General features: G+C 40.1%; 4 protein-coding genes across 4 annotated transcripts; all 4 read right to left on the bottom strand.

The window, feature by feature from the left end:
- Positions 1-3,614: 3,614 nt before the first annotated feature.
- On the bottom strand, positions 3,615-4,550 carry LOC101539488 (putative olfactory receptor 2W6). Its single transcript, XM_004622007.2, has one exon. It carries the CDS (start codon positions 4,548-4,550, stop codon positions 3,615-3,617), a length of 936 nt encoding a protein of 311 aa, XP_004622064.1.
- Positions 4,551-20,725: 16,175 nt separating this feature from the next.
- Positions 20,726-21,661, bottom strand: LOC101539749 (olfactory receptor 2W1-like). The gene has a single exon (XM_004622008.2). It carries the CDS (start codon positions 21,659-21,661, stop codon positions 20,726-20,728), a length of 936 nt encoding a protein of 311 aa, XP_004622065.2.
- A 13,945-nt stretch (positions 21,662-35,606) lies between these two features.
- LOC101540014 (putative olfactory receptor 2W6) lies at positions 35,607-36,545 on the bottom strand. Its single transcript, XM_004622009.2, has one exon. It carries the CDS (start codon positions 36,543-36,545, stop codon positions 35,607-35,609), a length of 939 nt encoding a protein of 312 aa, XP_004622066.2.
- A 17,292-nt stretch (positions 36,546-53,837) lies between these two features.
- LOC101540534 (olfactory receptor 2W1-like) lies at positions 53,838-54,782 on the bottom strand. The gene has a single exon (XM_004622010.2). It carries the CDS (start codon positions 54,780-54,782, stop codon positions 53,838-53,840), a length of 945 nt encoding a protein of 314 aa, XP_004622067.2.
- Between the last annotated feature and the right edge of the window lie 17,307 nt (positions 54,783-72,089).

Genomic DNA, 72,089 nt, shown 5'->3' with positions numbered 1-72,089 from the left:
TGTGAAGACTCAGATGGAATCCATTTTTCTATTTGAGTTACACCTGTTTATGCACAGGGCTTACTCCTGGCTCTGTGCTCAGGAATTACTCCTGGCGGTGCTCAGGGTACCATATGGGATGCTGGGAATTGAACCTGGGTTGGCCGCATGCAAGGCAAACACCCTACCTGGTGTGCTATTGCTCCAGCCCAGATGGAATCCATTTTGAGTTTTGATATAGTTTTCATGATAAGAAAGTCAAAATGAAGACACTGAATTTCTGTTAGTACTGTAGTAGAGTTTGTGAAAAAATTGGAAAATAATAACTGTAAAGAAAAATAAATAGGTCATTTTTATACTCCAATTTCACAAAATATTTCTCACTACTAAGAAACAATAGGAGGAAGAACAGGACGAGCATTAGATATTTCTTTGTAAATTGGTTCATGATGTCAGCTAGAAACATTTCTACTCCCTAAGATATTTAAGAGTTCTCAGTGTGGGTAAGGGACTGTATCTACATTAATCATTTCTAGAAGTTCCTGTTGTTTCTTTACAAATCTTTATGTAACAGGAGATAACTAGATGAATAAAGAACTAGTGAGTTCTATTTTCTCACGACCAACAATATATTGCTTTAGAAAATCTTAGTTTCGATGCCAGAGCATCACAAGCATTTAACATATTTCTGAGACAGGGTTCTAATAAACTGTTAAACTCGTAAAGAATAGTTTAGATACCATGAGTTTTTCATGTTACTTCTGTTGAGTTAGGAAAACAATGTCACTAAAGTACATACAGCAGAAGAGCTACTGTCCCTCCACCACCATGTCTAGGTTGTCTCTGCTTTTTCTTCATTATCGTTATCTCCTTTCCAGAGGATATTAGTTTTATTTCAGTTTTTTTTTCATTTTGGGCCACACCTGATGATGCTCAGAGGTTATTCCTGGCTCTGCACATAGGAATCCTTCTTGGCATGCTTGGGGACCCTATTGGATGCTGGGGAGCAAACCTGGATTGGCCACACACAGGACAAGTGCCTTAAATGCTGTGCTACTCCTCTGACCCCTTCAGTGGTTTATAGACAGTTCACAGTTATGTGGCAGATGTTTGTATTCAGGCTTACTGGAGGAACACCAATCATGGTGCTATCTTAATTTTTGCAATAGTCCAAAAAGTTAGTGCCCATTCTATTTTGACTATTAGAAAACGAGAAAGTGTTTTTTTCCTTTTTGTGTCACACCCAGCGATGCACAGGGTTCACTCCTGGCTCTGCACTCAGGAATTACCACTGGCGGTGCACAGAGGACCATATGCGATATGGGATACTGGGAATCGAACCCTTGTTAGCTGTGTGCAAGGCAAACTCCCTACCAGCCCTGCTATTGCTCCAGCCCCAAGAAAGTTTGTTTTTATTCTTCCCTTTTTCAGTTACAAACACATTCTTGTACATACTTCAAGGATTATAGTGAAGATTCTATAATATGTTAGACATGAGAGAAAAACTATACTGTCTTTCTCAAGCCTACAGTTCCAGGACTTTTGTTATCTTAGATGTAAAATATCATGATTACGCTCCATTATTTTTTGTCAAATAAACATTTCTTATGTGTATAAAATACTTAACAACTATCTATAGCTTTCTTGAGCTTATTATAGGTCTCACCACAGACATTGTTGGAATATTTTTGTAGGAAATGATTAAAACAGAAAAATTTACATTGGTGAAAATCTCACCTATGCCTTTTTTTCAAACACAAGTACAAAGGAGGACATAAAGTGATAGATAACCAAAACATTGATGTGGACACATTTTGTATGGACTGATAGGATGAATCAATTAGCTGTGTGAGAGCATCTCAGATGATGAGCTAAAATTTCAACTGAGTTTAGAAGATAAGAGATTTAAGAAAATAAAAAATTAAATTAAAAGATTTGTTCTAAGTCATTTTCACAATGAAAAGTTGATACCCTTTTCCAGAGCTCACTAATTCACATATCTAGATGAAAATAACCTATATTTTAAGTTTCTAGAGGCTTCTTTCTCTCTCTCCTTTTTCTTTTCTTTCTTTCTTTCTTCCTTTTTTTTTTTTTTTTTTCTTTCTTTCTTTCTTTCTTTCTTTCTTTCTTTCTTTCTTTCTTTCTTTCTTTCTTTCTTTCTTTCTTTCTTTCTTTCTTTCTTTCTTTCTTTCTTTCTTTCTTTCTTTCTTTCTTTCTTTCTTTCCCTCCCTCCCTCCCTCCCTCCCTCCCACTCTCCCTCCCTCCCTCCCTCCCACTCTCCCTCCCTCCCTCCCTACTTCCTTCCTCCCTCCCTTCCTCCCTTCCTTCCTTCCTTCCTTCCTTCCTTCCTTCCTTCCTTCCTTCCTTCCTTCCTTCCTTCCTTCCTTCCTTCCTTCTTCCTTCCTTCCTTCCTTCCTCCCTCCCTTCCTTCCTTCCTCCCTCTCATACACAGCAGTTCTCCAAAGTTTTTCAAAGACAGTTACACTTCCCCTTTTCTATCATGCAACAAGCAAGTAAGGGAAAGAACATTTTATTTGAGCAGATGATCTGGAATTTGCATATATCACTTTCCTGGCTCTGGGCTGGTGGAAGTTAGCCTTCCGTTATGTTTGTTGCCAGTTAAGTTGGAGCTGAAGGTAAAAGAAAGTCAGTAACAGGTGAATGGAAGACACTGGCAACCCTGTGAAATAAAGTCATTGTCTCCAGTGTTATCCAACATTAGAACAAGTGTTACTTAAAATCTATTCTCAATACTTCGTACACATGTCTAGGACTGGCTCACCACATGCGTTCATTACAGTTTTCTCTATGTATTTATAATAGCTGTGAAGTTTTTCCACAAATGAGTTGCATTTCATTTATTCATTTGAATCTCTTCTTACCATGTTGCTGTACAAAACATCTCTAGTAAAATTATTTGTACACAACAAAATCAAGGAAATAATATTTTTTATTAAAAAATTTTTATAAAGTAGTTTACAGTAGTTGATTACATTTAACATTCAAACACCAATCCCACCACTATTAAACCTTTCCATCACCATATTTCAGATGTTTCGAACCTCAAATCCTATGGTTTGTATTAATATGAAAAAATGCTGAATATGCTACAAAAAAGCTTCCTTAAAGAAAGAGTGAGAATATTGCTGTATTTCACCCCGGGTCATGAAGCCTTTCTATACGAGATCACTAACATGTTAAAGGTTGAGCCTTCTGTGCTGATATGTACATACATATATATATATACATATATGTGTAAAAATATTAAAGTTGGTTGCTTCCTACTATGAACCCCATCAAATGTGGTGTGGTATTCTTGGAGTATGGGTGGTGATAGAATGAAGTATAAGGGTGGATCCATGGGGAGGATACCTGATCTTGGTCCTGTTGAAACTAGAGTTCTTAGTCACAAAGTCCTGAATGCCTTTTTTAAAAATTTTTTCTGGGGATTAACTCCTGGGTGAGGCTCAGACTGTGCAGGTGGAGAGCTTCTATAAGCATGACAGTCGTGAAGTTCTGGAGGTTTCTGGCTCCAGGCAATAATCTTTGAATAATATTGAACAATATCACTTTCTCTTATTTAACACCAGTACCTTTATTTTGTATCTCACTGAACTGATCTTTCATGTTTCTCATTACTTTGCTGACCAGTTTTTTACACACAGGATTTTCCTGACTGCATTCTTTACATCTTTGTTTCTTAAGGAGTAGATGAGTGGGTTAAGGCTTGGTATAAGTATAATGTACACCAGAGCAATGAACTTGCCCTCGTTTTGGAACGTGCTTCTCTGTGGCTTCATGTACATAGACATGGCTGTTCCATAAAAGAGGGTCACTACGGTGAGGTGGGAGCCACAGGTGTTGAGGAGCTTCCTCCATCTGGTTGCTGACTTGATCCTCATGACAGCCCGAGTAATGACCCCATAGGAGACGAGAATTGCTGATAGAGGCACCAGAAGAAATACCACTGAGACAGCAAAGACAACTACGTCAAGTACTTTTGAATAGATACAAGCAGTCTTGATGAGATCTAGGATCTCACAGAAAAAATTATCCACCTCTTGGTGCCCACATCTTGGCAATGAGAATGTCAGCAGTGAAATACATAACGAGCCACCAACAGCACCTAGCCAGGCAGTTAGGACCATCCTGTGGCAGAGCTGAGGGTGCATTATCACCGTGTAGTGCAGAGGCTGGCACACAGCAGCATAGCGGTCATAGGCCATCACAGCCAAGAGCAGACATTCTGTGCAGCCCAGGTCCAGGGCAGTGGCAGCTTGTAGCATACACCTAACTTGAGAAATGGATTTATCTGGACTCCACATATTTACCAGCATCTGGGGAATAACACTGTTGGTGTAGCAGAGATCCAAGAAGGACAGGTTCGAGAGGAAGAAGTACATGGGCGTGTGAAGCTTGGGGTCCAGGTGAGACACCAGGATGATCATCGTGTTTCCCACCAGAATCACAACATAGAAGATGAGGACAAGCACCGAGATGATATATTCTACTTGAGGCCAATCAGAGAACCCCAGAAGGATGAAGTCCGTGGTGTAACTTCCATTGTTCATTTCCTCTGCTCCTTATGAGAGACTTGGAGAAGTGAAAATTAGCATTAGTCCTAGATTGTAGCACAGATCTCCAAAACTTGCTCCTGTGTACCACCAGTTCCCTCTTTCAGTATTATTTCATATGAAACTTCCACTATTTCCCCGGTGTTCAAAACCCAAGCCCCTTCATATCTAATCACAGCAGTGAAGGTGATAAAAGTAAAATGTTGAATTTATTCATTCTTAATTTTTAGGTATTGAAAAGGTCTAATATGTTATTTCACCTAAGTTTAATATATTTTAAGCATAAATCCACAAAATAATTTTCCAGTTTTTATAAAGGAGTGCACTGTATAAATACATGATTTGAATTATGAATATTTGATTATGTGGGGGCCACCTTCCCCACTGCCATATTTTTACTCTGGTCACATTTTTCATCAGGTCACACCTGCATTCCTGGTCAGAAGGGATGTAATCTGAGATTTTGCTATTTCTTAAATCTATGTCAGAAAATCACTTAATCATTACAAACCTTTGCACTATCAAAGGAGTAAGATAAAAAGTGAAAGTTTGTTTTTGGGAGAAGTATAATAAAAAACCATAAGAATCAGAATCGCTATGTATATTCCATGTCAAATTTCTACATGTCAACCTTTGATAATATAATCATAATAGCAATCAGCAAGAGTACCAGACTTCATAGCATTCCTTCTATTCTCCTTGTGTACTTATATATCTGTATAAACTTCTGTTAATGACTATTATGCTCTTTTTTGCATCTATTTTTTCAATTGAATCACCATGAAATACAGTTACAAAGCTTTCATGTTTGAGTTTCAGTCCCACAATGATCAAATACTGTCCCTCCACCAGTGCACATTCTCCAACACAAATTTCCCCAGTATAACCCCATCCCAACCCTCTCCCTGCCTCTATGGCAGACAATTTTCCCCATACTCTCTCTCTACTTTTGGGCATTATGGTTTGCAATACAGATACTTAGAGGCCATCACGTTTGATCCTTTATCTACTTTCAGCCCTCATCTCCCATCCAGAATGATTCCTGCAACCATCACTGTCTTGGTGATCCCTTCTCTATTCCAGCTGCCTTCTTCCCCCAGCTCATGGGTCAGGCTTCCAACTGTGGGGCAATATTCCTGGCTCTTGTGCCTACTGTCCTTGGGTATTAGTTTCTTGTTATGTGATTTTATATTCCACAAGTGAGTGCAGTCATTCTATGTCTGTTTATCTCTTTCTGACTCATTTCACTTAGCATTGCATCTATTTCTTTTGAGACATTGATAAAACCTGTCAATTTTATTCAGATTTTCTAGAAGTCCTTAAATATATATCTCATAGTAGAGGGCAGATTGAAAAGTAATCTATCATGCCATACATCTATGATATAACTCATAAAGCTGACTTATATCTAGAAACAAGATAAATTATCAAGGTATGTAGGTAGAAAAATGTGTGCATGAGGATTTGAACTCAGCACCAGAGAACACTTGCCTGGGAATTATGAAGCCAGGAGTTCAGTCCCTGTCACCTCAGGAAAGGAAGGAAGAAACGGAAGAGTTATCTGTGAGAAGTCTTGGCCAAGAATAGAGGCTCTGTGTCTCTCAGGATGTGAACTTGAAAGTCATTAACTGATGTGTCTGTTTAGCGCCTGGGAAGTCTGGGATAAAAATAGCATCTATGAGTTATGACTTTCTGACTATTCATAAACTACACTATATACACAATATGTAACAATTATCTAATACCAAGTCAACATTAAAGGTCAGTAACATCACACTCTTAAACATTGTATCTATGATGCTATGGAGAACCAATATTTCTTAATATTTACCTTTATGTGTATGTACAGAGGCCATATCTTTTTCTTTCTCTTTCTATTTGTGTGAGAACCTCTTAGGTGCTGCCCAAGGACTATACTCAATGATTCTTCTTTTTTTTTATTTTTGCTTTTCGGGTCACACCCAGTGATGCACCGGGGTTATTCCTGGCTCTGCACTCAGGAATTACTCCTGGTGGGCCTGGGGGACCATATGGGATGCTGGGAATGAAACCTGGGTTGGCCTCGTGCAAGGCAAACACCCTACCCACTGTGCTATCACTCCAGCCCCTATACTCAATGATTATTGGGTAAGTGGGATAAGGTTTGCATACCATGGCTTGTTGGTGTGGTACTCCTGGACTCTGCGTTTCAAAGGAATATCTTAGGGGCCATGTGGATCACAACTGGTGATGCTTGATGATCAGGAGGCCATAGTGGGTGTTTGCAAGGTACAAGCCTTTACCCCAGTAGTGTTACGAATCACCCACACACACGTTTATGGGATCAATTCTTGTTCCCCATATTAAATCGTATCAAAAGTTTTACTGATATTTTTGCAATTTAAAACAGAACTGATTTCAGAATCATTTGGTGTCACATACCCATAGCAACCATCTGTATGACTTCCCAGCATTGGATATTAAAGAGAGGAGCAAGGGAGGCAATTCCTACAGAAAATACTTCAATACAATGTCAGTGTTGTTTATTTCCCATGGAATTTTCCAATTATAGGAGTTGATTATTTGACTCCTTTGGATTCTATATTTAAATTTAACCAAATTATTTTCACTCTATGGGAATACAAATATGTGATAAGACATTAATTTCAGTATTTCTGAATACTGTTTCCCACATGAGATAAATAAAATGCTTGATGATGAAATTAATTAATATGTTTTCATGTATATTTTGTGACCATGAACCATAGACTTGTGGGTACTTAAAATTTCTAGTATTTGTTGCATTTATATCAGGGTAAGGTAAGAAATTCAAGGTAGATTATCATAAGTATCAAAGAATATGAGATAGAGACATTGTCTTTGTCAATTCAAAAAGTTACTCAATGTAACAGTGTGTACTATTGTTGTGAAGTAAGTTGAGAGTTAAATTAAACTGAGTGATTCAACTTAAGATTCTGGAGTCAGTTTTTGTTGCTTTGGGTTAAATCCCAGTTTCAAAGTGTGGAGCAGTATGTGCTTGGGAATTTTGTGAGCATATTTTCAGACCAATTTCTTTGTCTGTTAAGTGACAATAATATTTTCTTCAAAAGGAAAGGTGAGAGCGTTAATATTTCTGAGAATATTTGGCACTGTGGATGGTTTAGATTTATTTTAAAAAAATTAAAAAATTAACACACTTACCTATAAATAACTATTGTTCTCTCAACCATGATTTCTTCTGTTTTCACTTTGATGTTAGAATGAAGTTTTAAACCTAACCTGAGCTGCCTGAATTTTTCTATGTAACTTAACAAATACAAAATCTACATCTGGTAAGAGAATACTTATGAACCCGACATACGTCTTGAATTGGTAAATTTTGGAAGAGGAGAGTAAAAAGCTTTGGATCAAAGCTTCCAAAATTTCCAAAATGCTTCTGCATTCATTTGGTATTTTTCATCATTTAAATTGGGCTTATTGATAGGAATTAAAGCACATAGAATTTTGTGGTCAAACTGGACTCCAGGTGCCACAGCTCCAATGTCTGCCCTTGGTTGGCCTCACAAAATCTATACCAATTTCTGTTTCTATGTCTTCAGTAATTGGGACTCAAGTTGCACATAAAGAAATCTCTTTCCCTTCCTCAGTGCCCCATCCTGACTTTGTATGTTAAATTTAAAAGTACTTTTTTTTCTCTTTTTTTGGTCATACCTGGCAATGCACAGGGGTTACTCCTGGCTCATGAACTCAGAAATGACTCCTGGCTGTCCTCGGAGACCATATGGGATGCTGGGACTCAAACCTGGGTTGGCCTCGTGCAAGGCAAACGCCCTACCCACTGTGCTATTGCCCCAGTCCTTTTAAAGGTACTTTTATGTGGCACCCAGACTAACTTTTGTTCATTGTTTGGAAAATAACACAAAATAGTCACTCCTATGTTACCCAGAATTAAAAATAGTTTTGTCATCAAAAAGAACATATAAAAACATAAGACTCAAAAAATGAAGGTGGTTATTTTTGTAACTTGACCTGAAGTCAAAAATACTAAGGTGATTGCCAATCACCTTAGTAGCTTCTGTTGATCCTTCATACCAATCACAATCATTCCTGTGCCCCAAATAGTCCCAGTGCTGATGCTTTTGACAGTGATCACCTTTGTGAGTCATACTAGCTACATTATCCGAATGTCCATCTCTAGGTAGTATTGTTTAATGTGTCTTTTAACTCACTATTATTATTACGAGCATTTATTAGATATATTCTTAGATTGTTCAGCATGTATGAACGGTGGTACCATGCTTTCTTGATTGCTAACAAATTCGACATATATGAACTTCCACTGTCTCAGTTTATTGAACTAAAAATATTGGTTTGCTATTTTTCAAATGAAATACAGTTTTCAATTTTTATTGCAGAGATATTACATCTAATTACAGCCTAATTTTACAGATTACATTTTCAGTGATATTTGAGACAAATGGACCAAACATTGTTTAACATGAGTTAAATGAATATCTATGATGATAGTGAGAGAAAACTGGAAGCAAAATGTCACAGTGGTATGACATTTTTGACGTTTCATTCAGCGCAAAGGAAGAAGTACATATTACTGTAGACACAGGTAGTCAGTGGAGAAGATAATTTAAAAATAGTTCAGGCCCAGACTGGAGGGCACAATATGAGCACTCTTTGAGATTAGTTTGAAAATATTTTGTGAACTTGAGCAAGAGAATTGAGCTCTCAGATCAACTTTTCTTCTGCTATCACCTGATTTAAGATGGTTTGAGGAAGAGTAAACTGATAGATGGAATATGCATGTGCTTCTTGGCACATACAAATTGCTCGGCAATTGAAAACTTCTAGTAACTCCACTAACTGATACTTAATTTAATTTCCAACCCTGAGACAACATGGGCACTTACTGGTAACTAACACACATTTAACACTTTTTTTGTGTGCTTTATCCTGTAGTCTCTGTGGTCTAAAATTTATGCATTGTAGGATGTTTCACTTATATTTTTCATGATATGATAGAAAAAACTTACCAGAAAACAAAAATATCATCTTGTTTGGAAGAGGAATGAAGCCCCATCTGTCACACTCTCCTGTGGTTCAGTGTCTCTTGGTCCTGTGGCGATGATCCTTGTTCTTTGCTTTTTCAGAGAAGCTCTTCATAGGCAACAATCCTCTCTAACTTTGGCATGGGCACTAGTTTCTTCCACTCACACATAGTCACATTCGCATCTGGGGGGCACTGGAATTTAATAGAAGTCTTTATTAAAAACATGAGAATAAACTAAATGGGAGACTGGCAAAAGAGCTGATAAATTTAGGTAAATGTATTTTTGATGTGCTACCTCTTTATTTTGAGCATTGCCAGGATCAAACCCACAGCCTCACACGTGCTTGGCAAGTGCTCTTCTTCTAAGTATACTCCTAGGCAAGGATGCTCTCTTAATGGGCTCTTAGAGACACATTTGCAGGTAGATTTCAGCCTAACTAAGAAAGGAGACTACTTTGGTTATTTGTACATAATGCAAGAATCGTTCTTTGTAACATGGAAATATTTATGAGCAGTACTAAACACTGTACATGTGTGAAGTGATTAAGACCTTAGAGACTGGTGCTCACAAAGGAATTTCTTCATTAGGAAGTCCATGTCTGACAGCAGAGACTTAATTCTAAAAGCAATTGCATGGAGTGTTCCCTTAGGTGCTAGGTTTCATTTTTGAAATTTCCTTGTACATCTAACATGGAAAATTTTGTCAAATAATTTTATGTTTTACTATGCTGCTTGAAGTTGAAAATATACATAATATGAGCACACTTAATTGCAATTTGGTTTATTCATTGATAAATTTATAAACTTAGTATCAAGAATTTGGATCACTGTCACTGTATCACTGTTATCCCGTTGTTCATCTATTTACTTGAGTGGGTGCCATTAACGTCTCCATTTGTTGCAGCCCTGAGATTTTAGCAGCCTCTCCTTACTCGTTTGTCCCAAGGGTTGGAGGCTCTTTTCAGGGTCAGGGAATGAGACCTGTTATTTGTTACTGTATTTGCTATATCAAATACGCCACAGGAAGCTTGCCAGGCTCTTCCATGCAGTTGGGATATTCCCGGTAGCTTTCCGGGCTTTCTTAGGGGCATATATATATGTACATATATGCATATATATGTATATATATGTATTGTATAAAGAACATGTATTTTATTTATTTATTAGTAGTTTCAGAGGCTCCACTTCACTCTGCGATGCTCTGGGCCCGCTCCTGGCTCAAGGATCATTCCCACAGTGCTTGGGAACTCAAGAGGCAATATATGTGCTCAGCCCACATCTCTCTCTCTCTCTTCTCTCTCTCCTCTCTCTCTCACTCTGTCTATGTCTCTGTCTCTCTACCCTTCCTCCTCCATCCCCCCCCAAGTTCATCCGGTCCAACATTCTTACAAACAGGAGGGAAAATGGAAGTTAAAAAAAATATCTGGCAACTTTACTGTGACCACACCACCTAAGTGGTAAAGTCACACTGGACCACTACTGGCTCTTTTTTTCTAAGGAAAGTGAAAAACAAGGCTACAAAGTCAGACTCTTTTCAGTGAAACAAACCCAGAAATAGTTCTTAGATGACCTTGTTAGTCCAGACAGCTGTTTAGCAGCAGGGGGAGTTACTAGATATGCATCCCCTCTGCTGAAGTGCTCTACTCCTGGCTGAAAGGGATTTCAGGATATAGTCACCAATGATATGCAAGAGTTAATTTGGTTGGCTTATACAACTTACACAAGATTATGAAGAGTTCACACGTTGAAGGAATTAAGATAGTCAATATTACCGAGTTCAGATGTATTAAATAATCCAAGAAATTCCAAGGCTTGTATTTCTGGAATATGCTACACTTCCAAACTATAATGGAACATTACAGTATTTTCAAGCTAGAGGCAAATGCAATATTAGCATCGATGGAATGTGAAAGGAAGATAATAACTGTCCGTAGGAAAAAGTTACATGTTTAGAGAAAACTTGAATCAAAAGACTAGGGCAAGCAACACACTTCATTTACATGCATTAATCGGATACTTGCTTCTTCTATTTTTTTTTTAAAAGCAAATCCAAGAAGCAAAAAAGAAAAGGTCCTACTGGGTTTCTGAACAATGAGATGAAGTCAGGTTTGTGTTTCTCCAGAATCATGTCTAGAAGGTGGTCAGCTTCAGGTTGTCCTCTCCAAAGAGCGTTTCACACCGTTTGCCAAATGTCTTTGCAAGGACCCCACAGCCTAGCAGCCAAAAATTATTTGTGTCTACAGGAAAAAGAATATTCAATCAAATGTTATGGAATAATAATAACTTTAGGTTCACCAATAATATATTTGTTATAATATATATCTACTCAATAAATAATGTTTATGGCTACTTTAGAGCGACTGATAAGTATTTTCATTCTCATAATACTTTCTGCCTAACCCATTTTGATTCATCAAACTGTATAAGGATATCATTTCTACATCAGAATGATCATACACATGTAATTACCTGAATAGCATGCAGCTAAAGTTGAGTTGGTTTTGAACTTCACAAAGAGCATTTTACTGAATCTATGATTTTGATCATTTTCTTTTTTTTCACTTAAACTTTTACCGTTAAGCTGCTCCAATACATCTGTGTTCTATTATTTCTACTGCTACCTAAGATTTCACTGAGTAAATACAGTGATTTTTGTCTATAGACATATTGATGGTAATTTAAAAAATTTTCCTTTTTTGGCCTCTGTGGAAGACTGATGGACAATGTTGCATATGTCACTTGGGACATTTATGTGATAGTGATTGTTGGTTTTGAATTAGTAAACAGATCTTTGCTCATGAAGACATGTGCCACCTCCCTCTGCCTACTATCTTTTTATTTTGATGACTGTCAGCTGTGAGAGACTCTGTCAGATGGTCAGGGTAAATAGATAGGGCATATATTCAGAGAAATGCAGTTAGTTGATTTTTTTTGTTGTTCAAACACTGTAGATTTTAATGACATGAAACTTAATGGTGCAGCCTTAGGTCACGTGATGTAGCCCATTAACAACACCATTGTCTCTTGATCCTTGACCCACTCAATCACGATTCTGTGTAGTTTTCATTAGTCTATTAGCTTTTATCTTGCAGGACAACTTTTATGTTTCTACCTTGTGATGTTTTCAGAAAGGGTAGTTGTTTATTCTGGCAAGAGTGTGAAGACTCAGATGGACTCCATTTTGAATTTTGAGAGTCTCTTGCCTGCACGCCTGGCTGTCTTCCCTGGGGCCCCTCGAAGGGGATGGGCTCCAGCTTCCCTCCCCACACCGAGCAGAGCTCCCGGCAGCCGAAGACCACTGGAACCTGGCTATAGCCATGCTGGAGGCCCCTCTCCACACGTTCAGACAGGCCTCATGCATGAAGGTACCGGCAGAGGAACCCAGGTGTGTATAATTCCATCAACAGCCAACATCCAGAGAGAGACTTAAAAGCAAGCTCTCAGAAGCGATATCTTTAGCCTACTTCTCCCTTTGGGAGAAACTGGCAGTCTTCTGAGAGTTTCCTGCCCCCATGGGACAGCTTTGCAAGCTTCCCATGGTGTATTAATATGCAAAATCCAGTAACAAGCTGGATCTCATTCCCGTGACCCTGAAGAGCCCCCAGTGCAACATTGTTAGGAGGGCCAAGTCCAGATAGACTTCTAAGATCTCAGGGAAAGGACGAAATGAGATTTTACTGGGCCCTCCCGAGAAATTGGTGATTAACGGGCTATCGTGATCGTGATCTCATATTAGGAACTTCTCTTAGTACTGCAATAGGGTTCATAAAAATATTGGAAAATAATAACCATTATTTTCTCCCTTCCAAAATCCGACATGCCATTTCATCAGTAAAGATGTGTACAGCATCTGGTACAGACAAGATCAGACCCTTGAATACCTAAAGAATCTGCCTCTAATATTCGTCAGTACACTGGCTCGGCTCTTCACATGCTACCTCTCTGAATGCAAGGTTTCATCCCAATGGAAAACCAGCAGGATTGTTCTGTTGTACAAGAAGGGAGACATTCACGACATTGGCAACTACCGCCCGCCCGATCTGCCTGTTGTCCATTGTCTACCAGTTGTTCACTCCAGTCATCCTGAATAGAATAGGCAGAACACTAGATGAAGGACTACCATGCGAACAAGCCGGGTTCCGAAAAGGATTCAGAATGATTGACCATATCCACAGTGACCGAGTTCATTGAAGTTTTGCGAAAGTTCCAGATGCTGCTCTGTCTAACATTCATGGACATAAAGAAGACCTTTGATTCTGTTGAGGTTGAAAGAGTCATTGAAGCCCTAGCCAAACAGGGCGTTCAAACTCAATACATCAGGATCCTCCGTGAGCTGTATTACGGATTCACCATCAGGATCTCACCATTCTCCAAGGAAGTAATTGTCGATGTAAAGAGAGGGGTTTGGCAGGGTGATACCATTTCACTGAAACTCCAGTGCCACCCTCGAGAACATTATGCGATGACTGGAATGGGAAGGAATAGGAGTGAAGATAGACAGTCGGTAACTACACCACCTTCGCCTCGCTGACGACATTGTTCTAATAACACCAAACATTCGCCAACGGCACCAATGCTGGCTGACTTCGACCTCGAGTGTTCAAAGGTCGGACTGCAGCTGAATCTCACCAAAACAAAGTTCATGAAAAACGAACTAGTTCCATTTGCTCTCAATGGAACAAACATCTCCAAATGCAGCAGCTATGTAAACCTGGGTCAAGAACTCAACATGAGGAACGACTTGGCACCAGAACTGAGGAGGAGGAAGAGAGCAGCGTGGAACGCCTTCAAGAGCATCGAAGAAGTGGTTAGGAGGATGAAGAGTCTCCGACTCTGGGCACATCTTTTTGACTCTATTGTTCTTCCTGCACTAATATACACCTCAGAGACCTGGGCCCTAGGAAAACAGGATGAGAATGCTATTCGGGTATACCAAAGAGGAATCCAAAGAGCTATGCTTGGAATATCACATTTCAGTCTAGTAAGAGAAGGAATCTGGAATTCCGACCTCCATTGATGATCAAGAATCAGGGACACTGTCTCGTTTGCCGAGGCGTCAAAAATCAGATGGGCCGTATACGTAATGTGATTCAGAGACGAAGCTGGACTAGAGCTGTTATTGACTGGATTCCAAGGGACGTCAAAAGACCGAGCGGCCGCCCACCAATGAGATGGTCGGAATTCTTCGTCAAAACCCTGAATGAACAGTTTGAGGCTCTTCGTGTCCCTGGAGCAAGCAGATACTATTGGGCTACACTAACATGCGACAGGGACGAATGGAGACGTTACTGGCACCCGCATAAGCAAATTGAAGATCAACAGGATGACAAGTGATACAAGTGAATAACCATAAAGAAAAATAAATAGGTCAATTTTATACTTCAAGTTTACAAAATATTACACAGTGGGTAGGGTGTTTGCCTTGCACGCAGCTGACCTGAGTTCGATTCCTCCGCCCCTCTCGGGGAGCCTGGCAAGCTACTGAGAGTATCCCATTCACACTGCAGAGTCTGGCAAGCTACCTGTGGCGTATTCGATATGCCCAAACAGTAACAACAAGTCTCACAATGGAGAGGTTACTGGTGCCCACACCAGCAAATTGATGAACAATGGGAAGACAGTGCTACTAAGAAACAATAGCAGGAAGAACAGAACCAGTTTTAGATATTTCTTTGTAAATTCGTTCATGATGCCAGCATAGAAACATTTTTACTTTCCAAAATATTAAGAGTTTTTTGGGTGGATAAGGAACTGTATCTACATTAATCATTTCCAGAAGTTCATGCTGTTTCTTTGCAAATCTTTATGTAACAGGAGATAACTAAAAGAACGAAGAACGAATGAAGTCTATTTTGGCACGACTCCCTGACATATTGCTTAGAAAACCTTAATTGGATGCTTGGGACTTTCAAACATTTAACTTGTATTTCTGAGGCAGGGTTCTAATACCTGTACAAACTGGTCAAAAACAGGTTTTTGACCATGACTTTTTCAATGTTACTTCTGATGAGTTAGGAAAACAATACGACTATAGTACATACAGAGGAGAGCCATTGTCCCTCCACCATGATGTGTAGTTCCTATCTGCTTTTTCTCCATCATCGTCATCTCCCTTCCAGTGGTTTTAAGTTTTATTTTTTTTTAGTTTTGGGCCACACCTGAGGATGCTCAGGGGTTACTCCTGGCTCTGCACTCAGGAATCCCTCTCGACAGACTCGGGATCCATATTGGGTGCTGAGGATCTAATTTGAATCGGCCACATGCAAGGCAAGTGCGCTCACTGCTCTACTATTGCTCTGGCCCCTCCAGTGGTTTATATAAACTCACAGTTACACGGTAGATGTTTGTACTCAGGCTTGTTGGAGGACCACCAGTCATCGTGCTATCTAAATCTCTGCAATACTTCAAAATGTTAGTGGCCATTCTATCTTTACTATGCGAAAACAAGTAACATTTGTTTTTCATTCTTCTTTTCCAGTTACAAACACATTCTTGTAGATACTTCAAGGATTATAATGAAGATTCTATAATATGATAGACATGAGAGAAAAACTAAACTCTCCTTCTAAACAAAACTAAACATCCCTCAAGTCCCAGGTGTCTTAGATGTAAAAAAAAAATCTAGATGATGCTCCATTATTTGTTATTAAATAAACATTTGTTATATGTATAGATTTCTTGAACTTGTTATTGCTCACACCACAGATATTATTGGAATATACTTGTAGACAATGATTAGAAACAAAAAAATCTACGTTGTTGAAAAGCTCTCTAATGCCTTTTTGTCAAATATAAATACAAAGGAGCATACAAAGTGACAGTCAAAAAGACAATGTGGACATATTTTGTATGGACTTGACTTAGCTATGTAAGAACATCTCAGACTATGAGGTAATATTTCAACTGAGTGTAGAAGACAGAGGATTTAAGCAAATAAAAAATTAAAATTCATGATTTGTTATTAATCTTTTTTTTTTGCTTTTTGGGTAACATCCATTGATGCACAGGGGTTACTCCTGGCTCTGCACTAAGGAATTACCACTTGTGGTGCTCAGGGGACCATATGGGATGCTGGGAATTGAACCTGGTTCGGCTGCATGTAAGGCAAATGCCCTACCTTCTGTGCTATCGCTCCAGCCCCTGTTATTAATCATTTTTATAATGAAAAGTTGATACTCTTCCAGAACTCACTAATTCACATTTCCAATGGAAAGTAACTTATATTTTAAATTTCTGGAGGCTTTCTTCTTTCCTTCCTTCTTTCCTTCCCTCCTTTTCTTCCTTCCCTCCTTTACTTCCTTCCCTCCTTTTCTTCCTTTCTTCCTTCCTTCCTTCCTTTCTTTCTTTCTTTCTTTCTTTCTTTCTTTCTTTCTTGTCTTTCTTTCTTTTCTTTCTTTCTTTCTTTCTTTCTTTCTTTCTTTCTTTTCTTTCCTTCTTTCTTCTTCCCTTCCTTCTTCTTCTCTTCCTTCCTTCCTTCCTTACTTCTTCCTCCTTCTTTCCTCTTCCTTTCCTTCTCTTTCCTTTCTTTCCTTTCTTTCTTTCTTTCTCTTTCTTCTTTCTTTCCTTCTCTTCTTTCTTCCTTCTTCTTTCCTTCCTTCCTTCCTTTCTTCCTTCCTTCCTTCTCTTCTTCCTTCTTCTTCTTCTTCTTTCTTTCCTCTTCTTCTTGCTTCTTTCCTTCCTTCCTTCCTTCCTTCCTTCCCTCCCACTCCTCCTTCCTTCCTTCCTTCCTTCCTTCCTTCCTTCCTTCCTTCCTTCCTTCCTTCCTTCCTTCCTTCCTTCCTTCCTTCCTTCCTTCCTTCCTTCCTTCCTCCCTCCTTCCCTTCCTCCCTCCCTCCCTCCCTCCCTCCCATATCCAGCAGTTCTCTAAAGTTCTTTCAAAGCCAAGTACACTTTTCATTTGTTATCATGCAACAAGCAAGTGAGGAGAAGAACTGTGTATTTGAGCAGATCACCTGGAATTTGCACTTATCACTGTCCTGTTCTTGTGCTGGTGGAAGTTAGCCTTCTGCTATGTATGTTGCCCCGTGAAATAGGAGCTGAAGGTAGAAGGAAGTCAGTAACAGGTGAATGGAAGACACTGGCAACCCTGTGAAATAAAGTCATTGTCTCCAGTGTTATCCAACATTAGAACAAGTGATATTTAATATCTATTATCAATACTTAGTACACACATCTAGGACTGGCTCACCACATGCGTTCATTACACTATTCTCTATGTACTTACGAATAACCGTGAAGTTTTTTCCCTTAACTTTATGCTAACATTGGTTTTTCCTTTCTGCCTTGCCACAGAGAGCTTAGGTTTTTATTGATTACTCTAATATTTCTAATCTCTTTCTTTGTGCTCTACTTCCCCAGACGGTCAATCACCCTTATGTTTTAATCAAACTCTATTAGCTCGTAAATATTGCTTTTCTCTTCTCCTAATGTCCTTTGCATAGTTAATTCATAGTTATGCTTCAGTGCTCTTACTCCTCGCACCCCAGAAGCAGGGTCCTGATGAGAGACTGGATGGGCCTAGGGCAAGCTTTGAGCTACCCTGGCATTGAAATGGGCCAGGCCAAAGCGCCATAATACTTAACTACAAGTTAAGAGCATGGTCACGGACAATTTCTGTTATGATCCAAAGATAACAACTAGATTAGGACCCTGCTAGGGTTCACTGTATCACTGTCATCCTGATGTTCCATTCGTCCTAGCCCTGAGATTTTAGCAGCCTCTCCTAACTTGTCCTTCCCAACAGTGCCGTATTGGAGGCTCTTTCAGGGTCAGGGGAATGAGACCCGTTATTATTACTGTTTTTGGCATATCGAACACTCCATGGGTGGCTTGCCAGGCTCTGCCATGTGGGCAGGGTATTTTTGGTAGCTGCTGGGCTCTCTGAGAGGGATGGAGAATATATAGTGTTAGGAAAGTTTATTCTGGTATGAGCACTGTAGTCTGAGATCTATAGCGAGATGTCCCCAGAAAGCCACCTTACAAGCTTAATGTATCTCTTACTGTGTCCATACAAAATAACTAATATTAAGAAATAGAATAAGTTATTGGACTAAGGAAAAGAGAGAAACCCCTATGTGCCATTTTGCCCTGGAGCCTGATCCCCTGGCTGCAGAGGATGAGGAAGGGCTTTGATATGTTGATGGTGCAACTGGACATAGGTGTGTGGTTGCTACCCGCAATGCAGGGAGTTGGTGAGTGATTAAAGAGAGACCAAGGTGGCGAGTCGGAGTGGAGAGACAAGCGAGGGAGACAGGAGGAGAGGGACTGAGGGCAGTGTGAGACTGAAGTGGGGAGCTTAGTGAGACTGGAACAGGCGCGTGGGGAGAGTGGAATAAACGGCAACTGATCCCCACCAGCCTGGCCCTCGTTTCCTCCTTCATCCGCCCATGGCACTGGCCGTCCTGGGTGGGAAAGTGGCTCGAGACCTTCCAACACAGGTGGTGAGAGAAATCGCGTGATTCCTTAGTTGCTTTGTGATCACACAATTAATGAGTTGCATTTTATTTATGCATTTGAATCTCTTCTTACCATGCTACTCTATAAAAACATCCCTAGGGAAATTTTTGGTACACAAAAAATCCCAGGCAAAAATCTTTTTAAATTTTTAAAAAATTTTCTAGAGTAGTTCACAATATTTTTACATTTATTGCATTTAATATTCAAACGCCAATCCCACCACCATGACACCTTCCCACCACCATATTTCAGATGTTTCATCCCTAAACCCAATCCTTACCCCAAAGCAGAACAGAAACAATACATTTTGCATAACGGGTAGTGCATTTGCCTTGCACGTGGCCAACCTGGGTTTGATTCCTCTGTCCCTCTCAGAGAGCCCGGCAAGCTACTGAGAGTATCCCGCCCACACGGCAGAGCCTGGCAAACTACCCGTGGCATATTCAATATGTCAAAAACAGTAACAAATCTCACAATGGAGACGTTACTGGTGCCTGCTCGAACAAATCAATGAACAACAGGATGACAGCGCTACGGTGCTATTGTTTGTTATGAAAAATCACTGAAAATGCTACAAAAGAAAGAGTGTGAAGATTTTAGTATTTCACCCAGGGGCTATTGAGCCCTTTTATAAGAGATCACTAACATGTTTTTAAAGATTGAGCCTTGTATGCTTTTGTATATGTATGTATATATATACATATGTATATATTTATTTTTTTAAAAAATATTTATTATTTCCCCTTCTCAGCTCGTCTCACCGTACCCAGCCTGTGAACTGATGGCAGCACATTTTGAGCCAGTGCCCTTCAGGGAAACAGTTTTTTTTTGCTTTTTGGGTCACACCTGGTGATGCACAGGGGTCACTCCTGGCTCTGCACTCAGGAATTACCCCTAGCGGTGCTCAGGAGACAATATGGGATGCTGGGAATCAAACCTGGGTTCGCCGCATGCAAGGCAAATGTCCTACCAGCTGTGCTATTGCTTCAGCCCCTGTATATATATCTTTAAAAAAATATTTCCCTCTAAGATTGGTTGCCTCCTAGTTTGAACTCTATCAAAAATTGTGTTGTAATATTGGAGCATGGATAGGGTGTGTGGTATGAAGTGTCCAGGAATAGATTCACTGGAGGGTGAGGCTTGGCCAGAGCATGTGGGGAGTGGCCAAGAATGTCCTGGCAGTTGAGTTCTGGAGATTTTTGAATGTGTCCCTTGGGGCATGGAGGGGTTTGACCTGTCCCTTTCCTGACACCCCCCAACAGTGATAAAGTCTGGTTCGGGGTCTTAGAGGCATGGCTATGGTGTATGTCCTGTTATGGTACCTTCTAGGAGAGAACATGTGATCTGGATGGTTGTCGATGACAAGATCACCTGGTGCCAGCCAGAGGTGTCTAATGGACTGACCGCTGAGTTGCTGGAGACAGGGGGATAGAGGCATCGTATTCTACTTGAACCTAGAGTTCTCAGTTTCAAGTCCCGCATACCTGGGTTTTCGGGGGATTCACTCATGGATGAGGTTCGGCTGGAGAGCGGCAGTGAGCATGGCGGGGTTGAGTCCTGGAGGTTTTTGACTCCAGGTGATAATCTTTGAATAATATTGAACAATATCGCTTTCTGTAGTTCAAGACCAGTAATTTTTTCTGTAGCTTACTGCATTGATTTTTCATGTTTCTCATTACTTTGCTGACCAGGATTTTACACACAGGATTTTCCTGACTGCATTCTTTACATCTTTGTTTCTTAAGGAGTAGATGAGTGGGTTAAGGCTTGGTATTACTATCATGTACACCAGAGCAATGAACTTGCCCTTGTTTTGGATGGAGTTGTTCTGTGGCTTTATGTACATAGACATGAGAGTCCCATAAAAGAGGGTCACCACAGTGAGGTGGGAGCCACAGGTGTTGAGGAGCTTCTGCCATCTTGTTGCTGACTTGATCCTCATGACAGCCCGAGTGATGACCCCATAGGAGATGAGAATTGCTGATAGAGGCACCAGAAGAAATACCACTGAGAGAGAAAGGAAAAGTACCTCAAGTACTTTTGAATAGGTGCAAATAATCTTGATAAAATCTAGGATCTCACAGAAAAAATTATCAAACTCTTGGTGCCCACATCTTGGCAATGAGAATGTCAGGAGTGAAATAGATAAGGAACAGCCAACAGCACCTAACCAGGAAATTATGACCATCCTATGGCAGAGCTGAGGGTGCATTATCACCATGTAGTGCAGAGGCTGGCACACAGCAGCATAGCGGTCATAGGCCATCATAGCCAGGAGCAGACACGCTGTGGCACCCAGGTCCAGGGAGATGGCAGCTTGCAGTATACACCTAAGATGAGAAATGGATTTTTCTGGACCCCACATATTTACCAGCATCTGGGGGATAACACTGCTGGTGTGACAGAGATCCGAGAAGGACAGATTAGAGAGGAAGAAGTACATGGGTGTGTGGAGCTTGGGGTCCAGGTGAGACACCAGGATGATCATTGTGTTTCCCACCAGAATCACAACATAGAAGATGAGGACAAGCACCGAGATGATACGTTCCAGTTGGGGCCATTCAGAGAACCCCAGAAGGATGAAGTCTGTGGTGGAACTTCCATTGTTCATTTCCACTGCTCCTTTGAGAGACTGGGAGATGTGAAAATTACCATCAGTCCTGGGTTGTAGCACAGATCTCCAAAACTTGCTCATGTGCACCACCATTTCCCTCTTTCAGTGATATTTCATATGAAACTGCTTTCACTATTTCCCTGATGTTCAAAACCTAAAGCCCCTTCATAATCACAGCTGGTAAGGTGGTAAAAATAAAATGTTGAATCTATTCATTCTTAATTGTTAGTTATTGAAAAGGTCTAATATGTTATTTCACCTAAATTTAACATATTTTGAATAAGCATAAATCCACAAAATAGTTTTCCAGGTTTTAGACAGAAGTGCACAGGTTGGTATAAATACATGAATTGTATCACTGTATCACTATCACTGTCATCCTGTTGCTCATCGATTTGCTCGAGCGGGAACCAGTAACATCTTCATTGTGTTACTGTTTTTGGCATTTTGAATACCCCATGGGGAGCTTGCTAGGCTCTGCTGTGCAGGCGAGATACTCTTTGTGGCTTGCTGGGCTCTCTGAGAGGGGCAGAGAAATTGAACCTGGGTTTGCCTCGTGCAAGACAAATGCCTTACCCACTGTGCTGTCGTTCCAGCGACATGAATTAAATTATGAATATTTGATTATATGAGGGCTACCTTCCACATTGGCATACTTTTACTTAGGGTCACATTTTTCATCAGGCCACATCTGTTTCCTGGTCAGCGGGGATGTAATCGGAGACTTCACTCTTTCTTAAACCTATTCATTACAAATCATTACATTAAACTTAATCATAAACCTTTTCCACTATCAATGGAGTAAGATAAAAAGTGAAAGTTTATATTTTTGGGGTTAGCACAATTATAAGAAACATAAAAATCAGAATCACTATGCATATCCTCTGTCGAATTTCTACGTCCACCACTGATAGTAATTATAATCGTAATAGCAATCACCATGAGTAGCAGCCTTCGTAGTATTCCTTCTTTTTGTACACCAGTGTTGCCGCACCAACTTCTGTGTTACCATTATTCTCTTTTTTTGCATCTATTTTTGATGCTATGGAGAATCAATCTTCTTTTTGTTCTTTTTGCGTCACACCCAATGACACTCAGGGGTTAGTCCTGGCTCTGCACTCAGTAATCACTCCTGGCAATGCTCGGGAGACCATATGGGATGCCAGAGATTGAACTCAGGTCTGCTACTAGAAGCCCTACACGCTGTACTATCGCTCTGGCCTGAATCAATCATTCTAAATATTTACCTTTACGTGCATGTACAGAGATCATATTTCTTTTCCCGCTTTCTGTTTGTGGCAGGCCCTCTCAGGTGCTGCCCAGGGACCATACTCAATGATTCTTGGGAAAGTGGGCAAAGGTTTGCATGCCAGGGCTTGCAGGTGTGGTGCTGCTGGACCCTGCATTGCCAGGAAATATCTTAGGGGCCATCTGGATCACACCTGGTGATGCTTGATGGTCAGGAAGCCATGGTGGGCGTATGCAAGGCTCAAGCCTTTACCCCAGTACTGTTATGAATCATCCAGGCACGTTTATGGGATAAATTCTTGTTCCCCACATTACATCATATCAAAAACTCTACTGATTTTTTTCAGTTAAAAACAGAACTGATTTCAGAATCATTTGGTGTCACATATCCATAGCAGCCATCTGTATGACTCCTCAGCATTGGATATTGAACAAGATGAGGAACGGAGGCAATTCCTACAGAAAATTCTTCATTACAATGTCAGTGTCGTTTATTTCCCATGAAAATTTCCAATTACTGGAGTTGATTATTCGACTCCTTTGGATTCTATAGTTAAATTCAACCAAATTACTTTCACTCTATGGGAATACAAATATGAGATAAGACATCAATTCACTATTTCTGAATCTTGTGTCCAAAATGAGATAAATGAAATGCTTGATGATGAAATTAATTAATATATTTTCATGCGTATATTGTGACTATGAACCACACACTCTGGGTACTTTAAATTTCTAATATTTATAGCATTTACATCAGGATAAGGTAAGATTCAAGGTAGATAAGTATCAAATAATATGAGATAGAGACATTTTGTTGTCAATTCAAAAAGGCACTCAACATAATAGTGTGTACTATTGTTGTGAAGTAAGATGAACGTTAAACGAAACCGAGTGATTCAATTTAATATTCTGGAGTCAGTTTGTGTTGCTTTGGGTTAAATACTAGTTTCAAAGTGGGAAGCTCTGTGTTCTTGTGAATTTAGTGAATATATTTTTAGACCAATTTCTTTGTCTATTAAGTGACGATAATATTTTGTTCCAAAGGAAAGGTGAAACATTAATATTTCTGAGAACATTTGGTATTATGGAAGGTTTAAATTTAAATCTTAAAATCTAAAAAATTAACACACTTACCCTAATTAATTATTATTCTCTCAACCATTTGTTCTTCTGTTTTCACTTTGATGTTATAATGGTGATTTAGACTAAATGGAATTGTCTAGAATTTTCTACATAACTTAAAAAAAGGCAAAACCTACATCTGGTAAGAGGATACTTATGATCCCAGCATAGATTTTGAATTGACAAATCTCAGAATAGTAGAGTAAAAAGATTTGAATCAAAACTTCCAAAATGCTTCTAAAATTCATTTGGCATTTGCTGTCATTTAAGCTTGGTTTAATGACAGGAATTAAAACACAAAGGATTTTAGGATCAAATTGGACTCAAGATTCAACAGATCCAGTCTCTGCTCTTGGATGGCCTCACAAAATAGTCACACAATTTCTATTTTAATCTTTTCAGTAACTGGGGCTGGAGTTGCACACAAAGCAATCTCTTTTCCTTAACCAACACCACATTCGACTTTGTATGTTGAGTTAAAGATACCTTTTTGCAGCACCCCGATACTGATTTTTATTCATTATTTGGAAAGTAACACAACATAGTCACTCCAACATTTCCTGAATTTAAAATAGTTTTGTCATCAAACAAGAACACATAAAAACATAAAACTCAAAAAAAACGAAGGTGGTTATTTGTGTTACTTGACCTGAAGTCAAAAGTAGAATATTGCCAATCACTTTAGTAGCTTCTGTTGATCCTTCATCCCAATCACAGTCATTCCTGTGCCCCAAATAGTCCCAGTGCTGATGATGTTTACAGTTTGTCGCATTTGTAACTTGTACTTGCTGAATTATCCAAATGTTCATCTCTAGGTAGTACTGTTTAATGTGTCTTTTAAAGTCACTATTAATATTAGGAATGTTTATTAGATATATAAAAAGATATATTCTTAGATTGTTCAACATGTATGAACTTTGATGTCATGCTTCCTTGATTGCTAATGAATTTGACATACATGAACTTTCACTGCCTCAGGTTATTGAACTAAAATATTGGTATGCTATTTTTCAAATGAAATATAGTTTAAAATTTTTATTGCAGAGATATTACATCTAATAACAGCCCATTTTTTACAGGTTACATTTTCTGTGATATTTTAGACAAATGGACCAAACATATTTTAATGTAAGTTGAATATCTATGATGATAGTGAGAGAAAACTGGAAGCAAAATGTCACAGTGGTATGACATTTTTGATGTTTCATTCGGCGCAAGGGAAGAAGTACATATTACTGTAGGCACAGTCAATGGAGTGGATAGTTTAAAAATAGTTCAGGCCCCAGACTTGAGGGCACAGCATGAGGACTCTTTGAGGCCAGTTTAAAAATGTTTTGAGAGTCCTGAGTGACAGCACAGCGGATAAGGCATTTACCTTGAACATGGCCCAACCGGGTTCAATCCCCGGCATCCCATATGGTTCCCTGAGCACTGTCAGGAGTAATTCTGACTGCATGAGTCAGGAGTAACACCTGTGCATCCTGGGTGTGACAAAAAAGAAAGCAAAAAGAAACTTTGAGAACTTGAGCAATAGAACTGAGCTCTCTCAGATCAACTTTTCTCCTACTATCACCTGATTTAGGATGGCTTTGACGAAGATTAAAATGATAGATGGAACATACAGTGTGCCTCCTGGCACATAGAGAGTATTCAGCAATTGAAAACTCTAGTAACTCCTCTTGCTGAAATTTAATTGAACTTCCAACCCTGAGACAACATGGACACTTATTGGTAACTCACACACGTTTTACAACTTTTTTTTTTTATCCTGTAGACTCTATTGTCTGAAATTTATGCATTGTGCAATGTTTTACTTGTATTTTTCATATATCATAGAAAAAAACTTACCAGGAAACAAAACTAAAGGAAATTATCCTGTTTGGATGAGGGAAGAAGTCCCAGCTGTCACGCTCTCCAGTGGTTCAGTGTCTCATGATCCCGTGGCGATGATTCTTGCTTCTCTGCTTTTTCAGAGAAGCTCTTCATAGGCAATGGTCTCCTCTAACTCTTGGTGTAGGCACTAGTTTCTTCCACTCATACCACAGTTACATTCACATCTGGTTGGAAAGGGGGCACTGGAATTTAATAGAAGTCTTTATTAAAGACATGGGAATAAATTAAATGGGAGACTGGTAAATGATCTGATGAATTTAGGTAAATGTACTTTTGATATGCTGTCTCTTTATTATGAGCAATGCCGGGGGTCAAACCCAGAACTCAAACATGTGGCGAGTGATCTTCTGCTGATCTATATCCCTAGGCAAGGATGCTCTCTTTATGTGCAATCAGAGACACATTTGCAGGTAGATTTTAGCCTAAGAGAGGAGACTACTATGGTCATTTGTGTATAATGCAAGAATCATTCTTTGTAACATGGAAATATTTATGTGCAATACTAAATATTGTACATATGTGAAAGTAATTAAGACCTTAGAGACTGGTGTCACAAAGGAATTCTTCATTAAGAAGTGCATGTATAACAGCAGAGACTTAATTCTAAAGCAATTATATGGGATGCTCCCTTAGGTGCTAGTTTTCATTTTTAAATTTCCTTGTACATCTAACATGGAAAATTTTGCTAAATGATTTTATGTTTTACTATGCTGTTTGAAGTTGAAAATATACATACATGAGCACGCTTAATTACAATTTGGTTTATTCAATAAATTCATTATAAAAATTTGGATAAATAAGAAAATCATCTAGGTGTTGTGTCCACAGGAAAGAGAGTATTTTATGAAATGTTATGGAATAATAACTTTAGGTTCACCAATAATATCTTTGTTATACTGTACATCTATTTAGTAAAGGATGTTTATGGCTAATTTAGAGCTTCTGATATGCATTTTCATTCTCCTATTTACCGCCTAAACCATTTTGATTCATCAGACTGTGTAAAGATATCTTTTCTATATCAGCACGCACATACACGTATAATTACCTAAATAGCATGCAGCTAAGGTTCTGTTGGTTTTGAACTTCACAAAGGGGATTTTACTGAATCCATGATTCTGGTCTGTTTCTTTTTTCACTTAACCTTTTATTGCTATGCTGATCCAATATGTCTGAGTTCTATTATTTCTACTGCTATCTAAGATTTCACTGAGAAAATCCAGTGATTTTTGCCTATTGACATGTTGATGGTAAATTTTAAAATTTACATTTTTGGCCTCTATGGAAGACTGAGTTATGATGGACAATGTTGTGTATGTCACTTGTGAGAGTGATGCTGGGCTTTGAATTCTTAAAAGATCATTGCTCATGAAGACATGTGCCACCTCCCTCTGCCTTCTACCTCTTTATTTTGATGACTGTCAGCTGTGAGAGGGTCTGTCAGATGGTCTGGGTGGATGGATAGGGCATATATTCAGAAAAATGCACAGTTAGTTGATTTTGTTTTGTTTAATCACTGTGGATTATAATAACATGAAACTTGATGGTGCAGCCTACTGGAGACTTAGGTCACATGATATAGCCCGTTAACAACTCTGTTGTCTCTTGATCCTTGACCTACCCAAGCATGGTTCTGTGTAATTATCTTTAATCTATTAGCTTCTAACTTATAGGACAACTTTTATGTTGCTACCTTGTGATGTTTTCAGAAATGGTAGTTGTTTATTCTGGGAAGAGTTTAAGACTCGAACTCCATTTTGAATTGTGGTATAGTTCTCAGAATAGGAAAGTCAAAATGAAGACACTGAATTTCTGTTAGTACTGCAATAAGGCGGGCGTGCGGGCAAGAGACTCTCTGCCTCTCCCCACGTTCAGACCCTCATGCATGAAGGTACAGGCAGAGGAACCCAGGTGTGTGTAATCCCATCAACGGCCAACATCCAGAGAGAGACTTAAAAGCAAGCCCTCAGATATCTTTAGCCTTCTTCTCCCTCTGGGAGAAACTGGCAATCTTCTGAGAGTTTCCTGCCCACATGGGACAGCCTTGCAAGCTTCCCATGGTGTATTCATATGCAAAATCCAGTAACAAGCTGGATCTCATTCCCCTGACCCTGAAGAGCCCCCAGCGTAACATCGTTAGGAGGGCTGAGTTGAGATAGACTTCTAAGATCTCAGGGAAAGGATGAAATGAGATGTTACTGAACCCACCTGAGGAATCGGTGATTAACGGGATTTCATGATTCGTGATTCGACTGCAATAAGGTTCATGAAATAATTGGAAAATAATAACCATAAAGAAAAATAAATAAGTCAATTTATTTATTTTTATTTATTTATTTTTAAAATTTTTATTAGAGAATCACTGTGATGTATAGTTACAAACTTATGAACTTTTGTGTGTGCATTTCACTAATATAGTGATTGTTTACCCATCCCTCCACCAGTGCCCATTCACCTCCACCAATGATCCCAGTATCCCTCTCACCACCCCCACCCCAAACCCCACCACCCCACCCTGCCTCTGCGGCAGGGCATTCTGCAGGAGAGAGAACAAAAAGGAAAAACAAAAAGGAAGTAGGTCGTTTTAATACTCCAATTTCGCAAAATATTTCTTACTACTAAGAAACAACAGCAGGAAGAACAGAACCAGTTTTAGATATTTCTTTGTAAATTGGTTCATGATGTCAGCATAGAAACATTTTTACTTTCCAAGATATTTAAGAGTTTTCAGTGTGGATAAGGGACTGTATCTACATCAACCAGTTCTAGACGTTTCTGTTGTTTCTTTACAAATCTTTATGTAACAGGAGATAACTAAAAGAAAGAAGAACTAGTGAGGTCTATTTTGGCACAATCATTGATATATTGCTTTAGAAAACCTTAATTTGGATGGTAACACCTTTCAAGCTTTTAACTTGTATTTCTGAGACAGCATTCTAATAACCTGTTAAAACTGGTCAAAAACAGGTTAGATACCATGATTTTTTCATGTTACTTTTGATGAGTTAGGATAACAATGTCATTACAGTACATACAGCATGAGAACCATTGTCCCTGCACCATGATGTCTAGGTCCTATCTGCTTTCTCTTCATCATTGTCATCTCCCTTCCAGTGGTTTTTAGTTTTATTTTATTTTATTATTTTAGTTTTGGGCCACACCTGATGATGCTCAGGTGTTACTCCTGGTTTTTCACCTGGGAATTCCTCTTGGCATGCTCGGGGACTATATTAGATGCTGAAGAATCTAATTTGAATCGGCCACATGCAGGGCAAGTGCACTAACTGTTCTACTATTGCTCTGGCTCCTCTGGTGGTTTATAAAAAAAATCACACTTACATGGTAGATGTCTGTACTCAGGCTTATTGGAAGCCCACCAATCATCTTGCTGTCTAAATTTTTGTAATATTCCAAAATGTTAGTGACCATTCTATCTTGACTATGAGAAAACGAGTAACATTTCTTTTTTATTCTTGCCTCTTCCAATCACAAACACATTCTTGTATATACCTCAAGGATTATAAGGAAGATTCTATAATATGACAGGCATGAGACAAAAACTAAACTGTCCTTCTAATCTAAACAAAACATTCCACAAGTCCCAGGTATTTCATTGTCTTAGATTTAAAAAAATCGTGAAGATTCTCCATTATTTGTTATCAAATAGCACAGCAGTAAGGCATTTACCTTGCATGGTGCCAAACCGGGTTCGATTTCTCTGCTCCTTTCGGATAGCCTGGCAAGCAACCAAGAATATCTCACCCGCACAGCAGAGCCTGGCAAGCTACCCGTGGAGTATTCAATATGCCAAAAACAGTAACAGCAAGTCTCACAATGGAGACATTACTGGTGCCCGCTCGATCCCCGAATGACAGTGACAGTGACAAACATTTATTATATGTATAGATTGCACAATCATGTGTACTATAGATTTCTTGAACTTGTTATTGCTCACACCACAGACATTGTTGGAATATATTTGCATACAATGATTAGAAACAGAAAAATCTACATTGTTGAAAATCTCACTAATGCCTTTTTGTCAAATATAAATCCGAAGGAGCACATAAAGTGACAGATAGCCAAAACACCGATATGGACATATTTTGTATGGACTTGAAGGAGGAATCAATTACCTCTGTAAGAGCGTCTCAAATGATGAGATAAAATTTCAACTGAGTATAGATGACAAAGGATTTAAGTAAATAAAAAAATTAAAGCTCAAGATTTGTTATTAGTCATTTTCACAATGAAAAGTTGATACTCTTCCAGAGCTCACTGATTCACATTTCCAATGGAAAGTAACCTATATTTTAAATTTCTAGAGTCTCTCTCTCCTTCCTTCCTTCCTTCCTTCCTTCCTTCCTTCCTTCCTTCCTTTCTTTCTTTCTTTCTTTCTTTCTTTCTTTCTTTCTTTCTTTCTTTCTTTCTTTCTTTCTTTCTTTCTTTCTTTCTTTCTTTCTTTCTTTCTTTCTTTCTTTCTTTCTTTCTTTCTTTCTTCTTTTGTCTGTCTTTCTGTCTTTCCCTCTCTTTCCTTGATTCTTTATTTCCTCCTTCCTTCCTTCCCACTCCCTCCTTCCTTTCTTTCTTCCTTCCTCCCATACCCCAAAGTGTTCTAAAGTTCTTTCAAAGCTAGCTACTGTTCCCATATGCTATCATGCAACAAGCAAGTGAGGGGAAGAGCTATTTTTTTTGGGGGGGGGTTACACCTGGTAATGCACAGGGGTTACTCCTGGATCATGCACTCAGGAATTACCCCTCACATATAGGATGCTGGGAATCGAACCTGGGTTGGCCTCATGCAAGGCAAACAGCCTACCCGCTGTGCTATCACTCCAGTTCCAGTGAGGGGAAGAGATTTTTATTTGAGCAGATGACCTGGAATTTGCACATATCACTTTCCTGGCCTTGTTTCGGTGAAAGTTAGTCTTCTGCTATGTATGTTGCCCAGTTAAGTTGGAGCTGAAGGTAGAAGGAAGTCAGTAACAGGTGAATGGAAGAGACTGGCAACCCTGGGAAATAAAGTCATTGTCCAGTATAACCCAACATTACAACAAGTGTTACTTAAAATTTATTCTAGATTCTTAGTACACATATCTAGGACTGGCTCACCATATGCATTCATTGCACTTTTCTTTATGTATTTATGAATAACCGTGAAGTTTTCCCACTAAATGTAGGATAACATTGGCTTGTCCTTTCTGCCTTGCCACAGGGAGCTTTGTTTTACTGGATTACTCCCATCACAGTGCTGTCATTCCTCTGTGTTTATTTGTAATCTCTTTCTTTGTGCTCTGCTTTCCCAACCTGTCAATAACCTTTATCTCTTAATCAGACTCCGTTAACTTGTAAATATTGCTTTTCTCTTCTCCTAGTCCTTTGCGTAGTTCAGAGTAAAGACCTTTTTGTATAGACGCAAGAAGAAAGTTAATGCTATGCTTTTGTAACTTGGGAGTTAATTGACTCCACATAATATTCACTCCTGGGCATCTGTTCTCTCAATTTAGGCTTCAGTTGCCCTTAGTTCCTAGCACCCCAAAAGTAGGGTCCCGACGAGGGACTGGCTGGACTCAGGGCAAGCAGTGAGCCACCTTCGCATTGAAATGGGCCCAGCAAAAGCACCATAATACTAAACTATAAGTTAAGAGCATGGCCATGGACAAATTATGTCATTATCCAAAAGGCAACAACTAGATTAGGATCCTGCTAGGGTTAGGAAAGATGAATCTGGCCTGATCACTGTAGTCTGAGAGCTATAGCGAGATGTCCCCAAGAGAGCCACCCAACAAGCTTAATGTATCTCTTACTGTGTCCATACAAAATAACTAATATTAAGAAATAAAATTCTTGAAGATACCAGGGCGTTTGCCTCTCACGTGGCCAACCTGTGTTTGATTCCTTTGTCCCTCTCGGAGAGCCTGGCAAGCTACCCAGAGTATCGCGCTCCCACGGCAGAGCCTGGCAAGCTACCTGTGGCATATTCGATATGCCAAAAACAGTAACAATAAGTCTCAAAATGAGAGACATTACTGGTGCCCACAAGAACAAATCGAAGAGCAACAGGATGACTGTGACAGTGACAGTGACCTTCAGCTTCAATGTCGTGGAGGGTTTTGCCAACCTTGTCTTCAGTGTATTTCATGGATTCTGGTCTGATGTTGAAGTCTTTAATCCATTTTGATCTGATTTTCGTACATGGTGTTAGGTAGAGATCTGAACCAATTTTTTTTTTTTTTTGCATGTAGCTGTCCAGTTTTGCCAGCACCATTTGTTAAAGAGACTTTCCTTGCTCCACTTCACATTTCTTGCTCCCTTATCAAAGATTAGGTGATATATTTGAGGGTGTGTATAAGGATATTCAACCCTGTTCCATTGGTTTGAAGTCTTTGTTCCAGTACCCTGCTGTTTTAATTATTACTGCTTTGTAGTAGAGTTTGAAGTTGGGAACAGTGATGCCTCCCATCTTGTTTTTTTCCAGAATTGCTTTAGCTATTCGTGGGGGTTTGTTGTCCTATATGAATTTCAGGAGTTTTTGATTCACTTCTTTGAAGAATATCATGGGTATCCTTATAGGGATCACATTGAATTTGTACAATGCTTTGGGGAGTATTGCCATTTAACAATGTTAATTCTCCCAATCCATGAGCAGGGGATATCTTTCCATTTCCTTGTGTCCTTTTTATTTCATGAGGTAGCTTTTTTGTAGTTTTCTTTGTACAGGCAGCACTTGGCCAAGCAAGTGGAAACAGAGATTAACAAATAGGACTATCTTAAACTAAGAAGCTTCTGCATCTCAAAAGAAACATTGACCAAAATACAAAGACAGTCAGCAGAATGGGAAAGGATATTTACCCAATACACATCATATAAGGGGTTGATATTAAGGATATACAAGGAACTAGTTGAACTCTACAAAAAGAAGACATTCAAGCCCATCAGAAATTGGGGCGATGAAATGAACAGAAACTTTATCAAAGAAGATACTCAAATGGCCAAAAGGCACACAAAAAAATGCTCTTCATCACTAATCATTAGGGAGATGCAGATCAAAACAACACAATGAGATATCATCTTAGACCACAAAAACTGGCCCACATCCAAAAGAACAAAAGCAGCCGGTGTTGGTGTGGATATGGGGAGAAAGGGCCACTCCTTCACTGCTGGTGGGGATGCCAACTGGTTCAGCCTTTTTGGAAAACAGTATAGAAGATTCTCAAAAATTAGAAATTGAGCTCCCATTTGACCCAGCTATACCACTTTTGGGAATATATCCGGGAGAGGCAAAAGAATATAGTAGAAATGACATCTGCACTTGTAGGTTCATTGCAACACTGTTTACAATAGCCAAAATATGGAAAAAAACAGAGTGCCCAAGAACAGATGACTGGTTAAAGAAACTTTGGTACATCTACACAATGGAATACTATGCAACTGTTACAAAAAATGAAGTAATGAAATTTGCATATAATGGATCAACATGGAAAGTGTCATATTAAGTGAAATGAGTCAGAAAGAGAGGGAGAGTCATAGGCAGATTGCACTCAACTGTGGAATATAACAGTAACAGAATGGGAGACTAACACCCAAGAATAGTAGAGATAAGGACCAGGAGCTTTACTTCATGGCTTGGAAGCCGGTCTCAAATGCTGGGGGAAAGCTCAGATAGAGAAGAAAACATCAAACAAAGGGTATTTGGAGGACCAGCTCGGGTTGGGAGTTGTGAACTGAATGTAGACTATAGATCGAACACAATGACCACTCAATGCCTCTAGTGCAAACTACAACACCTGAAAGGAAAAAGAGAAAAAAGGGAATGCCCTGCCATAGAGGTGGGGAGGATGGGGGTGAAGGGGGTGGGAGTGGTGGGAGGGATACTGGGAACCTTGGTGTGGAGAGTGGGCCCTGGTAGAGGGATGGGTACTCCATCATTGTATGATTGAAATGCAAGCACAAAAATTTGTAAGCCTGTAACTGTGCCCCACAGTGATTCACTAATAAAAAATTAAAAAAAAAAGAAGTAGAATTAAGATGTTATTTAAGATATTAATTAGGTTATTGGAATAAGAAAAGGAGAAAAACCCCGAAATGGCATTTTGTCCTTGAGCCTGATTCCCTGGCTGCAGGCAATCAGGAATGGCTTTGATATGTTGACTGTGCTATGGGACCTAGGTTGTGTGGTTGTCACCCCCAATGTGGTGAGTTGGTGAGTGACTAGAGAGAGACCAAGGTGGCTAGTTGGAGCATGGAGAGACAAACGAGGGAGACAGGAGGAGGTGGGAAAAAGGGCAGTGTGAGACTGAAATGGGGAGCTTAGTGAGACTGGAACAGGCACGTGGGGAGAATGGAATAAATAGCAACTGATCACCAACCAGCCTGGCCCTCCTTTCCTCCTCTGTCTGCCCAAGAAATGGGCTGTGCTGGGTGGGGAAGCAGCGTGAGACCACCAAGCAGGTGGTGAGAGAGAGCTGCGGGATTCCTTAGTAGCTTGGTGATCACACAACTAATGAGTTGCATTTCATTTATGCATTTGAATCTCTTCTTTCCATGTCGCTCTACAAAAACATCTCCAGTAAAATTTTTGGTATACAGCAAAATTCCAGGCAAAAAAATTTAAAATTATTTTTTAATTTAATTTTAAAAAATTTTATAGAGTAGTTCACATTATTTGATTACATTTAATATTCAAACACGAATCCCACCACCATTACACCTTCTCACCACCATACTTAGGATGTTTCCATCCCTAACCCCAATCCTTGTCCCAAAGCAAAACCGAAACCATATATTTTGCATTGTTTGCTATGAAAAACTGCTGAAAATGCTACAGAAATGTTTCCTTAGGGGAAAGAGTGTGAGGATTGTTGTATTTCACCCAAGGGCCATTAAGCCCTTCTAAAAGAGATCACTAACATGTTGTTAAAGGTTGAGCCTCATGTGCTTTTATATATATAGATGTATAATATATGCACATTATATGCATCTCTCTATATAAAATATTTCCCTCTAAGATTGGTTGCATCCTACTTTGAACCCTATCAAATGTGGTGCGGTAATATTGGAATATGGGTAAGGTGTGTGGTATGAGTGTCCAGGAATAGATTCACTTGTGGGTGAGGCTTGGCCTGAGCATGTGGAGAATGGCTGATAACATGGTGGTGGTTAAATTCTGGAGATTTTCAGCTGCTGGGGATGTAGCCCTTGGGGCGGGGAGGGGGTCTCACCCTCCCCTATTTACAGGTCCCTGAGTGAAACAGCCTTGTGTGGGGTTCGGCAGCATGGCTATGGTGAGTGTCATTTTATGCTCCCTTCTGGGAGAGAAGGACATGTGATCTGGATGCTGGCCGATGATGAGGTTATCTGGCACCAGCCATAGGTGGCTTATGGGCTGACTGCTGAGTTGCCAGAGACAGGGGATATGGGCAGAGGATTCCTGTTCCTGGTTCCGTTGAACCCAGAGTTCTCAGCTACAAGTCCCACATATTGGGTTTTTTTGGGATTCACTTGTGGGTTAGGCTTGGCCTGAGTGTGTGTAGAGTGCCTGTGAGCATGGTGGCGGTGAGTCCTGGAGGTTTTCAGCTCCAGGCAATAATCTTTGAAAAATATTGAACAATATCACTTTCTGTAGTTCAAGACCAATATTTTTCCCGTAGCTCACTGCACTGATTTTTCATGTTTCTCATAACTTTTCTGACCAGATTTTGACACACAGGATTTTCTTGACTGCATTCTTTACATCTTTGTTTCTTAAGGAGTAGATGAGTGGGTTAAGGCTTGGTATAAGTATCATGTACACCAGAGCAATGAACTTCCCCTCGTTTTGCATGGAGTTGTTCTGTGGCTTCATGTACATAGACATGAGAGCCCCATAAAAGAGGGTCACCACGGTGAGGTGGGAGCCACAGGTGTTGAGGAGCTTCCGCCATCTTGTTGCTGACTTGATCCTCATGACAGTGCGAGTGATGACGCCATAGGAGATGAGAATTGCTGATAGAGGCACCAGAAGAAATACCACTGAGAGAGCAAGGACAACTACCTCAAGTACTTTTGAATAGGCGCAAGCAGTCTTGATGAGATCTAGGATCTCACAGAAGAAATTATCCACCTTTTGGTGCCCACATCTTGGCAATGAGAATGTCAGGAGTGAAATAGATAAGGAACAGCCGACAGCACTTAACCAGGAAGTTATGACCATCTTGTTGCAGAGCTGAGGGTGCATTATCACCGTGTAGTGCAGAGGCTGGCACACAGCAGCATAGCGGTCATAGGCCATCACAGCCAAGAGCAGGCACTCTGTGGCACCCAGGTCCAGGGCGATGGAAGCTTGCATCATACACCTGAGATGAGTAATGGATTTATCTGGACCCCAAAGATTTACTAGCATCTGAGGGATAACACTATTGGTATAGCAGAGATCCAAGAAGGACAGATTGGAGAGGAAGAAGTACATGGGTGTGTGGAGCTTGGGGTCCAGATTTGACACCAGGATGATCATTGTGTTTCCCACCAGAATCACAACATAGAAGATGAGGACAAGCACCGAGATGATACGTTCCAGTTGGGGCCATTCAGAGAACCCCAGAAGAATGAAGTCCATAGTGGAACTTCCATTGTTCATTTCCACTGCTCCTCATGAAAGACTAGGAGAAGTAAAAATTACCATCAGTCATAGGTTGAAGCACAGATCTCCAAAAATTTCTCCAGTGCACTCCCACCAATTTCCTCTTTCAATGTTATTTCGTATGAAATTTGTTTCACTATTTCCCTGGTGTTCAAAGCCCCAAGGCTCTCCATAGCTAATCACAGCCAGGAAGGTGGTAAAAGTAAAATGCTGAATCTATTCATTTTTAATTGTTAGTTATTGAAAAGGTGTACTGTGTTATTTTACCTAAGTTCAAAATATCCTTGTAGCATTGTAGCACTGCCATCCTGTTGTTCATCTATTTGCTCGAGTGGACACCAATAACGTCTCCATTGTGAGACTTGTTGTGACTGTTTTTGGCATATTGAATACGCCAGGGGTAGCTTGCCAGGCTCTGCCATGCAAGCAGAATACTCTTGGTAGCTTGCTGGGCTCTCTGAGAGGGACGGAGGAATCGAACCCTTGTTGGCCCTGTGCAAGGCAAATGCCATACCATCTGTGCTAAACTCTCAGTATATCCTTATTAAGCATTAAATCCACAAACTAGTTGTCCAATTTTTAGAAAGGAATGCAAAGGTCTGTATAAATGCATGAACTTAATTATGAATATTTGATGATGTGGGGACCACCTCCCACACTGGTACATTTTTACTCTGGGTCACTTTTTTCATCAGGTCACACCAGCATCCCTGTTCAGAGGATGTAACCTGAGACTTTGCTCTTTCTTTATTTTTCTTTTTTCTTTGGTTTTTGGGTCATACCTGGCAATGCACAGGGGTTACTCCTCGCTCATTCACTCAGGAATTACTCCTGGCGGTACTCAAGGGACCATATGGGATGCTGGGAATCGAACCCAGATCAGCTGCGTGCAAGGCAAGTGCCCTACTCTCTGTGCTATCGCTCCAGCCCCACTTTGTTCTTTCTTAAACCTATGTCAGAAACATCACTTATTCATTACAAATCTTCCCACTATCAAAAGAGTAAGATAAAAATGAAAGTTTATATTCTTGGGGTGAGCACAATTGGAAAAAACATAAGAATCAGAATCACGATGCATATTCCCTACGAAATTTCTACGTGAACCTTTGATAATAAATATAATCATAAACATAATAGTTGTAGGATGACATTGGTTTGTCCTTTTTGCCTTGCCACAGGGAGCTTAGGTTTAATGGGTTACTACCATCACAGCGCTCCTATTCCTCTGTGTTTACTTGTAACTTCTTCTTTGTGCTCAGTTACCTTGTAAATATTGTTTTTTCTCTTCTCCTTAAGTCCTTTGCATAGTTAATTCAGAGCAATGTCCTTTTTAGTATGAACACAGGAAGACAGTTAATGCTACGCTTTTGTAATTTAGGGTGAATTGAATCCGAATGATATTCACTCCTGGGCATCTGTTCTCTCTCAGCTTAAGCCTCACTTGCCCTTACTTCCCAGCACCCCAAAAGCAGGGTCCCGACGAGAGACTGGTTGGACCCAGGGCAAGCTGTTAGCTACCTTGGCATCAAAATGGGCAAGGCCAAAGTGCCATCATACTTAACTAAAAGTTAAGAGTATGGTCATGGACAAGTTCTGTCGTGATCCAAAAAGTACAACTAGATAGGACTCTGCTAGGGTTAGAAAAGATGAATCTGGTCTGAGCACTGCTCTGAGACCTATAGCGAGATGTTCCTGGGAGAGCCACCCTACAAGCTCAATGTATCTCTTACTGTGTCCATACAAAATAACTAATATTAAGAAATAGAATTAAGATATTAATTAAGATGTTAATTAAGTTATTGGACTAAGGAGAGGAGAAACACCCCTAGGTGATATTTCCCTCCCTTGAGCCTGATGGGTGATCAGGAAGGGCTTTTGATATGTTGATTGTGCTACCTACCAGCGGGGGTGGTTTCTATGCCCAGTGCAGGGGGGAGTTGGGGAGAGACTAGAGAGAAACCAGGGCAGCATGATGGAGTGCAGAGAGACTAGCAAGGGGGACAGAGGGAGAAGAATGTAGGGGAAGAATGCAGGAGCAGGCGTGTGGAGAGACAAGAGATGCAGCTTTGAGAGAGAGCGCGGAGAGATGAGCGGGAGAGACAGGACGAGAGGGAATGAAGGGCGGTGTGAGACTAGAATGGGAACTTAGTGAGACTGGAACAGGCGTGTGGGGAGAAGGGAATAAACAGCAACTGATCCCCAACCAGCCCGGCCCTCGTTTCCTCCTTTGTCTGCCCTTGGCATTGGCTGTCCTGGGTGGGGAAGCTGCTCGAGACCCCTGGACGCACGTGGTGAGAGATAGCCGCTGAGGTCTCCCTAGCCGCCCCAAAGATTACACAAAAGTAATCGCCATGAGTACCATACTTCATATTATCCCATTAACCATTATACACAAGTGTGGCTGCATCAACTTCTGTGTTACCGACTATTATGCTTTTTTTGCATCTATTTTTGATGCTATGGAGAATCAGTCTTAATATTTACCCTTATGTGCATGTACAGGGGACATATCTTTTTTTCTCTTTCTGTTTGTGGCAGGCCCTCTCAGGTGCTTGTGGGTGTGGTGCTGTTGGGCCCTGCATTGCCAGGGAATATCTAGGGGCCATCTGGATCACACCTGGTGATGCTTGACGGTCAGGAGGCCATGGTGGGTGTATGAAAGGCTCAAGCCTTTACCCCAGTACTGTTATGAACCATCCCCCCACGTTTATGGGATAAATTTTTGTTCTCCATATTACATCATATCAAAAGCTTTACTGATTTTTTTGCAGTTAAAAACAGAATTGATTTCAGAATCATCTGGTGTCACATGCACATAGCAACCATCTGTATGACTCCTCAGCATTGGATATTGAACAAGACGAGCAAGGGAGGCAATTCCTACAGAAAATTCTTCATTACAATGTCAGTGTCATTTATTTCCCATGAAATTTTCCAATTATGGGAGTTGATTATTTGACTCCTTTGGATTCTATAGTTAATTCAACCAAATTATTTTCACTCTATGGGAATACAAATATGAGATAAGACATCAATTTCAGTATTTCTGAATACTGTATCCAAAATGAGATAAATGAAATGCTTGATGATGAAATTAATTAATATATTTTCTTTTTTTTTTGCTTTTTTGGGTCACACCCAACGATACTCAGGGGTAACTTCTGGCTCTGCACTCAGGAATTACTCCTGGCAGTGCTTGGGGGACCATATGGGATGCCGGGGATCAGACCCGGGTCAGCTGCGTGCAAGGCCAACGCCCTACCTGCTGTGCTATCACTCTGGCCCTAATTAATATATTTTCACATGTATAATGTGATCATGAACCACACATCGTGGGTCATTAAAATTTCTAGTATTTGTTGCATTTACTTTAGGGGTAAGAAATTCAAGGTAGATTATCATAAATATCAAATAATATGAGATAGAGACATAGTCTTTGTCAATTCAAAAAGTTACTCAATGTAATAGCGTGTAATATTGTTGTGAAGTAAGATGAAAGTTAAATTAAACCGAGTGATTCAACTTAAGATTCTGGACTCAGTTTGGGTTGCTTTGGGTTAAGTCCCAATTTCAAAGTGGGAAGCAGTATGTGTTTGGGAATTTAGTGAGCATATTTTCAGACCAATTTCTTTGTCTGTTAAGTGACAATAATATTTTCTCCCAAAGTAAAGGCGACAGCATTAATATTTCTGAGAACACTTGGCACTATGGAAGGTTTAGAATTATTTCTGGAAAATTAAAAAAGTTAACACTTACCCATAAATAATTATTATTCTCTCAACCATGATTTCTTCTGTTTTCACTTTGATGTTATAATGCAGTTTTAGACTTAAATTGAATTGTCTAGAATTCTCTACTTAACTTAAAAAATGCAAAACCTATAATTGGTAAGAGAATACTTATGATCCCAGCATATGTTTTGAATTAGCAAATCTCAGAATAGGAGAGTGAAAAAGCTTTGCATCAAAGCTGCCAAAATGCTTAAAAATTTATTTCTCATTTTTTGGTCAAAACTGGGCTTGATGCTAGGAATTAAAGTACATAGAATTTTAGAATCAAATTGGACTCAAGATTCAACAGATCCAATTTCTGCCCTTTGTTGGCCTCACAAAATCTTCATAAAATTTCTATTTTTATCTTTTCAGTAACTGGGGCCCAGTTGCACACAAAGCAATCTCTTTCCTGTAACCAACACCCTTACTGACTTTGTATGCTGAGTTTAAAGAAGCTTTTTTTTGTGGAACCCAGGCTGATTTTTGTCTATTATTTAAAAAATAACACAAAATAGACACTCCCATGTTACCTAAAATTTAAAATAGTTTTGCTATCAAACAAGAATACATAAAAACATAAAACTCAAAAATAAAGGTGATTATTTGTGTAACTTGAACTGAAGTCAAAAGTAGAATATTGCCAATCACTTTAGTAGCTTCTGTTGATCTTCATCCCAGTCCCAGTCATTCCTGTGCCCCAAGTAGTCCCAGTGCTGATGTTTATAGTATCACCTTTATAAGTCATACTAGCTACGTTATCCAAATGTCCATCTCTAGGTAGGATTGTTTAATGTGTTTTTAAACTCACTATTATTATTATTGCACTGTATCACTGTCATCCCATTGCTCATCTATTTGCTCAAGCGGGCACCAGTAACATCTCCATTGTAAGACTTGTTGTTACTGGTTTTGGCATATTGAATACACCATGGGTAGCTTGCCAGGCTCTGCCCTGCAGACAGGCTACTCTCGGTAGCTCGCCGAGCTCTCTGAGAGGGACAGAGGAATTGAACCCGGGTCAGCCTTGTGCAAGACGAACGCCCTATTTGTTGTGCTATCGCTCCAGTCCAAAGGAAAAATAATGCATTTAGCTAAAGACACTGAATGACATTAGACTATCAGAAACCTGTGTTAGCTATTGCTCTGATCTGTCACCACGACCTGAAAGAAGAGTTGGTATAATAGAAAGTGCAGCCAATTCAGACTTCTGCCACAAACAGGACTGGGGGTGAGAAGCTTTTCTGATTGGAGCCAAAAATGGAAATCATACAGCCTGTCTCACAGGAAGATGTCTTGGGGTAGGCTCTTAATTCTGTGAGTACAACTGCTACAATGTGCGCTGTCTCCTTATAAACAGTAATCATAAAATTGCATCAGAAAGAAACTATTTTATATTGGTTAGAGCATAGACAAATCCCTACAAATTAATAATAATTATTATTAATAAAATTTATTAGATATATTCTTAGATTGTTCAGCATGTACGAACGTTGGTACCATGCTTTCTTGGTTGCTAATGAATTTGACTTTCACTGTCTCAGATTATTAAACTAAAAAGGGAAGGACGAATAAATAAGGGTGCTAAAATCTCAGGTCTAAAATCTAGATCTAACTACTCTCAGCACCAGCAGCTTCTTGCAGAAATGCCTCCAGACTGTGAACTAAGCCACAGCCCCATGCTGCCCCAGGAGGGAAAAGGTTTCTCTCTCTCAGCTTTTCCTGGGGGGGGGGTGGCATGGCGACCACCATCTCATAAGGCCCACTAAACAGAGGTATGTGCTTGCAATGATGCAATTTTTGGCAGAAATTTCCCTGGACTTAGCTATTAAAATACAGAAATCCAAAACCTCATATCTCTTCATTCTCAGCAAGGGAAAACAAATTATCAAATGCTGCCTTTTCAGCAGGTTCGATTTTGGGGGGAAAATTCCAAATAATAGTAGTGAGTTTTATGTTGAAATATTGAATATAATCAAAGTAAAGAGAAATTAAAGTGAAAATTATCAGCTACACAGGTGGGGTGGGAGGTATACTGGGGTTCTTGGTGGTGGAACATGGGCACTGGTGAAGGGATGGGTATTTGAACATTGTATCACTGAGACTTAAGCCTGAAATCTCTGTAACTTTTCACATGGTTATTCAATAAAAAACTTAAAATAAAAAAATAAGTAAAATCTCAGGGCTAGGACGAATGGAGACGTTACTGGCACCCACTCAAGAAAATCGAACAACGGGATGACAGTGACAGTGATGCTATTCATCAAATGAAATACAATTTTTAACTTTCATTGCAGAGATATTACATCTAATAACAGCCTAATTTTTACAGATTACATTTTCAGAAATATATCAGACAAATGGACCAAATATATTTTAAAGTAAGTTGAATATCTATGATGATTCTGAGAGAAAACTGGAAGCAAACTGTCACCGTTGTCTGACATTTTTGATGTTTCATTCAGCGCAAGGCAAGAAGTGCATATTACTCTAGGCACACGTAGTCAGTGGAGAAGATAATTTAGAAATAGTTCAGGCCCCAGACTGGAGGGCACAGCATGAGGACACTTTGAGATCAGCTTGAAAATATTTTGTGAACTTGAGCAGGAGAACCGAGCTCTCTCAGATCAACTATTCTCCTGCTCCCACCTGATTTTAGGGTGGTTATCAGAAGATAAAAATGATAGATGGGATATGTTGTGTGCCTCTTGGCATATAGAGATTATTGGGCAATTAAAAACTCTGGTAATTCCTCTAGCTGAAATTTAATTTAATTTCCAACGGTGAGACAACATCGACACTTTCTGGTAACTAACGCACATTTAACATTTTTTGGGGGGTTTATCCTGTTGTCTGAAATTTATGCATTGCAGGATGTTTTGCTTGTATTTTTTATATATCATAGAAAAAACTTACCAGAAAACAAAACTATAGGAAATCATGCTGTTTGGACGAGGGAAGAAGACCCAACTGTCACGCTGTCCCGTGCTTCAGTGTCTCATGGTCCTGTGCGGTGACCCTTGCTTCTTTGTGTTTTCAGAGAAGCTCTTCATAGGCAATGGTCCTCTCTAACTCTTGGCGTAGGCACTAGTTCCTTCAACTCACACCACAGTCACATTTACATCTGGGGGGCACTGGAATCTAATAGAATTCTTTATTAAAGACACGGGAACAAACTAAACGGGAGACTGGCAAAAGATCTGATGAATTTAGGTAAATGTCTTGTTTTTGTGCTGCCTCTTTATTTTTAGCATCGCCAGCAATCAAACACACAGCCTCATACATGCTCGGCAACTCCTGCTGAGGCAAGGATGCTCTCTTAATGTGCTCTTAGGACACATTTGCAGGTAGACTTCAGCCTAACTAAGAGAGGAGACTACTAAGGTCATTAGCAATGCAAGACTCATTGCTTGTAACATGGAAATATTTATGTGCAATACTAAATATTGTACATGTGTGAAGGTGATTAAGACCTTAGAGACTTAGGAATTTCTTCATCAAGAATTTCTTTCTTTCTTCTGCAATGCTCCCAAAGGAATTCTTCATTAAGAAGTGCATGTCTAACAGCAGAGACTTGACTCTTAAAGCAATTGTATGGAATATTCCCTTGGGTGTTAGTTTTCATTTATAAATTTCCTTGTACATCTAACATGGAAAATATTATTAAATGATTATATGTTTTACTATGCTGTTTGAAGTTGAAAAAATATATATACAATATGAGCACATTTAATTGCAGTTTGGTTTATTCAATAAATTCATTATCAAGAATTTGGATAAATAAGAAAATTATCTAGATTTTGTGTCCAGGGCTGGAGCAATAGTACAGTGGGTAGGGCGTTTGCCTTGCATGTGCTGACCCAGGTTCGATCCCAGCATCCCATATGGTCCTCTGAGCACCACCAGGAGTAATTACTGAATGCAAAACTAGGAGGTAACCCCCATGCATTGCTGGGTGTGACCCAAAAAAGCAAAAAAAAAAAAAAAAAAGAAAAGAAAAGAATAAAAGAAAAAAGAAAAAAGAAAAAAAGAAAAAAATTTTGTGCCCACAGGAAAGAGACTATTTGATAAAATGTTATGGAATAATTATAACTTTAGGTTCACCAATAATATGTTTTTATACTATATATCTACTCAATAGATAATGCTTATGGATACATTAGAGCTTCTGATATTCATTTTTATTCTTGTATTTGCCACCTAGCCCATTTTGATTCTTCAGGCTGTATCAGGATATCATTTCTATATCAGCACGCTCATACACATGTAATTACCTAAATAGCATGCACCAAAAATTGAGTAGGTTTTGAGCTTCACAATGCGGTTTTACTGAATCTATGATTTTAATCATTTTCTTTTTTCATTTAATCTTTTACTGCCAAGTTGATCCAATATACCAGTGTTCTATTATTACTACTGCTAGATTTCACTGAGAAAAAAGTGATTTTTGTCTGTTGGCATGTTGATGGTAATTCTAAAAATTTACATTTTTGGCCTCTATGGAAGGCTGAGTTATGATGGACAATTTATGTGAGAGTGATTGCTCGGCTTTGGATTATAAACAGATCATTGCTCATGAAGACATGTGCCACCTCCCTCTGCCTTCTACCTCATTATTTTGATGACTGTCAGCTGTGAGAGGGTCTGTCAGATGGTCAGGGTGGATGGATAGGGCATATATTCAGAGGAATGCACAGTTAGTTGATTTTGTTTTGTTCAAACATTGTAGATTATAATGACATGAAACTCGACGGTGCACCTACTGCAGACTTAGGTCACATGATAAAGCCCATTAACAACACTCTTGTCTCTTGATCCTTGAGCTACCCAAGCATGGTTCTGTGTAATTATCGTTAGTCTATTAGCTTCTATCTTGCAAGACAGCTTTTATTTTGCTACTTTGTGATGTTTTCAGATATTGTAGTTGTTTATTCTGGCAAGAGTGTGAAAACTCATATGGTGTTCTTTTGAATTGTTTTAAAAAATATAGTTCATGTAATAGGAAAGCCAAAATGTAGACTTTGAATTTCTATTAGTACTGCAATAAGGTTCAGGAATAAACAGAAAAATAATAATCATAAAAAACAGGTTATCTTTATATTCAAGTTCACAAAATATTTCTCACCACTAAGAAACAATAGCAGAAAGAACAGAACTAGCTTGAGATGTTTCTTTGTATTTTGGTTCATGATGTGAGCATAGAAACATTTTTACTTTCCAAGATATTTAAGAGTTCTCAGTGTGGGTAAGGGACTGTATCTACATTAATCATTTCTAAAAGTTTCTGTTGATTTTTAAAATAAATTGTTATGTAACAGGAGATAATCGACAGAATGAAGAACTGATGAGGTCTATTTTTTTTTTGCCCAACCACCAGTGTATTGCTTTAGAAAATCTTAATTTCGATGCTAGGGCCTTCCAAGCATTTAACTTGTATTTCTGACACAGGGTTCTCTATAACCTGTTAAAACCGGTTAAAAAGTTAGTTACCATGATTTTTATCATGTTACTTCTGATGTTTTAGGAAGACAATGTCACTACACTATATACCGCACGAGAGCCATTGTCCCTCCACCAACACGTGTAGGTCCTATCTGTTCTTTCTTCATTATCGTCGTCTCCCTACCAGTGGTTTTAGTTTTATTTTACTTTTTCAGTTTTGGGCCACACCTGATAATGCTCAGGGGTTACTCCTTGCTCTGCACTCAGGAATCCCTCTTGGCAGGCTTGGGGGACCATATGGGAAGCTGAGGATGAAATTTGGATTGGCCACATGCAAGGCAAGTGACCTAACTGCTCTGCCATTGCTCTGACCCCTCCAGTGGCTTTTATAAAATCACAGTTACCTGGTTGATATTTGTATGCAGGCTCACTGAAAGAGCGCCAATCATGGTGCTATCTGAATTTTTGCAATGCTCCAAACTGTTAGTGACAATGCTATCTTGACTAGGAGAAAATGAGGAACTTTTTTTTCCCTGTTTCAGTTACAAACACAATCTTGTATATACTTCAAGGGTTATGATGAAGATTCTTTAATATGATAGACATGAGAGAAAAACTAAACTGTCCTTCTCATTCCTAAAGTACCAGGTGTTTCATTGTCTTAGATGTAAAAATAAACAGTGAAGTGATGCTCCATTGTTTGTTATCTAGTTAACATTTGTTATACTGTATAGAGTAAATAAAAATTTTCTCTAATTTTGTTGAACGTGTTATTGCTCACACCACAGACATTTTTGGAATATTTTCATGAGAAACCAATTTAGACACAGAGAAATCTACATTGAGCACTAATGCTTTTGCTTCAAATATAAATACAAGGAGCACAGAAAGTGATAGCCAAAACACTGAAGTGGTCATATTTTGGATGAGTTTGATAGAATAATTTAATTAACTATGTAAGAGCAACTCAGATGTAAAATTTCAACTTAGTGTAGAGAGCAGAATTTATGCAAAAAAAATTAAAACTCTAGATTTGTTATGTCATTTTCACAATGAAAAGTTGATACTCTTTTCCAGAGCTCACTAATTCACATTTTCAATGGAAAGTAACCTATATTTTGAATCTCTGGTGGCTTGCTTTCTTGCTTTCTTCCCTCCCTCCCTCCCTCCCTCCCTCCCTCTCTCTCCCTCCCTCCCTCCCTCTCTCCCTCCCTCCCTCCCTTCCTCCCTCCCTTCCTCCCTCCCTCCCTCCCTCCCTCCCTCCCTCCCTCCCTCCCTCCCTCCCTTCCTCCCTTCCTTCCTTCCTTCCTCCCTTCCTTCCTTCCTTCCTTCCTTCCTTCCTTCCTTCCTTCCTTCCTTCCTTCCTTCCTTCCTTCCTTCCTTCTTTCCTTCCTTCCTTCCTTCCTTCCTTCCTTCCTTCCTTCCTTTCCTCCACACTCAGTGGTACTCAGGGCTTACTTCTGGGATAACTGTGCTCAGAGATCATTATTGGTGGGGCTCAGGGGAACATATGTGGTGCTGTGGAGCATATGAGCTGCAAGGCAAATGCCCTACCTGCTGTACTACCTCTATTCCCCATTATATATTTTCTTGAGACTAGGTCATTCATTTGAGGTCAGGTCATTCATTTACATTTTTGTTTCCTGATGAAGTTCCCTTAGAGTGCTGCTTTGACTGTCCCATAAGCTGGAGTTTCCAATTTTCTCCCCCCCCATCCTAAGCAGATTCAGCTCTGCAGGCAAACTATCAAGATTATAATATGTTTGCATTATAATCCAGAAAGACTATTGCTGCTTCTCTTAGGTGCTGGAGTCTGCCTCTATGTACCTTGGTAAATCAACTGGATCTGAAGGATTACTTAAAAATAAAACTTCTAAAATTAAAAATCATGTGCCATAACAATATATTACATTCCAACTCTTTTGTTCCACCTGCCCACATACCAAATTCTGCAGGATGGATATATTGTTCCTAATGTCCTCCCTTCTGAAATCCGACATGCCATTTCGTCGGTAAAGTTGAGTACAGCACCCGGTCCAGACAAGATCAGACCCAAACACCTGAAGAATCTGCCGCCAATACTAGTCAATACACTGGCTCGGCTCTTCACACACTACTGTCTGTATGCAAGTTTCTGTTCCAGTGGAAAACCAGCAGGACTGTTCTGTTGTATAAGAAGGGAGACATCCACGACATCAGCAACTATCGCCCAATCTGCCTGTGGTCTGTTGCCTACAAGTTTCTCACTCGAGTCATCCTGAGTAGAATAGCCAGAACACAAGATGAAGGACAACCATGCAAGCACGCCAGGTTCTGAAAAGGATTCATTCGTTCGACCATATCCATACAGTGACCAAGCTCATTAAAGTTTTGAGAGAGTTCAAAATGCTGCTCTGTCTTACGTTCAATGATTTAAAGAAGGCCTTTGATTCTGTTGAGACTGAAGTGGTCATCGAAGCCCTAGCCAAACAGGGCATTCAAACCCAATACATCAAGCTCCTTCTCGAGCTGTATTACGAATTCACCACCAGCATCTCACCATTCTACAAGGAAGTGATCATTGGTGTAAAGAGAGGGGTTTGGCAGGGCGATACCATTTCACCAAAAGTCTTCAGTGCCACCCTCGAGAATGTCATGCGACAACTGGAATGGGAAGGAATGAGAGTGAAGATAGACAGTTGGCAACTGCACCATATCCGCTTCGCTGATGACATTGTTCTAATAACACCAAACATTAGCCAAGTGGCACAAATGCTGGTTGACTTCAACCGCAAGTGTGAAAAGGTTGGACTGCAGCTGAATCTCACCAAAAAAAATGTTCACAAAAAATGAACTAGTCCCTGACATTCTATTTGCTCCCAATAGAACGAAGATTTCTGAATGCAGCAGCTGTGTGTGTATCTGGGTCGAGAACTCAACACGAGGAACGGCTTGGTGCCAGAATTGCGCAGGAGGAAGAGAGCAGCATGGAACACCTTCAAGAACGTCGAAGAAGTGGTTAAGAGGACGAAGAAACTCCAGCTCTGGGAACATATTTTCGACGCCACCATTCTTCCTGCATTAACATACGCCTCAGAGACCCGGACCCTATGAAAACAGTACAAGAGCGCTATTTGGGTATCCCAAAGAGGAATCGAAAGAACTATTCTTGGAGTATCACATTTCACTCAGGAATCTGAGAGAAGGAATCTGGAGTTCAGACCTCCATCGATGATCAAGAATCAGGGATGCTATCTCATTTGCCAAGGTGTCAAAAATCAGATGGGCTGGACACGTAATGCGATTCAGAGACAACTGCTGGACTACAGCTGTTACTGACTGGATTTCACGAGACATCAAAAGATCCTGTGGCTGCCCTTCAATGAGATGGTCAGACTTCTTCATCAAAACCCTTAATGAATGGTTTGAAGCTCTCTCTGTTCCTGGAGTGAGCAGATACCATTGGGCTACACTAGCATGTGACAGGGACAAATGGAGACGTTACTGGTGCCTGCTTGAGCAAATAGAAGATCAACGGGATGACAAGTGATACAAGTGAATCTTTTGTTCCATTTTCACCATCTTTCTCCCAGTGGTATATATTTTTAAATTTTTATAAAGTTGTTCACAACACCTCAAGCAGGCACCAGTAACATCTCCATTGTGAGACTTGTCATTACTGTTTTTGGCATACCAGTGCCAAATCGATAAACAATGGGACGACAGTGCTACAGTGCTATAGTGTTACAGTTCACAACACCAATCCCAGCACCATTACACCTTCCCACCATTGTATTTTGAATGTTTCCTCCCCAATGCCCAAATCTGCCTTCAAAGCTGGACATAAATAATTCATTTTGCATAGCTTATTATGAATAATCTGCTAAAAATGATCCAAAAACGTTTCCTTAGAGGAAAGAATGGGAAGATTGTTGTATTTCATCCTTGAACTATTAAACCCTTGTTTAAGAAATTACTAACATGTTGTTAAAGGTTGAGCCTGGTGTGCTAATACATATATATTAGGATGTATAAATATATATACATGTGTGTATATACATTTGTATGTATATACACACACATTCCCCCCGCTCGAATCCTGAGATTTGTTGTTTTCAACTTTACACCCTATCAAATGTGGTGTGCTACTCTGGGTACATCATCAGTGATGTAAATACTGCTCCAGGAATTCTAAAATTTAAAATATGGTGATACAGCTGAGTGAATTTAATTTTTTTTTACTGGATGGTGACTTTGAGGTCTGGAGGCATGTATGTGGCATGTTGCTCTCATGTTGCTGTCTTCTGAGAAATTTATTTGTGAGTCTATGTATCATGGTTGTTAATGAACTTATATGGCTCCAGAGGCAGTTTGTGGACGTGACTGTGAGAAAATTTATAACATCATTTTGTATTCCCTCTTTTGTAGCTTCTAATACATTCTTACGTGTACTTTTAAGGATGCACTGTCACTGTCACTGTCATCCCATTGCTCATCAATTTGCTTGAGTGGGCACCAGTAATGTCTCTCATTGAGAGACTTATTGTTACTGTTTTTGGCATATCCAATATCCAATATGCATGGGTAGCTTGCCAGGCTCTGCCGCGCGGGCTCGATACTCTTGGTAGCTTGCCGGGCTATCCAAGAGGGTTGGAGGAATCGAACTCAGGTCAGCCTCATGAAAGGTGAATGCCCAACCGCTGTGCTATCGCTCCAGCCCACACAAAAGAAAAATATTGTCTTTATGCTTTTACTATCATTTTGTCCCTTCATTTTCTAACAGATTCTTATTTTTTTTTATCAATGATTGACTAATGGCGACTGTAAAAATTACCTACACACAGAATATATTCCAAGTAAGATATACCATATGAATTTTAAATTTAAAACCACAAATGCAATGATCAGACCGAATAAATCATAACCCTACTGGTCTCTCATACCCAACTTTAGTAAATTGATGTAGATGGTGACTTTGTTCTGCCCCAGACATGGTGCAGCATGGGCAATATAAATATGAAAGGTATTTATTTATAGAGAGGATTTTAAATTTCTAAAATGGGCCCTAGGTGGGGAAATTCCAGAGGTTTATTATCCATCACAAGAGTATCCATAATTCTAATATTTTTATCATTAAAACAAAATAAAAATATTTGCCTAGCATACTTGAGATTGTTAAAATTTCATTTTGTGAAAGAAGAGCATCCAAAGTTTTCCAATAAAATGTCACTTTTAGTCACCATTATTCAGTAGGAAAAGGACTTATAAACCAGTACCATGCAGAAATGCTTCCAGACTGTGAACTAAGCTATGGCCCCATGCCACCCTGGGGGGAAAGGGCATTGTCCCTTTCGCCTTTCCCCCTCAGTGGCAGCATGGTGACCACCATCTTTCAGAGCCTATTGGACAGAGGTATGAGTTTGCAGTGGATCAATATGGAAAGTATCATGTTAAGTGAAATGATTCAGAAAGAGAGAGACAGAGGCTGGAGTTATAGCACAGCGGGTAGGGCGTTTGCCGTGCACGCGGCTGACCCGGATTCGATTCCCAGCATCCCATATGGTCCCTTGACCACCGCCAGGGGTAATTCCTGAGTGCAGAGCCAGGAGTGACCCCTGTGTATCGCCGGGTGTGACCCAAAAAGCAAAAAAAAAAAAGAAAGAGACAGACAGACATAGAAAGATTGCACTCATCTGTGGAATATAAAATAACAGAGTGGGAGACTAACTCCTAAGGGTGGTAGAGATAATGATCAGGAGTTCTGCTCCATAGCTTGGAAACTGGCCTCACATGCTGGGGCAAAAGGCAGCTCAGATAGAGAAGGGAACACCAAGTAGAGGATGTTGGGAGGACCCATTCGGGTTGGAAGATGCGAACTAAAAGTAGACTATAGAACATGAAGGCCACACAATGCCTATATTGCAAACTACAACACCCAAAAGGAGAGAGAACAAAAGGGAATGCCCTGCTGCAGAGGCAGGGTAGGGTGATGGGGGATGGGGTGGGGGGGGTGAGAGGGATACTGGGATCATTGGTGGAGGTGAATGGGCACTGGTAGAGGGATGGGTAAATGATCACTGTATGAGTGAAATGCAAACACAAAAGTTCATAAGTTTGTAACTGTACATCACAGTGATTCTTTAATAAAAAATTTTAAAAAAGACAATTTTCTTTCATAAATAGTATGTCTCTATTCTATGCAATAGTGGTCCTCAAAGTTCAATCAGTCATCTTGAGTGCTTATCAAGATCCCTATTTATTCAGGAAATCTCAGTTGGTATTCAGAAAGTTACATTTCTCCTCTCCCCCTTTATATTTTTTGGGGGGCCTTCACCCAGGAGTGCTCAAGTCTTGCTTCTTACTCTCTGCTCGGGGATCACTCCTGGAGGAATGGTGCTCTCACAGCAAGTACCTTTCTGGCTGTCCTGTTTCTCTGGCCCTACCTCCATTACATTTCTTATAACTTGCCAGGTAATGTTGATGCTACTGTACAGAAATATGTATAAATGTAATGGGGCTATATAAGAATGACAGTTAAGTTAGTTTAACATAGGAATTCCAAACTCCAGGGCTAGGTTATCACTGAACACTATATCTGTTTGATCTTTTCTAGTGTGGAGACATTGCTCTGCGGGAGTGGTCCATGTACCTCTAGGTATTTCATTCCCTTCCAAAGTTCTTTCAAAGGTAGGTACACTTCCCATTTGCTATCTTGTAACAAGCAAGTGAGGAGGGGGAAGCTTTTCTGGTTGAACAGATGACCTGGAAATTGCACATATCACTTTCCTGGCCATGTGTTGGTAGAAGTTAGCCCTCACGTATATGTGTTACTCAGTTAAATTTGAGGTGATGGTGGAAGGGAGTAGTAAGAGGTGAATGGAAGGGAGTGGCAACCGTGTGACATAAAGTCATTGTCCAGTCATTTTCCATCCAACATTAGAACACATGTTACTTAAAATTTATTCTCGGATGAACCAAGAGCCGCGGCACGAGAAGCAGAGCCTCCGCGCCTATTGACTGTGATCCTGAGGTCTCCTAACCCATTTTGGCACCAGAGCGGATGCTTGAGCCATGCATTTTGACTGTGAACTGAGCTACAACCTCGTGCAGCCCGGGGAGGGTTTTTTTTTTCCTCTCCACCCCATTTTTCTGAGCGAAGATGGCGGCAGCGGCAGCAGCCACGCGGTGAGAGCCACCCTCTAAGACCCCTCCACCAGGAGGTAGGACTTTCTTTAGTGACATAGCCTGTAGGTGGTCCTGGGAGGGGGGGCGTTCCCGGCGCGCCTTCCGCCCAGAGATGAACCGAGAGCCGCGGCACGAGAAGCAGAGCCTCCGCGCCTATTGACTGTGATCCTGAGGTCTCCTAACCCATTTTGGCACCAGAGCGGATTCTTGCAGCCATCCATTTTGACTGTGAACTGAGCTAAAATATTAGAAACCCAAAACCGCTATCGCAGCCGCGTGGACTCAAAGTCTTCACTCTTACCAATGAAGAGAAATTATTAGATGATGCCTATTCAGCAGGCCTGATTGTTGGGGAAAATTTCCAATCAATAATAGTGAGTTCTGTATGGAAATATGGAATGTACTCAATATATATAGAGAATAATGGGAATATCATTAGCTACTTAGATGGGGGGTGGGGTGGGAGGGGGGTGTATTGGGGTTCTTGGTGGTGGAACGAGTGCACTGGTGAAGGGATGGTGGTTTAATCAGTATTTGACTGTGACTTAAATCTGAAAGCTTTGTATTTTTTTCTTGTTTTCACGGTGGTTCAATAAAATATTTCTTTAAGGAAAAAAAATTTATTCTCAATACTTTATACACATATCTATGACTGGCTCAACACTGTGCTCATTACAATTCATCTCAAAGTAATTATTAATAACTGTGAATCTTTCCCCACAAACAAGTTGCATTTCATTCATGCATTTGAATCGCCTCTTACCATGTCTCTCAACAAAATGTATATTTAGTTAAATAATTGGTGCATGGCAAAATCCCAGACAATGATCATTGAAAAATTTGAACTATCACTTTCTGTTGTTCAAGACCAATTTTTTTTCCTGTAGCTCATTAGATGGATTTTTCATGTTTCTCATAACTTTGCTGACCAGATTTTGACACACAGGATTTTCTTGACTGCATTCTTTACATCTTTGTTTCTTAAGGAGTAGATGAGTGGGTTAAGGCTTGGTATAAGTATCATGTACACCAGAGCAATGAACTTTCCCTCATTTTGGGTGGAGCTGTTCTGTGGCCTCAAGTACATAGACATGAGAGTCCCATAAAAGAGGGTCACCACGGTGAGGTGGGAGCCACAGGTGTTGAGGAGCTTCCGCCATCTTGTTGCTGACTTGATCCTCATGACAGCACGAGTGATTGCTCCATAGGAGATGAGAATCGCTGATAGAGGCACCAGAAGAAATAGCACTGACAGAGAAAGGAAAAGTACCTCAAGTACCTTTGAATAGGCGCAAGCAGTCTTGATGAGGTCTAGGATCTCACAGAAAAAGTTATCCACCTCTTGGTGCCCACATCTAGGCAACGTCAGAGTCAAAGTGGAGATAACTGTGGCACAGCCAAGAGTAGTTAGCCAGGCAGCCAGCACCATCCTGTGGCAGAGCTGAGGGTGCATTATCACCGTGTAGTGCAGAGGCTGGCACACAGCAGCATAGCGGTCATAGGCCATCACAGCCAAGAGCAGACACTCTGTGGCACCCAGGTCTCCGGCGATGGCAGCTTGGAACATACAACTAAGACGAGAAATGGATTTTTCTGGACCCCACATATGTACCAGCATCTGAGGGATAACACTGTTGGTAAAACAGAGATCCAAGAAGGACAGATTGGAGAGGAAGAAGTACATGGGTGTGTGGAGCTTGGGGTCCAGGTGGGAAACCAGGATGATCATTGTGTTTCCCACCAGAATCACAACATAGAAGATGGGGACAACCACCGAGATGATGCGTTCCAGTTGGGGCCATTCAGAGAACCCCAGAAGGATGAAGTCCATGTTGAAACTTTCATTGTTCATTTCCATTGCTCCTTATGAGAGACTAAGTGAAGTTAAATTTACAGTCATTCCTAGGTTGAAGCACAGATATTCAAAAAGTGCTAATACACACCACCTTCTATCCCTTCTCTGATTATTTCAACAGGAAATTTAACAAAATGCATTCCTGGTGTTCAAGCCCCATGGCCCTTCACATCTCTTTATAGCCAGGAAGGTGGTAAAAGTAAAATGATTAATCTATTCATATTTAATTGTTAGCTATTGAAAAAGGCTAATATGTTATTTCAACTTAATTTCAATATATTTTGAAAATCATTATCCACAAACGTTTTAGTTTTTATAAAGACATGCATAGGTAGGTATAAATACATGCTTTAAATTACGAATATTTGATTATGTCGGGGCCACCTCTCACACTGACACATTTTTCCTTAGAGTCACATTTTTGATCACACTTACATTTCTGGTCTGAGGGGATGTAATATGAGACTTGGCTCTTCCTTAAAACTATGTCAGACATAACTTACAAACTTTTCCACAATCAAAGGAGTAAGATTAAAGTAAAAAGTGAAGGGGATAACCACCATTAAAATCCCAAGAAGCCAAATCACTATGCATATTACCTGCCAAATTTCTACATGTCAACCCCTAATCATAATTATAATCACATTCATAATAGTAAGTACCAGGAGTACCAGACTTCACAGCATTCCTTTTATTCCCTGTTGTCCTCTGGTGTTGCTGCATCAACTTCTGTGTTACCTACTGTAATGCTCTTTTTGTATATATTTTTGTTGCTATGGAGAAGCAATCTTTCTTAACATTTACCTTTATGTGCGTGTACAGAGGCTATATACATTTTTTTCTTTTTGTTTGTGAGATAGGACCTCTCAGGTGCTGCCCAGGCATCATACTCAATATTCTCTTTCAGTGGGCTAACGTTGGAGTGCCAGGGCTTGTGGGGGAGGTGCTGCTTGGGGCCCTGCATTGCCAGGAATATCCCATGGCTATGGAGATCTGGTAATGCTTGATGGTCAGAGGCCATGTGTCATCATGGTTGGGTCTATGCAAGCACAAGTCTTAACCCCCATAGTGTTATGAATCATCCCCATATGTTTATGTGATAAATTCTGTTTTCTGATATTACATCGTATCCAGAGTCTTATTGATTTATTTTTTACAGTTAAAACCTGAACTAATTCCAGAACCATTTGGTGTCACAAAGCAACCGTGTGTGTGGCTGCTAATCACTAGATATTGAGCAAAATTAACAAGACAGGTAATACAAACAAAATACTTTATTCCATTTTCAGTATTGTTTATTTCCCATGGAATTTATTAGTTATGGGTGTTGATTATCTGGCTCCTTTGTGTCCTATAGTTAAATCCAATCAAACCTTTTCACTCTAGGGAAATACAAATATGAGATAAGACATCAATCTCACTATTTCTGAATACTGTACCCAAAATGAGATAACTAAAATGCTTGATGACTGAGTTAATTACTATATTTTTATTCATATTGTTGTGAGTGCATACTTTGGGTACTTTAAATTTATAATATTTTATTTCTTTTACATTAGATAGCACAGCGGGTAGGACATTTGTCTTGCACGTGGCCGACCTGGGTTCGATTCCTCCGTCCCTCTTAGAGAGCCCAGCAAGCTACTGAGAGTATTCTGCCCTTATGGCAGAGCCTGGCAAGCTACCTGTGGTGTATTCAATATGCCAAATACAGTAACAACAAGTCTCACAATGGAGACATTACTGTATCCGCTTGAGCAAATAGATGAACAACGGGAAGACAGTACTACAGTGCTACACAGATTCAACTTAAGTTGTGGACTCAGTTGCTTTGTGTTAAATCCTAGTTTCAAAGCTGGAAGCAATATGTCTCTGAGACTTTAGTGAACATATTTTCAGACCAATTTCTTTTTTTATTAAGTGAAGAAAATAGTTCCTTCCAAAGGAAAGGTGAGATCATTAATATTTCTGAGAACACATGGCACATTTATTTTTAAAGACTAAAGGTTTGAAACACTTACCCATAAATAATTATTATTCTCTAGACTGTTATTTATTCTGATTTCACTTTGATGTTATAATGAAGTTTTAGACCCAAAGTGGAATGCCTAAAATTTTCTATGCAACTTAAAAATGCAAAACATGCATACGATAAGAGAATATTTATGATCCCAGTATACATCTTGAATTGGTAAATCTTAGAAGATTAGAGTAAACATTTTTGAATCAAAATCCCAAAATTACTAAATTCATTTGGCACATTAAACTGTGCCTAGTGATGGGTACTAAAACATGTAGAATTTTAGGATTAAATTGGAATCAGATGACACAGATCTGGTCTCTGCCCTTGTTTGACCTCACAAAATCTCCAATTTTTAAATTTTATTTCTGCAGTAACTGGGGCCCCATTTACATACAAAGAAATCTCTTTTCCTTAATCAATGCCTCATACTGATTTTGTATGTAGAGTTTAAAGATACTTTTTATGGCACCTAGATCTATTTCATTTTTTTTGAAAATAGCACAAAATAGTCACTCCCATGTTACCTGAATTAAAAAATTGTTTTGTTATCAAACAGGAACACATAAAAACATAAAAGTCATAAAATGAAGGTGGTTATTTGTGTAATTTGAACTGAAGTCAAAAGGAGAATATTGCCGATCACTTTAGTAGCTTCTGTTGATCCTTCATCCCAATCACAGTCATTCCTGTGGCCCAAATAGTCTCAGTGCTGATGATGTTTATAATAATCGCCTTTTAGAGTTTAATATGTCTTTTACTCTGTATTAATATAGCACTGTAGCACTGTTGTCCCATTGTTCATCGATTTGCTCGAGTGGGCACCAGTAATGTCTCCATTGTGAGACTTGTTGTGACTGTTTTTGGCATATTGAATACGCCACAGGTAGCTTGTCAGCTCTGCTGTACGGGTAGGATACTTTCGGTAGCTTGCCGGACTCTTCAGGAAGGATGGAGAAATCGAACCTAGGTCAATCAAGTGCCAGGCAAATGCCCTACCCTCCATGCTATAGCTCCAGTCCCTTAAAGGGACACAAAATTTAAAAATGTTTAAACCAAACCGAATCAATCTCTTTCAGTCAGAATTTTAGTGGGGAATGCGGTGAAACAAAATTTTGTTTTTGGGCTCAGGCCTTACTCTTTATTCTGTGCTCAGGGGTCACTCCCACTGGGCCTAGGGGATCATCATATGAGGTGCTGGGAATGAACCAGGGTCGGCCCTGTGCAAGGACCCCTCCTAACAAGATATTAATGGATTCAACTTGGTTTTGGGGGCAGTGCCAGGGATGGAACCGAGGGAGGGGCTCACAGCTGCAAGGCCGGTGCTCTAAGACTGAGTTTCATCCCCAGACCTGAATTTGATTTTTAAAATTATTGCCATAAGTTTATTTTTCATGAGTAACTGTCAAACAATGACATATTAGTATCTTAAGTTCTGGGTTTAGGTGGTTCAATTTAAGTAAACAATTTAAGTATAATATTGACTAAAATATTAGGAATGTTTATTAGATATTTGCTTAGATTGCTCAGCATGTATGATCATTAGTACCCTGCTTTCCTGATTGCTAACGAATCAGACATCCATGGAATTTCAGTGTCTCAGATTGTTGAGCTAAAAACATTGGTACTCTGACGCACTAATTACAGAGTTCAGTGTGAAGATAAGTTAGCAAGGCTGAACAGTATAAACATGACTGAGCCCTTTTTCTCTCTGGCACATAAACCCCCAGAGATTAGAATTGCTATCAAGGGGCTGGAGCGATAGGACAGTGGCGGTGCATTTGTCGAGCATGAGGCTGACTGGGATTCCATCCCGGGCCTGCCACATGGTCCACTGAGCACTGCCAGGAGTAATTCTTGAATGCAGGGTCAGGAGTAATCCCTGAGCATCGCGGAGTGTCACTCCAAAAGCCATAAAAAGAAAAAGAAGTGCTGTTAAATCAGAATGTATTCTTTATGTATGTAGTTTAATGTTGTAAGCTCAAATAAAGGATAATAATTTTTATGTGTATTCATACACATTTTGCATTTAATTTTACTGTCAGAAACTCTCTCTCCCCCACCCCCCTCTCTCTTTCTCTCTTTCTATTTTGGCACTGGGAATTGAAGTAGTTCTTATACAAGCCAAACAATTGCTGGACCTGGACCATATCCTCAACATTTTGGATCTCAACATTTGAAAAATTTTCATTTTAATGTGAAGGTGAACATGTTTTTAAAATCAGAAAAAGCATGTGTCAAAGAAAGTGTTGTTTAAATATTGGTAAACTGCTCTTCAAAATGAAATACAGTTTTCAATTTTAATGGTACAGATATTATTTCTAATAAAAGCATGGTTTATGCAGATTGCATTTTCAGTGACATTTCAGACAAATTGGATTAAAACATAATGTAATATAAGTTGAATGTCTATGGTGATAGTGAGAGAAAACTGGGAGCAAAATATCACAGTGGTCTGACATTTTTGATGTTTCATCCATCGCAAGGGAAGAAGTACACATTACTGTTAGCACAGAGAGTCAGTGGAGAAGATGCTTAAAAATAGTTCAGGCCCCGGACTCGAGGGCACAGCTTGGGGACTCTGAGAGCAGCATCAGTCGGAAAACATTCTGTGAACTTGAACAAGAGCACTGAGCTCTCTCAGACCACTTTTTCTCCTACTATCACCTGACTTTAGGGTGGTTATGAGGAAGATTAAAATGATAGGTGGAATATACTGTGTGCCTCTTGGTACATAGAGATTATTCAGCAACTGAAAACGCGACTAATTCCTCATGGTGACATTTAATTTAATTTCCAACCCTGAGACACTTACAGGTAACTAACACACATTTAACCCTTTCTTTTGGTGTTATCCTGTAACCTATGTTATCTGAAATTTGTGCATTGTAGGAGGTTACACTTGTAATTTTCATGATATGATAGAAAAAACTTACCAGTAAACAAAACTATAGGAAATCATCTTGTTTGGATGAGGGAAGAAGTCCCAACTGTCACGTTCTCCTGTGGTTCAGTGTCTCGTGGTCCTGTTGCTATGACTCTTGCTTCTCTGCTTTTTCGGATAAGCTCTTCAAAGGCAGTGGTTCTCTATAACTCTTGCTGTGGGCAGTAGTTCCTTCCACTCACACCACGGTCACATTCACATCTGGTTGCAAAGGGGCACTAGAATTTAATAGAATTCTTTATTAAAGACACGGGAACAAACTAAATGGGAGACTGGCAAAAGATCTGATAAATTTAGGTAAATGTATTTTTGATGTCCTGCCTCTTTATTTTTAGCATTGCCAGTGATCAAACCTGCAGTCTCATACGTGCTTGGCAAGTGCTCTTCTGCTGAGCTATATATTCCTAGGCCAGGATGCTCTCTTTTTTTTTTTTTAGGATGCTCTCTTAATGTGCTCTTAGAGACACATTTGCAGGTAGATTTCTCTAACTAAGAGAGGAGACTACTATGTTCATTTGTACATAGTGCAAGACTCATCCTTTGTAATATGGACATATTAATGTACAATACTAAATACTGTACATGTTGAAAGTGATTAAGACCTTAGAGACTGGTGCTCACAAAGGAATTTCTTCATTAAGAAATACATGTCTAACAGTAGAGACTTAATTCTTAAGGCAATTCTATGGAATGTTCCCTTAGGTGCAATGTTTCATTTTCAAATTTTCTGCATATCTTCCATGGAAATTTTGTCAAATGATTTTACGTTTTATTATGCTGTTTGAAGTTGAAAACATATGCAATATGAGCACATTTAATTGGAATATTGTTTAATTTATAAATTCATTATTGAGAATTTGGATAAATAAGAAAATTATCTAGATTTTGTGTCCGGGGCTGGAGCAATAGTACAGCGGGTAGGGCGTTTGCCTTGCATGTGCCGACCCGGGTTCGATCCCAGCATCCCATATGATCTCCCGAGCACCGCCAGGCGCAATTCCTGAGTTCAAAGCCAGGAGGTAACTCCTGTGCATTGCGGGGTGTGACCCAAAAAGCAAAAAAAAAAAATATGTTGTTCCCACAGGAAAGACAATATTTGATAAAATGTTATGGAATAATAATAACTTTAGGTTCACCAATAGTATCTTTGTTATACTATATATCTACTCAATAAATAATGTTTATGGATACTTTAGAGCTTCTGATATGCATTTTATTTTTCACTTGTATCACTTGTCTTCCGTTGATCTTCCATTTGCTTGAGCAGGCACCAGTAACGTCTCCATTTGTCCCTGTCTCATGCTGGTGTAGCCCAATACTCGCTCCAGGAACAGGAAGAGCCTCAAACCGTTCATGAAGTGTATTGACGAAGAAGTCTGACCATCTCATTGGTGGGAGGCTACGTGCTATTTTGATTCCCCATGGAATCCAGTTGGTAACAGCTCTAGTCCAGCAGTCGACTCTGAATTGCATTACATGTCTGGCCCATCTAATTTTTGATGTCTTGGCAAACGAGACAGCGTCCATGATCCTTGACCGTCATCAGTGAAGCGGAGGTGGTGTAGTTGCCAACCATCTATCTTCACTTCCATTCTTTCCCATTCCAGTTGTCGTATGACGTTCTCGAGGGTGGCACTGAAGAGTTTCTGTGAAATGGTATTACCCTGCCAAACCCCTCTCTTTATGTCAATGATCACTTCCTTGTAGAATGGTGAGATCCTGGTGGTGAATCCATAATACAGCTCCAGAGGATCTTGATGTATTGAGTTTGAATGTCCTGTTTAGCTAGGGCTTCGATGACCACTTCAGTCTCAACAGAATTGAAGGCCTTCTTTAAGTCAATGAATGTTAGACAGAGCGGCATCTTATACTCGCAAAACTTCAATGAGTTTGGTCACTGTGTGGATATGGTCGATTGTGCTGAATTCTTTTCGAAACCTGGCTTGTTCTCATGGTTGTCCTTTGTCTAGTGTTCTGCCTATTCTATTCAGGATGACTGAGTGAACAACTTATAGACAACAGACAGCAGATTCAGTGATAGTTGCCGATGTTGTGTATGTCTCCCTTTTTGTACAATAGAACGGTCCTGCTGGTTTTCCACTGGGACAGAAACCTGCATTCAGACAAGTAGCCTGTGAAGAGTTGAGCCAGTGTATTGATAAGTACTGGAGGCAGATTCTTCAGGTGTTCGGGTCTGACCCTCTCTGGACTGGGTACTCTATGCGTCTTTACCGATGAAATGGTGTGTCAGATTTCAGAAGGGAGGACGCTGGGAATGACATATCCATCTTGTGGAATTTGGTTTGTGGGCAGGTGGACATGGCTGTCAAAGAGATCCGAGTAGAAGTTTTGAATAATCCTCTGCATTGTCTTTCTGGAAGATGTGATAGATAACAGGACATCGGAGGGCAGTCATCTTGGTCTTGTAGTTGGCGAAGGACAGGTGAGTGTTGTGAATACTTTCCCATCTTTTGCCACATCGGCCAACACTGCTGCTCTTCTCTCTTTGTGGTCTTCCTTTATCGCTTCTCTTTTGCGAGCTTGGATGTCAGCTTGTGGTTGCCTGAGGCTCGCGCCAAACCACATTGACTAATGAGCTCGAGAGTTTCCAGAGACAAGAGTCTGTTTGTGACTTTCTCACTCTCGGGATTCTTGTGCAGTGATGGAGGTGCTGAACTAGTCAATCATATTCCTTGTCGATGTTGTCAAGGATGGCATCTTCCCACATTGCCGCAATAGTGCCAAAGAGCTCCCAGTTGTTGGTCATTCTGGGAGTTCCTTTCTAAAACTTAAACTTTGCAGACCTTTCTCCCTGTTCTGTGAATGAACATTTTATTTTTATTTTTTTTATTAATGAATCACCGTGAGGGTACAACTACAATTTACATATATTCATGCTGTGTTTCAATCATACAATGCTCGTGTACCCATCCCTACTCCAGTACCTATTCTCCTTCACCGATGACGCCAGCATCCCTCACAGCCACATCCCATCCCCCACCCCGCCTCTGTGGCAGAGCATTCTGTTTTGTTCTCTCTCTTCTTTTGGGTGTCGTGGTTTGCAATGGAGCATTGGGTGGCTGTCATGTTCAATCTATAGTTTGCTTTCAGCATGCCTCTCCCATCCCGAGCGGGTCCTCCAACCACACTTAAGTTGGTGTTCCCTTCTCTATCTCAGCTGCCTTTTCCCCTAGCATGTGAGGCTAGCTTCCAAGCAATAGAACCAACCTCCTGGTACTTATTTCTACTATTCTTGGGTGTTAGTCTCCCATTCAGTTGTTTTATATTCTGCAGATGAGTGCAATTCTTCTATGTCTGTCTCTCTCTTTCTGACTCATTTCACTTAGCATGATACTTTCCATGTTGATCTACTTATATGAAAAGTTCATGACTTCATATTTTCTAACAGCTGCCGTTGTATAGTAGTATTCCATTGTGGAGATGTACCAAAGTGTCTTTAACCAGTCATCTGTTCTCGGGCACTCAGGTTTTTTTCCATATTGTGGCTATCGTAAACAGTGCTGCGATGAACATACAAGTGCAGATGTCATTTCAACTATATCTTTTTGCCTCTCTGGGATATATTCCCAGAAGTGGTATTGCTGGGTCAAATGGGAGCTCGATTTCTAAATTTTTGAGGAACGACCATATTGTTTTCTAGGAGGGTTGAACTAGTCGGCATTCCCACCAGCAGTGTTGGAGGGTCCCTTTCTCCCCACATCCACACCAACAGCGGTTGCTTCTGTTCTTTTGGATGTGTGCCAGTCTCTGTGGTGTTAGGTGGTATCTCATAGTTGTTTTGATCTGCATTTCCCGGATGATTAGTGATAAAGAGCATTTTTTCTTGTACCTTTTGGTCATTCATATTTCTTCCTTGAGAAAGATTGTTTGTTTCTTTGCCCCATTTTCTGATGGGGTTGGATGCTTTCTTCTTGTAGAGTTCAATCAGTGCCTTATATATCCTTGATATCAACCCCTTATCGGTTGTGTATTAGGTGAATATCCCTTTCCATTCTGTAAATTGTCTTTGTATTCTGGTGACTGTATCTTTTGTGCTGCAGAAGCTTCTTAGTTTAATATAGTACCATTTGTTTATCTCTGTTTCCCCTGGTTGATGAGTTGTGTGTCATCTTTGAAGATACCTTTAGCTTCAATATTGTGGAGGATTTTGCCAACCTTGTCTTCAATGTACCTTATGGATTGTGGTCTGATGTTGAGGTCTTTAATCCACTTTGATCTGACTTTTGTGCATGGTGTTAGGTCAAGGTCTAAGCTCATTCTTTTGCATGTGGTTGTCTGTAAAAAAATCACAAGGGCGGTGCGTGAGGGAGAGGGAGATGCAATGATGTGTCGGGTGGTTCCCTTGTCCTCGGGCACTTGGGGCAGCTCTCTCTCGCATGCACCGCTCGAGTTCGTGTTCTCGAGCTACTGTGTAAGGACCAGATCGGGACGGCTCCTCCTCGTGCTCTGCTTCTGTGTGTGCTGCTGTGCTCTCTTCTGTCTGTCTCTCTGTTTCTGTCTCTGTAGTCTCTCCTCTGGTCTCTTCCGGCCTCTCTCTGTCTCTGCTTCTGTGTCTTCTTCTGTTTGTGTTGTCTCCTTTGCTTCTGTGTCTTCCTGTGTGTCTTCTGTGTCTTCTTTTGTGTCGTCTTCTTCTGTCTTCTTCTGTCTCCCTGTTTTCTTCTTCTGTCTCAGTTTATACAGCAAATTACATAGGGTGGTGACACAAAGGTGGGTTGAACATTAACAAATCAACAAAGAAGAGTAAGACCATGTCTTGAGGAGATTAACAAAATCTCATCTAAGGAATTTGATGAGATTACTAGGAGATCCGCTCAAGGGTGGGGTCCAAACAAGGGTGTGTCAGGGTGTGTCCCTTTCTTCCTTCCTCAGCTAGTAATCCGTTTAAATAGTTATAGTGAATTTACTTCTAATATTTCTAGCAATGTCATTCTGTATGAGCACGTAAGAGATATATCAGACTTAAAGTTTGGGTCTTCCTGAGGACATTCACTATATATTCCAGACCACAGTCCTCAGGCCAGGTTAGTCTTCCTAACCCCAGCAGGGTCCTAGTCTCATCGTTACTTTTGGATCATGACAGCATCTGTCTATGACCATGCTCTCAACTTATAGTTGAGTATTGTGGCGCTTTGGCCTGGCCCATTTCGATGCCAGGGTAGCTCACAGCTTGCCTTGGGTCCATTCTGTCCCTCATCGGGACCCTGCTTTTGGGGTGCTAGAAACTAAGGGCAACTGAGTTGAGAAAGCAGATTCCTGGGAGTAAATATTATTGGAGTCAATCAGCTCCCAAGTTACAAAGCATAATATTAACTGTCTTCGTGTGTCCATACAGAAAGGCCATTGCTATAAGGTAAACTAAGTTCCCTGCGGCAAGGCTAAAAGGACAAACCCCATGTTATCCTACAGTTGTCCAGTTATGCCAGCACCATTTGTTAAAGAGGCTCTCCTTGCTCCACTTCACATTTCTTGCTCCCTTATCAAAGATTAGATGATCATATATTTGGGATTATGTGTAAGGATATTCCACACTGTTCCATTGTTCTGCAGCTCTGCATTTGTTCCAGTACCATGGTGTTTTTTTAATATAATTTATTTATTTTTAATTAGAGAATCACCGTGAGGGTACAGTTACAGATTTATACACTTTTGTGCTTATACTTCCCTCATACAAAGTTCGGGAACCCATCCCTTCACCAGTGCCCATTCTCCACCACCCGTAAACCCAGCGTCCCTCCCACCCTCCCCAATCCCATCTCCCCCCCACCCCACCCTGCCACTGTGGCAGGGCATTCCCTTCTGTTCTCTCTCTCTAATTAGCTGTTGTGGTTTGCAATAAAGGTGTTGAGTGGCCTCTGTGCTCAGTCTCTAGCCCTCATTCAGCCCGCAATTCCCTTCCCCCACATGGCCTTCGACTACAATGTAGTTGGTGATCGCTTCTCTGAGTTGCCCTTTCCCCGGAACGTGAGGCCAGCCTCGAAGCCATGGGGTCAACCTCCTGGTACTTATTTCTACAGTTCTTGGGTATTAGTCTCCCACTCTGATATTCTATATACCATAGATGAGTGCAGTCTTTCTATGTCTGTCTCTCTCTTTCTGACTCATTTCACTCAGCATGAAACTTTTCATGCCCATCCACTTGACTACAAAATTCTTGACCTCCTTTTTTCTAACAGCTGCATAGTATTCCATTGTATAGATGTACCAAAGTTTCCTCAACCAGTCATCCGTTCTGGGGCATTCGGGTTTTTTCCAGATTCTGGCTATTGTAAACAGTGCTGTGATGAACATACATGTGCAGATGTTGTTTCGATTGTACTTTTTTGCCTCTCTGGGATATATTCCCAGCAGTAGTATTGCTGGGTCAAATGGGAATTCAATATCTAATTTTTTGAGAGTCGTCCAAATTGTTTTCCAGAAGGGCTGAACCAGTCGGCATTCCCACCAGCAGTGAAGAAGGGTCCCTTTCTCCCCACATCCTCTCCAACAGCGGTTGCTTTTGTTCTTTTGGATGTGTGCTAGTCTCTGTGGTGTGAGGTGGTATCTCATGGTTGTTTTGATCTGCATCTCTCTGATGATTAGTGATGCAGAGCACTTTTTCATGTGCCTTTTGGCCATTCGTATTTCTTCCTTGGTAAAGTTTCTGTTCATTTCTTCGCCCCATTTTTTGATGGGGTTGGATGTTTTCTTCTTGTAGAGTTCAACCAGTGCTTTATATACCATTGATATCAACCCCTTATCTGATGGGTATTGTGTAAATATCCTTTCCCATTCTGTGGATAGTCTTTGTATTCTGGTCACTGTATCTCTTGCGGTGCAGAAGCTTTTTAGTTTAATGTAGTCCCATTTGTTGATCTCTGTTTTTACTAGATTGCTTAGTTCCGTGTCACCTTTGAAGATACCTTTATCTTCAATATCGTGGAGGGTTTCGCCGACCTTGTCTTCAATGTACCTTATGGTTTGTGGTCTAATGTTGAGGTCTTTAATCCATTTTGATCTGACTTTTGTGCATGGTGTCAGGTCAAGGTCTAAACCCATTTTTTTGCATGTGGTTGTCCAGTTGTGCCAGCACCATTTGTTAAAGAGGCTTTCCTTGCTCCACTTCACATCTCTTGCTCCCTTATCAAAGATTAGATGGTCATACATTTGGGGTTGTGTGTAGGGATATTCCACCCTGTTCCATTGGTCTACGGCTCTGCCTTTGTTCCAGTACCATGCTGTTTTAATTGTTACTGCTTTGTAGTAAAGTTTGAGGTTGGGGATGGTGATGCCTCCCATCATCTTTTTCCCAAGAATTGTTTTAGCTATCCTTGGACGTTTGTTATTCCATATGAATTTTAGGATTGCTTGATCCATTTCTTTGAAGAGTGTCATGGGTATATTTATAGGGATCGCATTGAATCTGTATAATGCTTTAGGGAGTATTGCCATTTTGACAACATTGATTCTCCCTATCCACGAGCAGGGTATATGTTTCCATTTCCTCATGTCCTCTTTGATTTCATGGAGTAGCGTTTTGTAGTTTTCTTTGTAAAGGTCTTTTACTTCCTTGGTTAAACTGATTCCGAGGTACTTGATTTTCTGGGGCACGATTGTGAATGGGATTGCTTTTTTCATGTCCCTTTCCTCTGCCTCATTGTTTGCATATATGAAGGCCATGGATTTTTGGGTATTGATTTTGTAGCCTGCAACTTTACTGTATAAGTCTATTGTTTCTAAGAGTTTCTTAGTAGAGGTTTTAGGCTTCTCTAGATATAGTATCATGTCGTCTGCAAATAGTGAGAGTTTGATTTCTTCCCTTCCTATCTGGATGCCCTTAATCTCTTTTTCTTGTCTAATAGCTATCGCAAGTACTTCCAGTACTATATTGAAGAGGAGTGGTGAGAGTGGGCATCCTTGTCTTGTGCCTGATCTCAGAGGAAAGGCCCTTAGTTTTTCCCCGTTGAGGATAATGCTTGCCGTAGGCTTGTGATAGATGGCTTCGACTATCTTGAGGAAAGTTCCTCCAAACCCCATTTTGGCGAGGGTTTTCATCATGAAAGGATGTTGGATCTTGTCAAATGCTTTCTCTGCATCTATTGATATGATCATATGGTTTTTATCTTTACTTTTGTTGATATGCTGGATTATGTTGATTGATTTCCGAATGTTAAACCATCCTTGCATCCCTGGGATGAATCCCACTTGGTCGTGATGTATGATCTTTTTGATGAGTTGTTGGATCCTATTTGCTAGTATTTTGTTGAGGATCTTCGCATCGGTGTTCATCAGGGAAATTGGTCTGTAATTTTCTTTCTTAGTGGTGTCTTTGTTTGCTTTTGGTATTAGGGAGATATGTACTTCATAGAAACTGTTTGGGAGAGTTCCTGTTTTTTCAATTTCCTGGAAAAGTTTGAGGAAAACAGGCAATAGGTCTTCTTTAAATGTTTGGAAGAATTCGCCAGTGAAACCATCTGGGCCTGGGCTTTTGTTTTTGCGGAGGTTTTTGATTACAGTTTCAATATCCTTAACATTGATGTGTCTATTCAGGTATTCCAGGTCTTCTTTCTTCAGTGTTGGGAGATTGTAGGAATCAAGGAATCCATCCATTTCTTTTAGGTTCTCCTTTTTTGTGGCGTAAAGACCTTCAAAGTAGTCTCTAATGATCTTTTGAATCTCACTGGTTTCTGTTATGATGTCCCCCTTTTCATTTCTGATTCGATTTATTAGAGTTTTCTCTCTTTCTTTCTTTGTGAGTCTTGCTAGCGGTTTATCAATCTTATTTATTTTCTCAAAGAACCAACTCTTTGTTTCATTGATCTTTCGGATTGTTTTTTTGGTTTCGATGTCATTAATTTCTGCTCTAATTTTTATTATTTCTTTCCTTCGGTCTGGTTTGGAGTCCTTTTTCTGGTCCTTTTCTAGGGTCTTGAGTCGTGAAGTCAAGCTATCTATGTGGGTCCTTTCTTCCTTCCTGAGGAATGCTTGGAGAGCTATAAATTTTTCCCTTAACACGGCTTTAGCTGCGTCCCATAGGTTTTGGTAGCTCGTGTCTTCATTCTCATTTGTTTCTAAGTATCTTTTGATTTCTTCCTTGATTTCCTTCTTGACCCACTCATTGTTCAACATGGAATTGTTTAATTTCCAGGTGTTTGATTTGATTTTCCGTATTTGTGGGTGGTTAGCTTCTATCTTCAGCGCATCGTGGTCTGAAAAGATGGTTGATGCAATTTCTATTTTTCCGATTCTATTGAGGTATGTTCTGGGGCCCAGTACATGGTCTATTTTTGAAAATGTTCCATGTGCACTGGAAAAGAATGTGTATTCTTTCTTTTTGGGGTGTAAGGCCCTGTATAGGTCTATTAGGCCTCTCTCTTCAATTTCTTCATTCAGAGTCAGTGTTTCCTTGTTGAGTTTTGTTCTTGTGGATCTATCTAGAGGCGATAAGGCCGTATTGAAGTCTCCGACTACAATTGTGCTGTTAGTGATGTCCTCTTTGAAGTCTGTTAGGAGTCGTTTTAAATAGTTAGCCGGTCGTTCGTTAGGAGCATATACGTTTAAGAGTGTGATTTCTTCCTGTTGTACATATCCCTTGATAAACAGAAAATGACCTTCGCTGTCCCTTTTGATCTTTTTCATCCTGAAATCTATGTTGTCGGATACCAGGATGGCCACTCCAGCTTTTTTAAGGGGGTTGTTTGCTTGGAGGATTGTTTTCCATCCTTTGACTTTGAGTCTATGTTTACTCTGTTTGTTCAGGTGTGTTTCTTGCAGGCAACAGAATGTTGGGTTTAATTTCCGCATCCATTTAGCCACTCTGTGTCTCTTGATAGGTGCATTTAGGCCATTGACATTGAGAGAGATTATTGTGATGTGGTTTTGTGTCATCTTTCTGTGGGATTTGTTGTTCTTATGGGGCTCCTCCTTGTCTTACAGTAGCCCCTTTAGACCTTCTTTCAAGATTGGTTTTGAGTCTATGAAGTTCCTGAGCTGTTGTTTATCTGAGAAATAGTGTATGGTTCCTTCGAGTTTGAGTGAGAGTTTAGCTGGATAAAGTATTCTTGGTGAGGCATTCATTTCGTTGAGTTTTTTCACTATGTCCCACCATTGTCTTCGGGCTCGGAGGGTTTCTTCTGACAGATCGGCCGTAAATCTGAGGGGTGCTCCTTTGTATGTGATTTCCTTCCTTTCCCTTGCTGCTTGCAGAATTGTGTCTCTATCCATGGTATCCATCATTCTGACTATGATATGCCTTGGGGTCTTTTTATTCGGGTCTCTTTTTGCTGGTACTCTTCAGACTCCTTGGATCTGGATGCCTGCCTTGTCCAGCTCTGGGAATTTCTTAGCAATGATATCTTTGACTGTGTTTTTTTCATTGGGGTTGCTTCCCTGCGGTTCTGGTACTCCAATGATTCTTATGTTGTTCCTCTTGAAGTCATCCCCCAGGGCTCTGATTCGCTCTATAGCCATTTTGAGGTCTTTGGCCATGATTTGTTGCTGTCTATAAGCTTTCTGCAGCTCATCTTCCAGGTCGCTGATTCTGTCTTCGGCTGTAGTCATTCTACTGTTGAGGGCATCTAGTGAGATTTTTATTTCATCTACCAATTCCTTTATTTGTGAGACTTCCGTTCGAAGGTTTGAGATTTCTGCTCTCACATCTGCTCTCATTTCTTCCTGTATTTTCTTGGTAGACCGTTCCAGCGCTTCATTCATCTCCTCCCTTAATTTATTGGATGTCTGTTCCATATTTGCTTGGAGTAGGTCGACTCTCTTCCAGATTTCCTCTCTGAATTGTTTATCTGAGAGGTCGTAGATGTGAGAAGCCCCTGTTGAGGTTTCTGGTATCTTTTCTTCCCCCTCTCTTCGCGGAGGGGATTTTCGCTGCTTCTTCATATTGTTACGGAAGTATAGAGTTGGAGCTTTGTAGTTATTTATTCCTTTTTCTTCTTGTGGAAAGAAGGTTTTCTGATCGTGCTAAAGTTTCCTTATTAACTGACAGCTTTTAAAGTGTCAGACTAAACTAATGGCTATTTTGCATGTTTGAGATCGCAAAAGTGAATTTTCAAAAAAGTACAAGTACCGAGTGAGCTGAGGTAAGAATGAATAACTGCGGTCTGAGAGGAGGCCACTCCCACTTTTAGACCACGCCCACTAAGATACGAACACGCCCCCAGTGCCTTCCTGCGAGGGCGGGCCGCAGTTAGGGGGCCAGGTCAGGAGCTGGGGCGCGGAGGAGACGGGCTGGGGTGGCTGGAGGGTCTCTGGGAGTCCAGGCGTTTATTCAGTCTTCCATCTTTCTCATCTCCCGAACTCCCAGCTCCATCCTCTCTCTGGATCAACTGCTCCCATGGTGTTTTAATTGTTACCGCTTTGTAGTAGAGTTTGAGGTTGGGAAGGGTGATGTCTCCCATCGTCTTTAGCTATTCGTGGGCGTTTATTGTTCCATATGAATTTCAGGAGTGTTTGATCCATTTCTTTGAAGAATTTCATGAGTATCCTTATAGGGATCACATTGAATCTGTATAGTGCCTTGGGGAGTATTGCCATTTTGACAATGTTAATTCTTCCTATCCATGAGCAGGGAATATGTTTCCATTTCCTCGTGTCCTCTTTTATTTCGTGGAGTAGTGTTTTGTAGTTTTCTTTGTAGAGATCCTTTACCTCCTTAGTTAGGCTGATTCTGAAGTACTTGATTTTCTGGGGCATGAATGTAAATGGGATTTTTTTTATGTCACTTTCCTCTGTCTCGCTATTTGCGTATAAGAAGACCATGGATTTTTGGTATTGATTTTATAGCCTGGGACTTGACTGTACAAGTCCATTGATTCTAGGAGTTTCTTAGTAGAGGTTTTAGGATTCTCTAGGCATAGAATCATGTCATCTTCGAATAGTGAGAGCTTGATTTCTTCCTTTCCTATCTGGATGCCCTTAGTGTCCTTTTCTTGCCTAATTGCTATTGAGAGTACTTCCTGTATTATGTTGAACAGAAGTGGTGAGAGTTGGCATCCTTGTCTTGTCCCTGATCTTAGAGGGAAGGTCCTTATATTTTCTCCATTGAAGATAGTGCTTGCCATGGGTTTGTGGTAGATGACTTTGACTATCTTGAGGAAAGTTCCTTCTAAACCTATTTTGGTGAGAGTTTTCCTCATAAATGGGTGTTGGATCTTGTCAAATGCTTTCTCTACATATATTGAAATGATTATATGGTTTTTATCTTTACTTTTGTTGATATGATGGATCATGTTGATTGATTTCCGAATGTTAAACTATCCTTGCATCCCCGGGATGAATCTCACTTGGTCGTGATGTATGATCTTTTTGATGAGATGTTGGATTCTATTTGCTAATA

Source organism: Sorex araneus, chromosome 2, assembly GCF_027595985.1.
Source record: "Sorex araneus isolate mSorAra2 chromosome 2, mSorAra2.pri, whole genome shotgun sequence".
Taxonomy (NCBI): Eukaryota; Metazoa; Chordata; class Mammalia; order Eulipotyphla; family Soricidae; genus Sorex; species Sorex araneus.
This window is presented reverse-complemented; position numbering and strand designations above follow the sequence as displayed.

Excerpts from the sequence above, each read along its gene's own strand:
- LOC101539488 (XM_004622007.2), bottom strand. The coding sequence starts at position 4,550 with ATGAACAATGGAAGTTACACCACGGACTTCATCCTTCTGGGGTTCTCT.
- LOC101539749 (XM_004622008.2), bottom strand. The coding sequence starts at position 21,661 with ATGAACAATGGAAGTTCCACCACAGACTTCATCCTTCTGGGGTTCTCT.
- LOC101540014 (XM_004622009.2), bottom strand. The coding sequence starts at position 36,545 with ATGAACAATGGAAGTTCCACTATGGACTTCATTCTTCTGGGGTTCTCT.
- LOC101540534 (XM_004622010.2), bottom strand. The coding sequence starts at position 54,782 with ATGGAAATGAACAATGAAAGTTTCAACATGGACTTCATCCTTCTGGGG.